Source organism: Myzus persicae, unplaced genomic scaffold (genome assembly GCF_001856785.1).
Source record: "Myzus persicae strain clone G006 unplaced genomic scaffold, MPER_G0061.0, whole genome shotgun sequence".
Classification (NCBI taxonomy): domain Eukaryota; kingdom Metazoa; phylum Arthropoda; class Insecta; order Hemiptera; family Aphididae; genus Myzus; species Myzus persicae.
The window spans coordinates 448,269-510,842 of NW_019101277.1; the positions used below are offsets into that span (position 1 = coordinate 448,269).

General features: G+C 29.3%; 2 protein-coding genes across 3 annotated transcripts; one reads left to right on the top strand and one right to left on the bottom strand.

Annotated features, from left to right (window-relative positions):
* Positions 1-13,682: 13,682 nt before the first annotated feature.
* On the bottom strand, positions 13,683-48,773 carry LOC111028520 (protein unc-93 homolog A). Its single transcript, XM_022307198.1, has 8 exons — positions 48,301-48,773; positions 39,407-39,682; positions 30,677-31,090; positions 27,296-27,542; positions 23,089-23,339; positions 19,014-19,143; positions 18,722-18,859; positions 13,683-15,226 (listed from the first exon to the last, which is right to left on the bottom strand). The coding sequence occupies exons 1-8, from the start codon at positions 48,535-48,537 to the stop codon at positions 14,994-14,996; spliced, it is 1,926 nt and encodes a 641-aa protein (XP_022162890.1). The 5' UTR covers positions 48,538-48,773; the 3' UTR covers positions 13,683-14,993.
* Positions 48,774-53,493: 4,720 nt separating this feature from the next.
* Positions 53,494-60,077, top strand: LOC111028528 (acetyl-coenzyme A transporter 1-like). 2 transcript variants are annotated; one of them, XM_022307212.1, is made up of 10 exons: positions 53,494-53,699; positions 55,562-55,784; positions 55,855-55,981; positions 56,362-56,521; positions 56,582-56,736; positions 57,819-58,009; positions 58,253-58,437; positions 58,915-59,041; positions 59,202-59,417; positions 59,603-60,077. In XM_022307212.1, exons 2-10 carry the CDS (start codon positions 55,578-55,580, stop codon positions 59,816-59,818), a joined length of 1,584 nt encoding a protein of 527 aa, XP_022162904.1. In that variant the 5' UTR covers positions 53,494-53,699; positions 55,562-55,577; the 3' UTR covers positions 59,819-60,077. The 2 variants fall into 2 exon arrangements, with proteins under 2 accessions (XP_022162904.1, XP_022162905.1); XM_022307213.1 differs by lacking the exon at positions 53,494-53,699 and adding an exon at positions 53,718-53,982.
* Positions 60,078-62,574: the final 2,497 nt, after the last annotated feature.

Genomic DNA, 62,574 nt, shown 5'->3' on the forward strand with positions numbered 1-62,574 from the left:
AACTTAAGCTTAATTGTCATTATATAATCCTAATTACTATAATAGTATAAATTATAATACATAACTCATAACAGTAAGGCACTAAATATTACAAGAATATAAGTCATTTAAATCTATGTATTACAAACTTAATAAATTATGCTTAAGTACGATGAATAAATGGGAACAAATGTTATATAATATAATGAATAAATGTTCAATCAATAAACATATTAAATTATTTAATTTTAATTATCCATACATTCATATTAGGTACTGCATTCATACTATAAGCAACAATTCTATTTTTGTTGTCACATGCTACCTGTTCTTGATTTTCTTAATTTTAAAAAAATTTTGGCGTAAGCTTCCAATCTCACAAGTGACATAATTGTCCATATAGTATAGTTTTTTATTTATTATTTATTTACTTACTTAAATATTTTTATATTTTTGCATGCCATATATATCGTATATATAATAAATACTCTTGATAAATATTACCTATTTAAAATAGATTAGATAATGAGTAATTAGTACTAATTATTATAAGATATTAGATCATAGTTTATTCTTTACTGTTTCAGTTCTGTTGGTCGAAAACAAAACAGTAAAAATATCTAGTATCTAAATATATTTTATTACATTAATTATTGGCTTCACTATAGTTTAGATTCTTAAATTTCGTATAGCTGTTTAGGAATACATTATAAACTATAAGCCCAAAATAATGTTTTATATTACCTAGTTAATGTCTAGTTAATACTAGTTATCATTGATCGTTGCTACCAATATGTATCGAGTATCAGTGATACACACGTAGTTACAGATAATTGGGCAACACTATCCGACCGTAATATGTTATATAATCATAAGACAGGAAGACTATTAATGTTTTTATACAAATTTTCGAACGTTTCACACTGTAAAAGTGGTAATACGAGTCATTTATTGACTGTACGCTAGGAGTGTATTAGAGTTGGACAATGTATCCTCTTTTGAAAGCTGAGCCTTGGATTTTTTTTTATAAATTTATAATTGCATTAATTACTATACCTAGTAAAATGTTTAAATTATCGTCCAATAAAATAATATAAAAACTGAATAATATTACTTTTATAACAAAAACATCAAGAAGTTTACTTAAGTTAGCCACCGGACATCGAGGCCGAGAGAGAGATCCATCCATTACAGATGATCCCTATCAAGAGTAATTGTATTGGAAATTTAAAAAAAATTGAACGGCCCTTCCCACTGGTCAAACTTCAAATGTATCAGTGCTGTGCACAGTGTTGTATAACTTATATTGAAGTACTTGTATTACAGCATATAACTCACTATAATAGATATGATCGTACTACAATATTTCAATATCCACTCACGTGATCTGATCGGTTGGCCGATGAAATTCTGTTACACTAGAGTGAAAATCGGCGTAGATTTCGGAGTACAAGCGTAGATCGTCGCACAGGGAACACGAACAAATTACATAAGCACCTTTTTATTGTCAGTCAGTATAATATGTACGATAGACGATAGTATACTACTATACTGATTACACGAACAGCCAACAGCTATACATATAGCATAAATGTATAATATAACCTAACCTATGAAGTCCCATAACTGCTGTAGATGAGACACATGACTGTTATGTAGGTACTGTAATATTAGTGCAGTGGCTAGCAAAAGTGTAGTAGATGGCTGATTAGAATATTAAGCTTTGTGATGTATTGGCTAGCTGTGGTTAGTGAATGAGCATTTAAATATCTGCTTATGTATATCAGTTTTGGTTTTTTTATTCTTTTGCAACGTTGTAATGAATTACGGTCGATTTTAAATGTTTTTTTTTCACTTTTAAGGGGTTAAATATATTGAGTACAGATACTCAACAAGAGTAATACTCAGACGAAACATAGAAGGAAATTAAAAATTAAGAGTAAAAAGATATTTCTGTGCTCATATTTTTTATACTCTCATTGTTTGAAGAAATGTATACCAGTGTATGGTGCCTCTGTTAGTATCACCTTTAGTTGTTACGTGATCACGAAACTCTTTCAGAAACATGGTTTCATTTTTCATTGATTACCTGTGACTCTGTAGGCTGTAAAGAATATTCGTAGATCAAATTTTGTTGATTTACTAGAAACCTGAAAGACGAGAACTTTGTCTGAGCTTTGCAGGAGATATTTTATTATTTTTTCTACTTCCCAGTTTTTTTATGTTTCAGTTACAACAACAATAACAGTTTTTTCTTTGATCCTCGAGGACATGTCCAAATATGTCAATCAAATAAATATAGTGGATTTGTATAAAAACTAATCGAAACTACCAGTATTGTATTTTTGAATACAACCTGCAGAACTTCGTAAAATATTAATTTATATATTGATATTATACATAGTTTGGACTATTTAGAGTAGTCAGTCATAATAAATTATCATTAATGTTTATTGTTTGTTTGTAAACCTTGATTTGATTGACTCAATAATTAGCCGTTATTATATTCCAATTAATGCACATACTGTACACGGAGATGGACGAAGAAAATGTTTAATTTTCTAAAAAAAGATGGCAATTGTAATAGTAAATTTATGGCAATGAATGTGTCCATGAACGACATACATTCACTGTATAGATTCTTTTTAAATTGAGGCAGATTGGGGCTAAACCACAAACCGTCTTATAAATTAGTTTGGTATGTGTGTGTTTGTTTTGTATAGCATTGAAGTTAATTCAATTTTTAATATGATTTCAAACTAGTGATGATATTTATGTTTGTTTTTTGAAAGTTATATTTAATACTATTCTAAAGGTGCTCTACTAATATTTGTAAATCGCAGTTGACGATCGAAATCCTAATAAACATAAGTCTTATTATATCGAAAAAATGTAGGTATTTAGTATTATTGGCCAACTTGCACGCTTAACCTTAACACCGGAGATTTAATAATATTGCAACATTTACATGCATAATATATGTATTAACGAATAAATTAATTAAACGAATAAAACCTATTACAAAATATTAATAGATGGGTAATAAATTTTACATTCTGTTGTACATGACAGTTACAGTTCAAACGCATATGCGCATAAAACAAAAAAAAAAACAAAAACGCAATTAATACTTTAGGTGGGTATTACACTCTCGTCCATTCCTCGGTGGTCATAACAACCGACCATTACAATAGAACTCCACTCAATAATTTTCTTATTCTTTATATTATATGATATCGCTTAACCTAGTTATGTGTATGGTAACTGATAACTATTCAAACCTAGTGATATTTACATACTAAAGACTTAAATTCTAAATATTGTTATACAATCATCGGGTGTGATTTTTAACCTAGTTTTAAATTCTAATAATATTAAAACAGACCTGTTTCTTAATTTAGTTTTAGTTTTTAAGTAGCCAATATGCTTACATATATTACTGCAGTCCTCGACGTCACAGAAAATAGGTCCTTATATTTTAATACTACAAGTTTATTTACATAATAATAATCTAAATGGCAAATGAAAATGATAGGGAGAAATATGTGGTACCTATATCTAAGTAAAAAAATATTGAAAATATGCTTGTACACTGCCTGCTGTTGTAAAGTTTTTAATGTTGTTGCTGTCTTTTTTTAATTAAAATTTACTTTATTGTTTTACTTCTTCACTATTTTTTTTCTTTTTTTTCTAATTTTATTTCAATCTCTCTTTTTGATTCGTATTTATTCATAATTATATTCCTGTTAGGATAAACATTTTATTATTGTGTACTATAATATAATAATTATTCATGTAGCGACAGCAATAGCTTTCGTGAGAAAATAATCTAATCTAAATGCCATAACCCAGTTTTATATGAAGGTTTTTTTCCTGATTTAATTTATGTTTTTCTTAATAGTTGATCTCGCTGATAGTTACCTTTATTATTATGAATATTATTTATATTATGCAAACATTTTGTCAAAATTAGATACCTATTCAAACGTAAAATACCAAAACTGCAGGTCGAATAATCTATATCTTCAATCGTATTATAATTCTAAAGTGTGTACTTACATATTTTAACTCAAGAGGATGCCTCAAAGGCTAAAACCCATAAATCGTTAGTAAAAACCGTTTCACTGAAAACGATCACTCAATCTTCTGTCATAGTTGAGAAACCAAATGTATACACGATACAGAATACGATGTTTTCTGTGCAATAACGTTGTTATTGTTAGTATATCTTTTATATGATATAGAAAACAGTTGTTTACTCGTATGTTTAAAAATACAAAAATAACAGATTTAAAAAAAATAATTAATATTTTTGTATTTTTTTTTATTAAAAAAATTAACTACCTTCTTTACCGTGTACCTACTACCTACTGTACACATGCATTTGTTAATTTAATTCTGGGACTATAGAGCAAGTGTTTCTTAATGTTCGAAATAATTTTTCTATAGTATCTGGTAATTCGAAACTAAAAAAATTTTTTTTTTTTTTTGATTTAAGCTTCGGCAACTGAGGCCATTAGCTGTAGGTTGTGTGGTACTGTAGAGTTTTGGGACTGTAGGGGGGGGAACACGTGTGTGTTTTTGTTTTGGCAGAATTTCTATTGGGCACCCGTAGGTTTCTGCCATGCCCGGTTGGGGGATGGCGGCACTTGTTCTCCGGTCACCGCGACTTGTCCAGAGAAAAATGCCGCCCGGTGGCCGAGGATCGAACCGCGATCGGCTGCGTCGCAGCGGACGCGTCAGACCACTCGGTCACCTCGTCCCCCTAAAAAATTAATGTACCTACCAAAATGGAACCACTTGTAATGTAATCACATCTAATATTTAAGATATAAAATTATAATTAATCTCAAAATTGTTGTGCATTTTAAACCACAAAAAAAAGTAAGTGTGGCGTCCTCTTAAAAATGAATAAAAACACCCCGTTGTATCAGTAAGTTGGTACAATAACAAAATGTGTGAACAGCAGTGACGTTATTCGGTGGTTATGACATGTCGTTAACGAATTATGTTTACCGCACTTCAGTTGTACGTTTCTCCAGGTTCAGGTACCTATAATATTTATAACGACGTACTTAAGTATACTTCGAACTTGAATATCAGAATTATTTATGGCTATAATACGGAGTACGTCATATTTAAGTACCTAACCTATCCTAATGAGTACAACATGCGGTGCTGTCTTCAAGTTCAATGGGTTTTCAACGTGGGTGGATTGAATTAATGTCATCGTTGTGACTCTCTTCGGCGGCTACGCATTCTCATCATGGTTAGATCGTAGAATCACAACGATTTTCATCAAGCTCCTTTGCCTTATAAACTCGAAATAGTATAATCAAAGGTCTAAATAGATATAACTAATACGATATAGCAGATAAAATCAAAAAAGCTATTAATTTTACACTTTTACAGGTTACGTTAGTATTTTTCGAATTTAATCATTTCATAATATAGTGTAAGATATTTAGCTGATTATATAAAACATGAAGATTATTATTAAATAGGCACCCTTTGAAATTTTAAATCGAAACAAATAACCTGTAAACAACTCATTTTATAAAATATGGGTAGAATGGTCAATATAAAATAAATGAAAAAAAAAACTGAGGAAGTCGATTTGCATTGAGTTGGTCACTGTATAATGGATATGTTAAATATGATAATGTCGACTCAATGATGCATCATAGAAGCACATAACACACGACTCAGAATCTAAAGTAAAACTCCTATTGGTAAATTGAATAATTAGAACAATATTGTTTAATATAGTACCTATAAGTTATAATAATAATATGTTTTGAAAAAATAATTTTCACTAAGAATAGGGCACACCAGAATAACTGCACATGGTTTTGTGGTGACAAAAAGGACGATCATCCTAAATATGTGAAATCAGCGGAGTAACACGTGGGTAATAGTAAAATACCTAGGTACTGTAAACAAAATATCGCAAGTACAGGGAAGAGCTTAAAGAATGGTGAATACTCAAAATCTTAGATGCAGCGTTAGGACCCATAACTGAACTTATTATTATCTGTGAGCAAAACCAAACTAAACGATGCAATTTTTAAAAAAAACTAGTTTAAGTCAAAAAATTGTGTAAAACTGATACAGCTGAAGTTGATTCTAAATCAATAAAAAAAAAAAAATAATAGTACATGTATTATGTAGTTTATACAAATATTATGCGACAACCTGTGCAGTGGAGCGTAACAGGTTGATAGGAAAAACACTTGGATACTGCTCCAAGGTCGCGGAGTGAAGGAAATGCAATACGCATCCTGAGCAGAGCGGCGGCTGCGTATAAAACACGAGTACAGGTACACTAATTGACCGCCTCTGTCGCCGCGCGACCGCCTTCGATTCGCTTACCGCCGCCGACGTACGTGTGTCGTGTATCGAAAATGGTCTACATATTGTGTGCCTGCACAAAACATGAGTTGAAATTGAAAATGTTTCCTACTTTCGAAAACCTTCGTGGTCCAATCTCATTGCCCGTTTATAATGGCCACATTTTAATGTCTGCCGTCGCGAGCTTGCGGGAATTAAACCGTGCGATTTGCTACCACATATTATATCTACCTATATAATATAACAGAATATCAGAATAATACTATACCTACCTATAATTTCTGTAGTAAGTGTATGATAATCAAAAATTAATATTATGCTATAACAAGATTTTAGATAATTATATATGGGCATATGGCCATATAAAGGTACTTACTACATATAAACATAATATTATTGAATTAAATAGCTCGTTATTTTTGCAACGACCACGCGCATAGCACATATTGAGTAATATTTAATATTATGCACTATTTTTCATCGGTAATATAATTTTTTTTGTTTCACGATGTCGGTGAGAACCTGTTGCAAATATTCACATGTACGTAAACACATACTACCTTTATCATAAAAGTCTTATGGCGATGCTCGTATAGTATATAGATAAATTATCGAGGGAGACATTTCAGTGAAAAACCTGAGTTCCGCACCTACCCCTACCCTCAGTTCTTTTTTAAGTTAATTTTATGATCATGTATTATACAATGAGCAACTTGTCATTCAACACGAGTCCTTAATCAAATAATAAAATATAAATACCTAATAATGGATGTATACTGTACACACCTTGCTATTTATTTATTAATATAAATAAAAACTATTTACGGTACAAACAAAGCGGATATTAATTTCAATATAAGGGATACTAACCCAACCACCCAAAAATGATCCTATATCGATAATATTATTTAACATTACGAAGTAAAATTATTATAATCGAAACGAATGGAATTCATTAAATCTTGTTCGGAACTGTTTGTCATGGTAAACATAATACATAATAATTAATAGTAATCGATTGACTTCAATGGCCATAATACTTTAATAATAAAATGATTAATGACAATCGTCTTTTATCAACAATCAGGCTTCAGACAACCAAAACATATAACGAACAGACGACGGCTCTGTTTTCCTATTATAATGTGACTTGCGCAGTACAAGATCGGAGTGTATACCAATCGCCTATAAATTCAAGGTCGAAAACGGAAAACCATTCCAAGTACCGGCTTATTATTTGATCTCGATTAGTTGTAGCAATCTCTCGATCTAAGTTTAGGTCTATTATGTCCGTTCAGAGCAAATTAAGTCACCTTCCAATACCGAAAAGCCGGAACTGCAGACGTCTCGAGGTAATCCGTTTGTATAAAAATCCAACGACTGCACCGTGTCACGTGTTGACCGTTTTTTTATGAACCATTTCCATTATGACGTTTTCTACAAATCAAAGACTTATGATAGTAAATTATATTATATCGCAACATAAAGTATCGAATATAGTAGCACGCGGCGGCGTGCTGCGAGTGAGCGACGTCGATTATTATTTACCTGTGCGTTTGTTTATAATAATTATTATTCGACGGAATATCTACCAAACTTTATTAGATTAGTTATAATAATATACCGTTGTACGTGCATTGTGTATCGTGTATGTAGCATGTATATTTAAGTGTTGTTGGAAGCAGCCCAGACGAGCAAGTAAACGCCACCGGCTGTTTTAAAATGAGCTGCAATCCGTAACATACGAGACAAGTGTATAATATTATACGTTTACATGTACACGATGCACATAATGCAAAACATAATGATCATGAATAATAATATTTTTTTTAAATAGTTCTTAGACAGCGTCAAAACATAAAGTTACTGTCTATAGATTAATACATTTATAATATCTAATATATTATACAAGCAAACAATTTCGGATTGAACACGCAGCAATATTTGCAGTAATAAATAATAATATTATGGAGAGTGTTTTTTTAATTGAAATATTCGGTCTCGATTTTTTTTTATTGTTTGAAATGTATTTTATATTTTTTTTTTATAATTTTAAAACTGAAACCTGCCGCAATATACACAACTCTTTTTTGTTCAACTCTTGGGCGTTGACGAGAATACTAAGATTAATTATATGCTAGGATTTAATCAACTTGGGGTCTGGAACAAAATTGTTGTTGTATACATTAATACATTGGCTTTAGTTAAGTATTCAAATTCGTGTATATTTAGTTAAATGTCTAATCCTTAATGTCTAATGATACTATGTAAACTGATTGAACTATTTAAACTGAACCGAAATAAGGTGTGAATTGATTTGAATCTTTTATATATATTTTTTTTTAAATGTTCGGTTCTGGTTCTATAAAAACTTGAATAACCTAAAAAATCGGGGTTTAAAACTTCACTATACTTATAATATATAGGTACCAAAAAAAAAACACGATACTAATTAATTAATATTAAACAATTTTTAAACATCATTTTTATAATATCAGTTTAATACTCATCGCATAGGTAATAAATTATAATTTAGCTATATTTTTCTATAATGAACCATGTATTATAATACGGAATAATAGTTAGGTAAACTATGTATGTAAGTAAAAATAACAATTAATTTTAAACCAATATAATTATTCAGCACAGGTGTAGGTATTGAGAATTTCCTTGCTAGTAATAAAACTTAACTTTACGAAATCGTGAAAACTATAGAGAAAAAATATTACAACTGGCCTAATTTAATCAATTTTCACGATTGCACTTTTTAATCGGTCTGTTTAAATTTAAAATTATTATTGTTGAAACAAAATTATGTAACACTATATAAATATAATACAATATATTGAAACAAAATGTATATTGATAATTGTGTCACTATTTGAAAAAATGTTACATTAGGTACCTACTCATCGAATCAAATAGATGCCAGCCTATTAGGTCCCAGCCTATTAGGTCCTAAAGATAATTATTAGTTAAATTTTTTTATCATAAATTTATTATATTCAAAAGTAAAAAAGTCAATCTTTTTATACAAAAAATACTAAAATAGACATATCCACAAAATAATAATTTACAATTTACGATTTTGACAATTGTTTTCAAAATTTGAATTTTAAACCCTCATGAAAAATTAATGTGTCTTTATGCTTAACTTCTTTTCTTAATTCTTGCAGAGAAACTTTCGGAAAAACCATAAGTAGATATTATTTTAAACTCTCGATGTATAAGCCATGAAATAAGAACAATTTTGGCGTGGTTAAAAGAGTTTTTAAACGTATACTTCGGCACATTTCCAATTGAAAATTTTAAAATTTAAATTGATTTATATAGTATAAAACAACATACTTTATATCCCTAAACCAAAAAAAAATTTTATTTTCTCGTTTTTGACTACATAACTCTTTTTCACATTTCCACACTTCATCCGATTATGTTTAAAAGTAAAACGAGTGGTACACAAATTGACACCGGAGAAGCTTTGATCTTAGCTTTTTAAGAAACAAAAATTATAAAAAAAATTTGGTATTACGAAATGAGGAAAATATATTCAATATTAAAAAATAAATCTTTTTGCTGGTAGGACCAAATGTCAGCGTTATTCTTAGTAATCTAAATGCTGATGGTATAGTAATTATTAGCAGTAAAAATGTTTCAAAATTCATATTTTGGGGTGAAGGGTCTGGAGAAATGCACAAAATGTATATGTGATGATTGTATAAATTATTTTTTTATAGTACCTTGTACCTATACAGTATGCACTATATAGACTCATATTTTTTGATTGGGGTAGCCGATTTATACCACAATAATCCCACTAATATGTATGTGTAGAAGAAAGGCGCTTCAAATTTTTCTCTGTCCACAAAATGGCATAATACAGCTCTATTTGATACAATACATTGAAATTTAATAATCAAATTATTGCCGAGGTACACAAACAATAAATGAATGAATAAATTATTATTTTAACCTCACATGAAATTCCTCAAACTAGGAATTCTTGATAAACTATATGGTATTAAAAAATATGGACACAAAAAAAAATACACTTGCAAATAACAATAATGATATTACTCATCAATCGATAATATTATCCTAACTCACGTGTATTATTAATTGTTTTTATTTTTTAATAAACCTGTATCATTTCCTACCATATTTATTCTTTAATTGTTGTGGTTTTAATCTAGGAAATATGCACGCGAATGTCATCGACGTCTTATATTTATTTTTAATTCGAATGCAAAAGTATTTGTATGTATTACCTGTTAGATATAATCATTAACCTAACGAAAATACCATACATTAATAACCAGATTTTAATAGAGTTTTGTTTAGGTATAGTCTTCATCTACAACTGATCCGCCTAATATTACGTCACAAGCTCAATAAACATCTCGAGGCCATTTTTTAGATAAATAACATCTCACAAAAATTAACGTTAGTTGATATAAATTAGTATTCGAACATATTTTTATTTGTTAGCTTAATACTTAGAAATAAGATGATGTCTACATAATATATTAATATTATCATAACACATATATGCATAGATTACCATTGGAAGCTAATAATATTATACTATGGAGTGTAAGTACAAAGTATAAATGATGTAAAAGTTGAGGGTGAAATAATATCTCATTGTTATATATAACGAAATTTAAAAAATTTAATTAGTTTGGAAATAAATGTATACATTTGTTGAACAAAAACACAATAATAACGAAATGTTTCATTTTCTTGTCATAACTATTCAATTAAAATATTAAATTAATTCACAGTAAGTTTTATGTATGAATAGGTAAGTTGCTTATTTTATTAGGTATTAACTGTCTAATATAATATATTGTACCTGTTATATTGCTGTGGTTGCATACACAGAACCAATAAGAAGGGGGCTTAACCCACTCAACATTTTCAGTAGTTTCCCAAAACATTTCCAAAATTTGTTTAAGCTTGTCAACTATTATAGTAAGGCCAACCCTCCCCCCCCAAATCTCAAACAATATTCTCGCCTATGGTTGCATATGAATAAGATACAACTTGTCATTGCTTTGTTATAGTTGAAGTCTACTCTGTAGTAGGTAACTATAATAATGAATAGTTTGTTAGCGTAGACATAAGTAGATTTTTGTAAATCCGTCTTCTGTCAAAAAATTAATCAAATGTTAAATAAAAAACAACATATCAATCACAATTATGTTAAAACGTATTTTATTAAAACTATACGTCATATGACTATGTACAAATTACAACGTTGTAGACATTCATATAGGTAACTTATTTTTAGATTAAACTGAAAGCAGGAATTAATATTAGTTTACAAAACATCGCACCAAAGTGGTGTCTTAAATAATAATTTCACATATTATAAATATATATTCAACATCCATTAAAATTTAAATATAGTATTATCATATATAATTCATCTAAATGCAACAGCATAATTAATATAATAATAATAATTATTTATATTTTTAATTGGCTTTTTCGTTATACCCAACAGCGATGAGAGGTCACATTATATTCTTTATGACATGTGATGTTATAAACTTATAAAATATTAAATTTACTCGTATAATATCCAATATAATTATTTCTGACAATCATTACTGTTGAGCGACATTAAATAATTTGTGCATCTTATTAATTATCATAACCAACCTAAATTATATTCCCAACGCATTTCTTAAGAAATTGTCTACACAGGGATTAGGGTATTCCTTAAGGAGTGCTTCACACAGGTACCTTAATCTAATTCAAAACTTTTTTCTAAATTGTTAAACATAAGTTAAACATACATCTTAACATTGAGTAAAAATAAAAATCAACCATAAAATCGACTTAAAATATAATAAATACGCCGATAAAAGATTAGGTAACAAATTAATGGTAAGTGCAACCCTCTCAATGTTTGTCAGTGACAAAGTTGTGAGTGTGCGTAGATATACACTATTGCCTCTTAGATCCTGATATTTTACTGTATACTCAAACATTTTGAGCTTCTTGCCTCCTATATCTTTGTCAGCAGAACATAATGAATGGTACATTATGTACCTACGTTGTTTGTAAATTTTGAATTTCAGGTGATATTTTCTTCCAAACAATCTGTTGACTATTCAGTATATTTGGGTATAAAAAATATACTCTTGAGTTCATATTCGAGACTGATATCAACATTAATAATACTATGTCTACAACATAAAATAATTGATTTAATTTGTTTTGTTAATCTATTGCAGATTGAGTTTTGAGGGTGTAGATGTTTTCATAACCAATAATTTAAAATTATTATTAGGTAACATTCATTAATAATTATACAGTGTAAATGTGTAATAACCATTGTTCTTAGGAAATTTAACTAAAAATGTGTTTAACGTAACCTAAAACAATTAATTTTCAAACCCTCAATTTTTTCCTCAATTTTGCCACTTAAATATTTGATTAGATAATAATTTAGAGTTGATTTTTACCATACACTTTATTTTTGATCATTTAATAATACCAGAAGTTCAATGGCTCAATCTTTACGATAAAATAAAGTGAATTAACTTTTATTAGATTTTATTATATTTTTCAAATATATTCCTTCAACATATTAATATTTAGGCTAGATAACTAATTTGGTAATTGAATTTATGAAGACATTTAAGTGTTTTACCCGAAGTGCGAATATGCAATATCAGTATTATTTGAAAATCAGTCAAATATTTGCTTTAAGAGATCAAGGAAATTCTTGAAATACTATCATCTACATAAAGTTAGAATAAAAATACATAAATTAAATATTTTCAACATTTCTGCTTACGTTCTTAATATTTATTGTTGGATGAAAATGTATATAGTTGTTATACTAAATATACTATAATAGGATGGTATATATTACTTTATACTATAATTTAAAAATAAAAACACATTCAAATATTACAAACAATTATTATTGTTATTTTTTATTCAAAAGGTCCATATTATATTATATTGTAATACAATATATTTTATCGGTACCTATTTAAATTATTCTTTTTATATTCTACACATAGAACATAAAAATAACATTAAAGAATGTGTTTATAATACGTATTGTGTTAAGTTTTTAAAGATATGCAGGTTATTAAAATAGAGCAATTTGGAATATTAAAATTCACACATCTAACACAAAATAAACTAATTATATTTTCGTAACGAATCAAAACCAATTGGCTTAAAATTGAATTACATATTTTATAAACTCAATACAACTTCATTGGGAGTTAAAGAAGGACACGAAACCATAGGATTGTTACACAACAATAATTATTGTTATAATATGTATAGATAGGTATCTCAATAGTTGTTAGGGTTTTTTTTTCTACTTTTTGGTTGAAGTGTCTGGGTTTCACGCGCACAGAACGTGATGGTAGTATTATCATACCGCCTTAATGGGTATTACGGTAATAATCTACGATAAAGTATAGCGCGAGTTTTCAAAAGTCTATTAGTGGGCGGAAGTGGTGTGTGTTTATTGCGTGCCATTCCAAAGTCCGATTTGTTTATGAATTGTTAGGAATAAATAGCAATGGAATGTCCAATTCTGCAAATCGTATTTATAATCGTACAGGTGGTCTTGAAAAAAGTTTGTTATCAGCTGATCTGGTATTTAAGAATGAACGCAATTTTATTCGCGCATAACATTGTGCTATATATTTTATCATACGTATTTATACAGTGTGATTTATTTTAAACAACCACTCGTCATGTCAGAACATACCAACTAGTTAAATATGGCTGTTTTAATCGGTTCGTTTTAGTTTGGTTTAACGGTTCTCTAAATTATCTCTCCGAATCGAGTTTGCCGTTTTTTGGTGTTAGCCGGTACCTGCAGGCTGTAAATAAATGAAAATTGAATTGATTTTTTTATATAAAATTACGAGTGGCGCGTTAAATAAATAAAAAAAAAACCACCCTGTATATTATTCATACGAACACATTATTACGTATTCAAGACGAATATTTTTATACATACGCCCCGTTAAAAAGAAAACAACAAATACGGTTGGATAATATAAAGTAGGTAATAATAATAATACATAATGATCAGCGCGGGCCCGTGAGTTGTCCGTTTGCCTTGTAAAGGTCCGCTGCGGCTAATAATTGATAGCAGATTTATTCACTGGCGTAATTAGGAATTTGTCCTGGAGGGAGATGGACATTTTTTTACACACAAAATACTAAATTTTCAAGTAAGTACAGTGATAAGTGGTAGCCAATTTACGTAGGTATATAGATATACATTACAAAGGCTCCTGAAAGGATCTATCCCCTCACCCCACCCACCCTTAATTACGCCCCTGGATATATAATAATATTTTTTTGCTATGTATTCGTTTAATTCGGTGAGACGTTACCACCACCATGCTGCAGACGGCGCTCAAACAATAATAGATAATAATTATTTGCGGTGCGATGCTGCAGACGACGACGATTGACAGCAGCAGCGTCGGCGGTGGTGGCTGCTGTTGCAGTCGCAGAGACGTGTTGGGCGTAAATACTCTTCGGACCTGCGGCACACCTATGGCACAAGATGGCCGCTCATTCAGATCGCGAGTACGACTGTACGACCGTACCTGGTTGACGACTTGCGCGGTGGCGGGTTACTTGCCGGACGAGGCTCCGATCTGTCGTCATGATGAACGGTTGGCCGTCCGTCGCCGCTTGCCAGTCAGCTGCAATCGCCACTCCAACCAGCCGTACAGCACCACGGCCACCACCAGAGCGGCCGACAAGCAGTACAGTTTGGTGGTGTTGCACACGACGCTGTGCAATCCGAACGCCAGCGCCATGCCGGCGTACCGGAAGAAGTAACCGTGCGCCATCGGCCCGTGCCAGTAGTCCGGATACAGAGATATCACGAAGTCTGAAACGACATTAATAACATAAATCTATAAATATAATGACTCAATACGATTTAGGCACCGGTCGAGGTTTGATCTCACTTTGGCCAAGTCGAGCTTTTTTTTTAATTTGAATGGAACTGTCAGTGAATTAACAATGTAATGTGTGACAAGTCACGTAGGTTATTAGAAATTTAAACAAAATATATATTTTTTTTTTTTATCAAGTAGTACTTACAAGTTACAATACATGGGAAGACCAAATAATTATTAGATGAGAGACCGCCGTCAATCACTTTGGTACCACCATGGTAATATTATAATAATTAATAACCATAGAATTATGCATAGACAACAATTTAATATAATTTCCAGGGAATTGAGATGTTACATAAATTTAAACCTCAATCAAACCCGATCCTAGGGAAATCTAACATCACATGTGACATGTCCACTTCAATACATAGGTATATAATATAATAACATGTCATCTTCTGACATTTAATTTTGCCCATCTAAAATCTATATAGACATCGTCAGTAATCAAGGAATAAAGTTACAATTTCAGGTATTAAACACCAAAAATATTTTTGGTATAAATATTAAAATAATTTGATTACTTATATACAGAGTACTTCACCAAGCAAGCTAACCATCTATTATGTTCTTAGTATGCACATTTTAATAACTCAAAAATTCGTCATTTGAATTTTGATTTAGATACGTAAAATTAATTCAACTTCATACAAACCGCCAGCTTCATAATTTGCAGTAACATGTTTGTTTTGCCACAGAACGCTCCTTAAATGGTATAAAAATCAAAACAATTGAAAATTTGATTCTTAGGTAGGTTTACTTAAAATCCCAAAAATCAAAATTTGATTAAATCATTAAAAAATTGCCATATATATCAGTAAACTAATTTTAACTCCATGAAAAAAGCTCGGAAAAAAATGATCTATACATTTTATTGCACAGTAGATCAACAAAAACCGGACATTTGTATATACTTAGACTCTTAGTCTTAGTGCAATAATATAATATCTATAAATTATAATCATTAACCAATGTACCTATACATTATACCTATAAATAAATTCGTCTTAAACGTTTGACCCAAATGTTTAATCTGTTAATACAATAAACAAGATATAAAAAAAAAATAGAAACCACAAGGAAGTAAACAATTTTTATCGCGTGTTGTAATACAAAATATTTTCGATATAGTAATTTTTATAGTAAGTACAATAACAATTGTTTATGAACTTTGAATTCTCACAATATAACTTTTTTCATTGGTATCTAAATTTCACTTTAACTTAACAAAGCAAATATATTTTTAATTAAATAATGTGAACTTCTCATAGCTTTAATAAATTGCACACAAATGGTAGAAAAACATTTTTTTTTAAATATTTACGCATGATTATTATAATGTACGTTTATTTTATATACACGCTACGTAGTATATAATGTAAATACGTAATATAATGACTCCATATATAATCCTGTATCCAGCAACAACAAAAACCCACCAAGTCCCCTCCCTTCAGCCCTACGCTCGAAACATGACGGCCATGGTCAAAGCCAATAAGTTCCGGCGCTGCCATCGATACAGTCATAAGTCGTGAACAGAAACGTTTTTTGTCTGCATTGTTGTCGCACCGGCACAACATTATAAAATAGACTCTCATTTCGTATTGTAATATTATTTGCATAAACCAGTGCCATAAATTGTTTATTTTATTTAAATACATACAAGCAAATAAACAATTTAGGCAACAATTATTTTTTCTCTCATCAGATCTTGTCGACTGAGTCCCTAGGTATACTTTTCATCAAACATTGTTTTCATTTTTAGTCAACAAATATCTATATTACTACTTAACAGATTTTGTATTCATTTTTCTTAACTAGTTATTGACAAAAGAAGTTTAATAATTTGTAACGCCTTACTAGAGGCCTAAAATATATTAGGTGCCTACAAGAGAGGTCATTGTTATTATATAATCAAGTATTCAGATAAGCATCTGTTTAATATCAGTTTATGACTTATGTATTGAATTATGAGATAATAATATGTTAATTATATAGATATTATTATGCAATTAAATAAGTATGAATTCGATATTTGTAAAACAAAATGTATGAAAGAATTTATTTGTCCTTGAAAGAGTGTATGCTGTGCGTGATATTATTTTTACATAAACTCCCGGTATCATATTATGATTTGTTAATAAAACTTTAAAAGTTATGGTATTATAAACAGAACAATCTCTTAGCACTTTTTAGTATTTATTATACATCAATTTTTATTGATTCACTAAAAAATATTATTTGTGTGAGCTTTAAATTTGTATTAAACCTACACAATATAATATTAATAGAACGAAACAACAATAATGATTCAGTAAGTGTTTCTAGGGTCTCATGTCAGCTTAAATCAATACGATACTGGTTGACATTATTAATAATAATTTCAATTCAATTTTCTAAGATCATGTCATTATGGATTACTTTAAGTAATTACATAATTTAATTAAACTGTCGTCTGCCAATACTATCTACCTATAAGGTCCAAAGAAAAATATTATACTATTGGGATAGGTATTATAATAATATACATATTAATTTGATTATGTTATTAATTATTAAACAGTTTTGTATGTTATAATAATATATTATTTGGGTTACTGTTTTTAAATTTAAAGATTCAGTAAAAATACAATAATAAGATGTGTTTTTTTTTTTAGTACAAAAATGTACATACACAAAAATTCTATTCAGCTCCTAACAAATTCCAGTCGTTTTTTGATTGGTATACTTAGCAGTAGGTACTATGAGTTCTAATAAGTAACAGTCAAGAAGATAATAGTGTAGGATTTTATGCTTGTAAGTGTCAAATTTGTGAATAATAAAATTAATATACTGCAACAGTGCAGTATGAGGGATCTAAAAAGGTTCCTCATAATGGTTCGTAAACAAATTATCATATCAAATACAGTTTTGAAAATACACATTAAATCTAGAAATAAGTAAGCATAAACGTATGTTGATATTTTTACTGGGTGTTTAATATTAATTATAATGAATATTCAATTAACCTAAAGAAAGTGAAAATCACTGAGTGAGATTATTCTATGATGCGTACTTATCTGAACCCATCGATATCATTACCCCTTCGCAAATATATCATTAGAACTCAATCAGGTATCTATACTTATTTCTAGTCTCTGGGTAATTAATTAAACAATATTATAGTATGCAATAATTTGAGTTTTGTTGTACTAAATTTTGAAATATAGAGTAATAGTGAAGTATACAGGTACTAATGTACCTACTATTACTATAATAATATGTAGTAATAGTGCTTATTTGTAAAAATCTTTGACGACATTATCATTATGATAACAAGTATTGATGACAATAACAAAATGATGAATTTAATTATAAAATTTTGAGATGTTTGGTAAGATAATAAATAATAATATACTCGCCATAAAGTTATTAATACTTACTGAAACACAGTGTGTTCCAAATGGCATTGCACACACCCCAGGCGGCTGCTATGACGTACAGTAGCGCAGCATCGTCGCCGGACGGTTTCCACTTCATCAGCACCATTAGCAAACACGAATGAAACGCCAACCCAATCACTGGAAAACCACAGTGGTAATAATAATCGTTACGAAATAATATCAACGAGAGCCAACTCGGGTCGGCCACTTTGGTATTTTTTAATAATAATTTATAGTATATTGCTATACTATATTATTATATGTATATATTGTAACCGTTATGTATATATACCTATTATATGGTACCGGCGGATGTGTTGCAGGATCAGACTCACAGTAAAACCGGCTACCAGTTGAAGCAGTCCCAAGCTCAGCAAAACTGTGGGCACCTTAGACACACCCACTGAACACACGACGTAAAACTGAAATTGCAAAAATAGACTATTAATATTGTTATTTCGTATATCATGTATGTTTATCGTACAGAATAAACAAAAAAATTCAGTTTATATATTACTAGCTGTCCCGCCTGGCGTTGCCAGTGCCAAAGATTTGTTGCTAGTTAAAAATGATAACTCTATATGATTTAAACTTTGTTCAATTCGTTATGTAATATTCGGTGTAATAGTGTTAAAAATTTAAAAACTTTCATCGACCGTCTTGAATGCTTTCTTAGTGTATATTTAAATCTTGATATCATGACAATTTCAAGTCTCAACCTATAATTATTTAGGCTCTATAGTCTATGTTGATCAGTTAGTGAGTCAGATATTATAGGCTATAGCCATTCCACCCAGCATTTCCGATGAGACATGTTTGATATAATGTGAGCAGTATATTGACAGATCGGCAATCCATCTGTGGTGGATTGCAGACAATGTGAGGGCATACGTAATTACGAATGTTATTAACCCGTTGAGTGCTACGGTGCTTATGATGTGCAATGTGCATGCAGGTTCCCGGGCAACGTTAAAAAAATTCACTATTATTTAGTTTATTTTTTTACTGGACAGATGGCGCTACTATTGTATTTTTGCAATCCAGATTTCCTATTTTTCTTGTGGACTTACCTAAAATGTTCTTTCTTATAAACCCTGTCCTAACGACTATAAACACAACAAAATAAAAATTGGCCAAATCGATCAAGCTGTTTCTGCGATTAGCTGTTAGAAAAATCTACTTTCAAGTTAATATAGTTAGATAAGAATATATACTATATATAGCCTTATCGTGTATAAAACTGCCCAAATCACTACAAGCTTGTATTTTTATGTTTCGGATGATCCAGATTGAACCAGCATGGCAAATATAAATACTACTGGGGCAATCAAATTGTGCAGCCGCACTCGAGTGTACCATTTAAACTCATTCACTCCAGAATGCATTTTTTTCCAAACTAAAGAATGTAAATAACTATTTTGACAGGAAACTTTTTAAGTAAATACATTAAAGTTCTATATTAACTATTTAACGATAAACATTACAAATGGTGGACATTAAGGTGAAATAATTAAACTGGTCTTTTGTATAAATATTATTTCAGTAGGTGTGTACTGTGTATACTGCATATTGTATATTATAGTACCTATAATACGTATAGGTACCATTTAAAAGTTGAGAAACTCTATTTCAATAAATATCCAAGGAAATTGTGTTAACTTTTCATCTTTTAAATTGTATTTTACAACTTTTATAATGCGATGTGTGTTTCAAATAATAAATTACTTTACAGTGTGTTAAATGATGATGTAACGAAAAACTATAGTTTAAAACAAATAACAATTAATATCTTAATGATTGTTTCACAATAATAATAGTATAACGTGTTAATTAATATATTGTTATCACTGTATAATTTTTATTTTCATAATTACTTGTTACACTCGCGTGTTTCAACACCTTCCTCTATGTGGTATTTAACTGATTTTAATTTATTTTTCTTTCTCAACCAATGCAATAATATAAAATAATAATAATTGTTTAAGTTCCAGTTTTTAATTGTACGTTAACAATATTATTAACTATTGTATTGATAAAATAAATCATATTTTTTTGTATATCTACTCTTAAGTTTCAAGTCTCGACGACTTATATTTATTTAATTACAAATTTACAACAGAATAACCAAGTAAATTTATTTTTTCGTTTCAATATCCGATTTTGTCAAAATGAAAACATCGAACGATTAAAAACAGTGACTACATTTTCGTTATTTTTCAATTCCTTTACGAAAAACTTATAAAGGACCTTGTAATAAATTATCTAACATTTTTTCCTAGAAATCTTCAATATAAAAATAAAAAAGTCACCGTCCATAGTGCGTCAGCAACGAATTATTATAAGTCTTCGACGTTTTGAACGCACTTATTTCCGAACTCTGTCCATCCCCAATCCACCCCCATGATGACGTACACGAAACGTGGCTCCTTTCTTGATTAGGTAATATATATTTTAAATAGACTACCACCACTGCGATGTCGGTAACTTACCCCGACGAGTAGAATCACTGTGTGTCGCATATACCTATTTATACGAGGTTAACTGCTATAGTATTGTTATAATAATATTGTTTAATTAATTCTGCCCGTATCGTGTAATGGTCTACTAATACTCGAGGATTGCGGGCTACAGCCATTCTATTACCTTAACTATAGCGGAAAGTTTTGGTTCGTTGATATAATGAAACGAACTGATGATTGTTACAGTTTTCGGTCTCAAAATTATGAAGCTTTAAGGCTTTGGTTTCGATTAATATAAAATAACTAATATGCTACGGCCATTTTCATCTCCATAGATGTTTCCGATTTAACATTTTTAATTTGAAAATAAATCTTCTAATGCTATAAATTTATTTTTGTACACGTTTAATGTTTATTTTTGCATTATACAAATGAAAACATAAATCTGTGTTTTGTTATAATTTTTTTTGTTCAAATCATTGAAACAATAATTTACAATTTAATGCTTATCGAGAAATGACTGATGTATAATTTTTTTGTTTTGAGTATAGTACTCATAAAATAAATGCTGATTACTAAAAAACAATTTATAACTGTATTATTATTAAGGTACAACAAAAAAGATTTTTGTAGTTTTTAAAAAGGTTTCGATTTCAATCGAAGGATTCGTTCCTTAGTGATAGGATATGTGTTACATATAAGCATATAGCATAAAGCCGTCAACCATACTTGACAAAAACCCAAAAATTCGCAATCATATTAAAACAATTAAATTGAGTTAAGTCAACATTAAAAATCCTAACTACTAAGCTATAAGTTAATAACAGTTTGTTTAACTACAATTATATACTTATAATCTGTACATGGTATTCATTTAACGTATTATTTTTTAAACTAACTGAAAAATTCTGACACCTTGGGGTGTTTAACCACGGGTAAGTTATTGAATCGATTAGACAATTCACGAACTACCTATTAAGTTAAATTCAAAAGTAACATCTTATAAAAGTACCAACTACATCAAATTTATTACCAAAAACCTCAACTGAAGTTGATGAACAAATCATGTTTTCTATGAGGAACACTAAATAATATCTTCACAAAAAAATAATAATAATAAAACACACATCATTGTACAATCAATAGGTACATTTCAATCAATCTCTGCACTAAAATTCAAAAGTTTAAAATCGCAAATGACTATAATTAACTGAAAAAGAACTAACATATTTTGAAAGTGTCATAATGCTTCAAAAACTAGGTTCTAGGTTACTTCCGTAATCCCGTCTCCCTGCTATTTTTTACCTTTTTCCAAAAAATTAAGGTGTTTTAGTCACTCGTTGTTATGATCAAATTGCATTTACTTTTATAAACCATCATCCAAATTGCAAACTAAAGCAAATTGTTTGATCGAAAACATGGTTAGTAGTGACAGACATAAAATATAAAAATAAGAAAAGTGGAGAAGGAGCTAATACTTTATATAGTTTCCGTAATTCCGTCAGTCTCTTAAATATGCACTGATAATAAAGTTTACATTTTGTTTGAGTGGGCAGACTATAATTATGGCTAATGGAAATTATAGAAGAATGATCAGCTGGCTTCTTTACATTTCAGAGTATTATACTTGTCAGCTAATTCAAAATATTAAACAACTTACCATTTTTTTCTAAATTTCATATAGTTTTTAAGAAAAAACATAATTTTACTCTCCTTTGTGAAGCACCAGTGAAATATATTGTGTACACTCTATAATTTAATGAGTGTGACAATAGCCAATAACATTATTATTATTATTATTATTATTATTATTATTATTATTATTATTATTATTATTATTATTATTATTATTGTCTATGTCCACAGCACCATAAGTGTAACTAATAAATATAAAGGAGTCCTTCTTACCTTGGAGAAATCGGAATAGATAAATCCTTGTTCGAGTCCGATGAACAACGACAGTGGAGCTATGAGCTGAAGTTTGGTGTTGCGGAATGCATCGCGGACGGCAGCAAACGACCTGGCGCTGTCCGATTTTCGTTTCTCAGACGCGGAAGCGTACACGAATAATCGAATGCGGGTCATGAAAGTCGCGGTGACAGCCACGCCGACGAAACAGCATCCGGCGAAGACGCTGGCTAATAGCTGCGTGGTTTTGCCTGTTAACGTGTATATTGTATAACATACAGCTGATAGTAATTAATATTATAATAAGGCGTGCGGGGAGATCTCTATCGTTTTTCAAAATATTTATTTGACGATTTTATTTTTTTATGTTTATTCTACCTTTATTTTTAGTCTCGGTGAAGCGATAAATGTATTGCTTTTAATGTTTTATTATGAAGTGTGTGATATTTCTTTTTGTCTGAAGATCATTTATAGTGAAGTACTCCAATCTTCAACTTTGATGGAGGACTGCTCAGACCACTCAAAATCGTTTTTCATCCTTTACATCGGTTTATTATTTAACAATGTATCATTAAATTCGAATTTAACTCATCCATCATAATAATCCTAGAACCATAACAGAGAATTGGCTCTCTAGGTGCATTGTGAATAATACTTTTGGGGCCAATATAAGCAGTAAGAAAGGGAGATTCTAGTCACTAATTTATTAAAGTGATATTGATCACTAGGTATATAAACACTGTTACGATATCAAATATCAAATATTTCGACCACTCAAACTCTAACACGATATACAAAGTAGATTAGAATAATAATAATATACTATCACATACCTATTACGATAATATAATACTTAATGATATTATTAACGTTAGTACAATTAAAATCCCAATTTCATGGTAGGTATTTCCGTCCTTTCACGACTGTATAGTAGGTAAGTATCAAAGTGAGGCAGTTTCTCAAAATGTCACACAATAATACTAATTTAATTATTTTTCAAAGTAAATTAATTTAATAATTATTTACAAAATTATGTAACACACCGAATGATTTGCACGGTTCTTCAGCTGCAGTGCTACTAAAACTAGGTAATACATATAGGTATAAATATGTAAAAAGCCTTGGTAATAAAAAAGTGGTCGACCACGTTTTCTATTAATTAGTTGTTGCCACTGATTAAGGACAACATTTATCATCCCAACAATTTTACTATTTGTTCATATTATCTACTTCATAGTTCATTGAGACATTTATTGTAGACTGTAATACACCAAATTCATCATGCGAAATCGAGTAAAATATAGCAATCTTTTCAAAGTAAGTAGTTTTTATTAATCTTTAAGCCTATATATTATTAATGTGACATGTCATTATTAAAAACTATGGTTGAATAGTGTTAGAATAAGTTATGTTGTTCGGTAATAATACTTTACCAGAGTAAAGTAATTAATTTATCAATAAAGTGATTTAAACAAAATACCTTTCCATTTAATTGGTTTATTAAATGTATTATTTATTAATTAGTTCCAAATTTAAACACACACCACTAACGGTCTATGGTCCATAATTAATTTATAAAGTTGCAGGATCTGCTATAATAAATAGCTTATATAAATTATGTTTTTAGTTTTTAATTTTTAAAATTATAACTTTATTTTTTATTAATAGATTCATTTATCAACATAATATATATATTTTTTTCAATTAAAATACAACGCTTTGTGATAATTTAGTTTTAAAAGATTAGATATATTAGACATTGTTGTCATGAAAGCATAGGGGTTAATTTGATCTACATTGCACACAAGTCCACTGTTTTGATTTGTGAGGCATTTTCTACTTCAACCTGCATGATCTATCAAGGAAAATTAAAAAATGTTATAAATATTTTCCAATACAATTAAAATATTGTAAGAACTCAATTTCAAACACATAAAAGGTGGTAAAAGTTTCAACGAAATCAATTGACCACTCTTTTTATATTAATTATTTATTATTATTTATTAGTTAATATTAATATTTATTTATTAATAACTAATAGTGAATATACAGATAATTTAATGTTCGAGTTTCTTATTCATTATTAGTTTTCTATATTTTTTTCTGAATTAATCTCTACATTTTTTTAAATTAAAAATACATTACAATTTTCCAAACATAACTTTGCATTACATATTAAAATATTGATGAAAAGTTGAAGTACTTATAACTGGTTACCAACTTCAGTTGGTAACCCACGCCCCACTAGCAAAAAATATGCACTCATCACAACTTCTGATTATTGTTTGTCAAAATAAAAACCCATATTAAATTATAAATTATAAAAAAACATCAGTGAGAAAAACTTGGTACTACAAAACGAAAAACTTGAAGAAGAGACCATTCAGTAACAGAAGTTCAAATTACAGGGGGATACGGCTTGACAGTACTTTAGACTTGTAGAGGATGCGATGGGTATCGCGAGCACTCACCTCGACATAGAATACTGTTGTACTGCCGTAATCAGTTTTAAAGGAATAATAAATGTGTATAATAATGTATATTTTTAATCTGACTTTGCGACGTTTCAAACAAAATGGTTTATTGACAAAAATATCACAAGAGAAAACATAAAATTGTTAAGATTGTCGAGAAATAAACAAATCGTAGAAACCATATAGGTACTTACAGAAAGACAGTAGATACATATTTAAGTAAGTAGGGAAAAGTCACAAAAATAAAATGAAAATAATGCAGTTGACTTGAAAATACAGTTGTAAGATATATATGAAAAATGTATGAACCGGAAGATCGATTATAGTGTGTCATATATAGATCATGATCACCTTCTGTGTACAGTATGAAATGTTGAGAGTGATGTACGACACTAAAAAGTGTGTGCTAACCGAATTATTAAATTTGATGTTAAACACATATTTTGATTTTGATTTAAATTATAGATGTAAAGCCCCATGGCATATTGTATGTAGGTATTATATTTATATAAAGTGTGCAGTTTGAAAATGTGGATATTAATTTAGCCTTTGATATCCACTTTAAAACTATTTATTAGTATTACAACATAGCTATATGACAATATTTAATAAAGTTAATATGATATGATTTGAAAATAAAATTATAAATCATGCGCCACACATACGAGGAAACTCATACATTATTTATGAATATATCGATAAGCCTAACAATGTGGTTTTCAATTGCATAAATATATATTGACAGTCATAAAAACTATTTGTACCCAAAAGTATTAAAATATTATAATATAATATTCAAACCTTGGAATGTATTATAATATAATATACAATAAGTAAACAAATAATATCGTTTCAGGCCACTCCATCTATAGTTCAATCTGAATATAAAATTATAATCCGACACTTGGGTAATCCGTTGGCCATAAAAATGATAATATCATCAGGGTAATACGAATGTCCAAAACATCGTAGATAATATGCAAGAACTTAAAATGTTGCGTAACACAATTAGTGACAATCGCATAAGAAATATTCACGTTATCACCATCATTTTTGTCACACTAAATCTAAAACATCCTGTTTAGCCAGTTCAACACACACGATAACGCGATGAAAAATGAATGTAACAGTCACTGCAGCAGCTAGTATGCACATTTTTATGATCTCCAAAGCCAAACACTCCTAGGAATATTTAGACCTCGGCTATTGTAAATAATATGTATTATTATCTGCTGTAGACGTATTAACTGTCAATAAAGTAGTAAAACCGTCAGCTGTTGTTCGAGGTGATGGAATTGAAAGTACCCGCATTCACAAACAAGAAGGGTCATTCTGTTTTAATTCTAACTTCAAATCAATTTCAGCACGAAATTTGTCAAGCTATAATCTTATTATTGTAGGTAGACAAAAGGTAAATAATTTTTAATATTAGACTTCAGTTCAATAAATCGGTTTTGATCGTCGTACCAAATACGTTATTTAAAGTAAAATCATGAGGTATCAAGCATCTTGAATAATATGTTTAATTAAATTGCTTATAGTGGTCTAATGAAGGCTAGGGAAGTCGGTGGATAAAATCATAAAATTGATGAGTGAGAAGTTTCTGCTCCTTGCTAGTTGCTACCCCGCGGTTCGTCGTATTATCATAATTATGGTATTGCTGTTTTACTTTAAATTCACTATTTTTCGGATCCGATTTCTCTCTTATCCGTGAAAAATAAAATTATACTTACATGGCAAGACCATGTGATTACGAACGTCGACCAATGTGACCGTCTGGTTGGACGAGAAGTTGGCGGTGGGCCCGAGTTTGAGTTCTACCGTATTCACCAATGGGCAGGCGACGCTGCCGCAAGTCCGATCTGTTCCAGATCCACCGTCCCTAGCAAACATGGTTCCGAGGATGTCGTCCGTCCGCGTGCCACTTATCATGTACGCGACGAACGCGTTTCCAGCGATCAAGCCCACATCGTGAGCCACCTATATTACGCGAAAACAAGAAGTTGAGCTTTATATTAAAATATATATTGGTAAGTACTAGGACTAGGGACTTCATGCCCTTAAAAACCTTAAAATATGAATGCATTTATGCCTTAAATAATCAATGAATATACTATTAAAATATGCATTAAAAAAAAATTTAATTCTTTTATAAAGCCGTTTAGCCAATCATACGGTTTTGGTTTAGTCTAGGCATTTTTTTAAATTATTTTATTATGAGTTCACTCCAAAGAAAAAACACGACACGAAAACAAAATACGAGGAACACCTACTGTCAACTTTTACTATTCACGAGACCGGATGGCCTCTATCTACAACTAGTCATAGTCTATAAAATGTTTTTTTGGTATCATTATCGGCTTCTCGCCTATGGGGAATCACGCGCGTGGTGTACCGATAAGTAACAATACAATTATAGTGATGGACAAGAAAAACGCATACATTCATTTTTAAATATTTATATCCGGTCCAGGAAATCTATTTAAAATGAACTTTTTTTTATAAAATTAAAAAACTTACTTCTTATATAAATAATTGTCAAATATGCACTAATAAAATGACAAATGGTCAAATATGCACTTTTAAATGAAATATGGTCAAATATGCAAAATATGCAACTATAAATTTTAAATATAAACTTGTATTGCTATGAAACAAATTTCTATACTACCTAGCTATGTTTTTAATGACTATTTAAAAACATGCAAACTCCTAGAAGTCCCGAGTCCTAGACTAAGTACTATAGTACTATGTTTAATCATATTTCCTTATTGGTTATCATATAGTTAAATAGTTAAATAGTTAATTCGAGAAAAAATGGTCCAGGGTACCACTAATGTAAAACTTGTATATAAAATAGATGCATATTATGGCAATTATGAAATTTAGGTATTGTCAACATTTACTAGGCAATATCATTAAAGATTAAAGACATCTTTGGAAACAATGATAATCTGGAATAAATAATAATTCATATCATTGACTTAATAAATTAGGCAACATTCTAAATGTACAACATATTGACTATAGCCATTGAAGGTATTTCCTGATCGCGTATTACAATTTACAAATATAATATTTTTACTAGAAGTGACAATAATAATGATCATCAAATTTTTGTAATAATTTATAGCAATATAAGACATATAGAGTATAATCATATGATAAATAATAATAAGCTGTCACACTGTCTCCGCTCAGAATCGTTTTAAATATGCAATGATTTATCATTGAATTTAAATTTAACACATCCATTACCTAAACTATTACAGTGAACTATTCTATGAAGAGGTACATACAATTGATTCATTCACTCACTGTAAAGCGGAGTCGTTACCTAGTTACCCCCATTTTATTTTCGTTTTAAAAATGTTTTTATTTTTAAACTAATATGAATTAATAGGACTGTCATCCTTTCTGATCAATATAATATGTAGAAGTAATATAGTATTAAGTAAAAATTTAATTTTGAGAAAATTAATTAGAATTGCGAAAATTATATTAAAAGTATTAACGTCAAACTATTATAAAGTATAATGGGATTCAAAGTAAAAATAAACTTAAAAGTTTGAGTAAAACTCAATTTAACCGAAAAACAATTTTATTGTATTGATAAGAAGAATTCACACTGACAGTTGCGTTATTTCGTTTTTCCCTCAATCCGACGCGTACATTAAACTAACTCAATTACTTTTCAACCCTAGCTTAAGTAATTAAAATGTTATTCTATAATCAACTAAAATATTATTTCAATAAAATTAAAAAGTAAATCCTAAAGGTCATATAAAGAGGCTTTCTATCTAGATTTGATTACAGGTCAACGAGTGCAATAATATCAATCCAAATAAATCTATTTTTCGGTACTGCGCAGTACGTCATTTTGCCCCACAAAGTGTGTGAAACAAAGATAATAAAACCTTGTGCGTAGTTCTCTCAAATCAAATGAAAAAGCAATAAGAAACCGAGAAGACTGTAGGTCGCTATATTGGAAAAAAGAGCAATCTGATGGGCTATAAATTCGAAAAGCAAATAAACTTAAGTCGTAAAGTAAAGATAAACATCTATGCGGAAAAAAGTTATACAATTGAAATAATAATTTAGTCCATTTTGTGAAGTATTCCAAATGATTGAACGAATTGTCCAATGACATAAATTTTGATTTCAAAAAATTTAAATTAAATTAAAATTTACAAGATATTTGTTTTCTAAATATACGTAAATTATGAGTGTAGTACAAGTGCATTAAAATTTAAAATATATGTAATCAATTTTCAATCTACAAAATATAACAGTTGGATTGTTTTTCAAAATGAGTTTGACTTTGTAATATAAATATTTAAATATTTTTTTCTATCATAATATTTTTTATTATATTAATATTATTATTTATTGTATTATACTTTTGCAATACTCGCATCCGAGTATGATATATTTTTAACATTGTCAATACCATCCTAGTAAAATTCCAAAGTTACTTATAATAAGTATAAGTATAGATATACAGGTATAAGTGTATAATGTAACTGTTAATAATTTTATCATCTGAGGACTAAGGTAGCAATGAATTATAAGGTATAACGATACCCAGAAAATTACCAGTTTACTTGGGATAAATAGTATGTAATCTGTGGCATAATAAAATCTTTCAGTAACAAATACCTACTGGTTTACTTTCAGTATATTTTTGTTTTCAAGTTTTCAACTCATTCTTAAGTTCTCTGTGCTCGGGTTTTATAGACCGTAAATAAAATTGCGATAGCACTCAAACAATCGAATGTCTTGGTGACAGTCCTAGTATAATATTAAGATCAATGGTTCATAGCCATGAGACATGGAATCTTCAAGAAGAGTAATGAAGTTCCTGTTATTCAAAATTAATAGATTTTTACTATTTTATGAATGACTCAAAATATAAATCCAATTTATTAAGATGAGAAGGTGAAGAATAAATAAATATATATATATAAAATTAAGTCATGTTTAACAATATTATACAAATCCAATAGTATTTGTGGGTAGTTATACCAAAGTGTGAGTCAAACATTTGTTGGTAGGTCGTACACTATCGGTGTTATGCTTAACAGTCTTGCAATAGGTAGTTATGAACATCTTACCTGGAGTCCCCTAGCCAGATTCCTGGCCACCGCTTCTCGGCGACCGTTGCCCTCGAGTTCACACTCCTCTCGGTCGGACAGCACATATGCCATTTTAGATGCGAGCGCCATGAGCACAGCAGTGCGGGACGCCGTCCAGCATCCCAACCAGGCGCCCATCAGGAAGTAACCGGGCACCAGTACCACCACCTTTGGGTACAGATGTACGGTGACGAAAGCGACAGACACCAGGTAACCGGTAACCAGACATGTCCTGGTGCCCAGCCGGTGAACAGCAGTTGGCCCAAACAGTGCGCTCATCGCTGCCATGCCAAACATTGCAGACAGCAGAACAGAACCAATGTCCGTGGTGACGGTGGTAAACCCACCATTCTGCTTCAAATTGTCCGGCCACCACCAAGCGGATATGGAACCCTAAAATATTTTTGAACATCAGTCACAAGCAGGGCTCGAAACAGGGGGGTTAAGCCGAGGCACTGTAAAGGAAGTCTTGGTTGGATGGTGTCAAATTATTAAATAATAAGTGGATATATTAACAGCTTTTATTCATTATATAATGAGTATTATAATACAATTAATTACAATTTTCATTTGACTTTTGATATGAATACCTCTATTTCCCATACGAATTATCAACTATTTCAATCGAAAATCATGTAGCCAAAAATTTAGACTAATGCAATATTATAAACGATTTTGTTTCCAAAAAATCAAGAAAAATCAAAATTTAATGATAATTTGTTATATGTACTAAACTTAATTAAAATAGCCATATAGTCAATAGTCAATTTACCATAAGTTATTGTCATGCAAGATACTACCATTGATTATGAATACTGTAATTATAATAAATGTATATTATACACGCATTACACATTGTATAATGTATAATGTATATGGTATTTGTGTTTTTTCCCTCCACCCCTTACCTAATCTAACCAAATGCAAATAAGCAATACATCTGTTGTAAGCTAAATATCATACTGTAATTATCACCAATCAGATGTTATCTATTTATATTTGTAATTTAAATTGTTAACTGTACCTACCTAAAACTATCTTATTTCATGGTATCATCAGTCAGCGTTTATTTTTTATTTACTACATGCTCGTTTTCTGCAATGCAGAGAATTAAATATGGATTAGAACTTCTATGCATCATGATAGAATCTTACTTTAATACATATAGAAGGGACGTCTTTAATAATATTTCAATGGAATGCATTTTAAACGAATTTTCATAAATACGGTAGGTTCTCGTTGTAAGAATAAATTCATTTTATCATTTTAATTGTTAAAATAATTTAGTTGTGTTATTTATTTTGATGTGAATGAATGTGAGGAGTAATATACCTCTCATCTTGAGTGATAGTAATAATGTATCAATAAAATATGATATAAAATCTGGTAAGATTTAAAAAAAAATTATTAGAAAAGAATTGCCACTATTCTGTTTGGCATTAAATTTATCCATCCCTCTCTCTCAAAAAAAATTTTAATTGCTCAGTACAACATAGGGAGAACTACGCCGAAATAAATTCACGCTGATAGGCGCATGTTGTTTTTGGGATGACATTGATCGGCAGCGTTATACCTAGTACCCTACAATTATAATTTATTATAATAAAATATAGGATAATAATATAAATCGTATTCCAATATATTCCCATAAATGATAAATCATAGCATGACCACGTGCCACCGATACGTAAAAGCTCGATTTATTGAGTAATATTATACTTCTATTATGCATATAGGATCTATATTGTAGATATACAATATACATGATAATATTGCGTACAATTATTATCCGCACCACGGCGGTGGTATATTATAACGTCGCTGGTACACCGTCGAAGTTTAATAATAAGGCTGAACGTTGCATAATCAAACGTGACTGTTCTTACATATTAGGTGATAAATATTGTTGTTAACGAAACCTCTGATATTAACTTGGTTATTGTTGAGTGCGTACCATTATAGTTTTTAGAAGATACCTTAGGGCATTATAGTAACATAAATATAAATATTATTTTAATGATATTGTTATATGAACAAATAGGTATCTAGATATAATATTATGTCATTAAATAAAATCTCCTGGAATCGTGATTGTTTATTATTAAATTTTGTTTTGCAGACGTCGAAACACAAAGCTAATTTTCTTTTTCGACGTAGAATAATATATGAATATACATATAAATGTACAATATAATATTATTAGTATAGCCGTATAGATGCTCCCCGTTAAAGTTTAGAGTAGAAAGTCATAATTCAGTTATTAAAATCAAAAAAATGATATAGCATATAGTGACAGCTTCAAAAGAAAAACAGTTATGGAGTTATTAAGAATTATCGTTGAGTAATGCGTTTTTACTGTTAAATGCAATCGTGTTCAGAAAATTTGTTAAGTTATATCTTACCAATCAGTAAAATTCTACAATTGAGTGGAAAACCAATATCAGAGGCCCTAGTCATTTATATTTTGTAGTTCATGTTCTTCTTGACATACCAACTGATATTAAAAATTAATTACTAGGCCTAAATCTAACTAAACAGTGCAATTTACCAGCAGAATATTAAGAAAAATATTATAGACGTTCTATTTTCATTCCATGATTAAATTCTCTTGTAAATATTATAACCAAATAATTTTTAAAGCACAAATCTGTAATAAACATTTTTAAATGCTTCCTACCAACTGAAAATACTCCTAATCAAGCAAAAAAATCACAAGAAAAAAATAAAACTTTTAGAATTGTATAACAATAATATACCACACAATAGTATTAATTGTGCTTCAGATCCGAGTTTGATTTGTAATACCGAAAATCCTGTTGCCAAATCATAATTGAAATTATTGACCACATAATGCGATCGGTGCACTATGTTTGTGCAATAATACTCTATTTCAAACAATATTTATACTTTTATTGCCTGTTTCGTCTAGTACATCAGAAATATGATTTTTCATTTTAAGAATAAAAACATAATTATATTAAGAAACATCTACTGAATAGATACCTGTGTCTCATATTCATAAACATGTTGAAACTTTAGAATTGATGTCAATATTATGAGAAAAAGGATCAAGATAACTTAACTTTATCATTTAAAACGTAAGACCTAGAAAGAATTATCACCATATCCAGAATATAATAAACAATAATAATATATTTATAGTCATAACTTCACCATGACTTTATAAAAACCCAAAATGCAAAAAAAAACTATTGAGACATAGTTTATTTCATAAGCAAGTGAGTAAAAGCTCGTGCTTTTACACATGCCGGCTTCCGGGTTTCTGCACACATTTAAAAATAAATACTATAGCTGGCCTATAAGAAAAAAATCCTGTGTGTGCCCTTGCTCTAAAGTGATATTTCGAGTACTGCCGTTAGTCGTATTATATAAATATACTTTACGTAATACTTATAAATGTATAATACACAATATCGGAAATGGTAAATTAGACACTGACTGCTGCCGTATATCTCAAATCAACAGGTGTGCAGGATCTAAAAGATATGTCTAGTCCAAACAAATATTTATTGGTATTATTGAGTATTTCAATATGTTTTAAAGGGTCTTCAATATTTTAAAAGCTGATAAAAATAATGTAATAAATTATATTATATAGTGTACTATAAACGAAATAAATAGATAACTTATTACATAGGTAATAATTTTTTTTTTGCGGTCTTCCGTTCATCATAATAAATAATCCATACATCATATTATATCGCCATTGCGTTAAGCCACGATAGCGAAGATGATTATGTAACTATCAGATCCTATAGATCTTAATGGCGTCCAGACGCTGGGAGAAATATTGAGCCCGAACCCAAAATCCACGTGCGCTATTGCTTATTCTGATACGTTTTATGGGGTCCTCGATTTATTTAAAGCTGGTAAAAAAAAATTAAATTATATTATATAGTGGGCTTGCACGAAAAAAATAGATAATATTATTATTATTTTACAGGACCTCTACATTAATTTTTTACCCAGCCTCTCCCGGCTTCAAGATCTTATGCTGATTATTATTGGTAATAAATAATAATATCTCTTGAATGCATTTAACACATTATTTACTATACTACTTGGGGGTATTGTACTATTGTAGATATAATTTAGTCAAGATTTACCTTTCAAGTACAATACTATAATTATTATTCTATATACCAACAATTTATAAACACATTGCAGTACATTTTAGATTACGAAGTGTGTGCATAATTTAAAGATAAGTTTAACAAAAAAAAAAGTAATATACTTCCGTTCAATAATCTTATTTTATATTTAGGTTTCATTAGTTTTTATTTAAAAGGTAATTTAACCATAACAAGTTTTTTATCAGATTTTACTGAACTTTTATGTCTTGATAAAGTTTATCAAAATTTAATTTTATAGTATTTAAAACATTGCAATCTTATATCTGTATTGTGCTTTATAGGAATATTAGTGAATGTAGTACATACAATTAATAATGACTAATGAGTGTAAAATTAAGCATGAATAAATTATGCCTTAGAGAAAATAGCGTCAACAAAATCAAGATTAATTGCTGTTTTTAAATTTATAAATATGAAATGATTACCAAAAATAATACATTTAGGTAATAAATCATAGTATGTATAAATATGTGTTATAAATATTATACACATTCAAGGATTGAGAAATTATGTTTTAATCAATAAATTCATTGAAAAAATTGTAAACAAGGTGATTCAAAAGGACTTATATACACTACTAGTATGCAAACAATTTAATTGCATAAAATGTTTTTACTTCTTTATAATATACTAATTATTTTGGTTTTCACTATTTCAAAATGTTCACCATTACTTTTATTTTCATACCCATTCAAAATATGAAATATCTTCAGAAACTATTGATTTACAAAATATATTGAACACAGAACCAAATTTACATTTTTAATCAAATATAATCATGACCAAAGTTTTAATGGACTGAAAACTAAAGCTTAACCCATAAAATAATTCTCCCTTTGATCAAAACTTAAAACATTTGTAAAAACCTAAAAATAATCTGTTAGCTTACGAAAAGTTCAAAATTATTGTAATAATTCAATAAATATGTCAAAATTATATAACATTTTAGTAAAAGTTGCATCAAAATAACAAGTAAAAAGCTTCAAAAATCGGAATGATGATAAAATATATCAAAACATAGTATAGGTATGTTTTATAGACGTTTCATAAATACACAAGGATAAGTATTTAGTTCTATTTTTTAGTTTTTTGTTCTTTTATATATTACATTTTTTTGTCATCATCATGGATTTATTTTAAAGGCTTGTATCGTACCTATAACTTAATGTAGTAGAAGTACTATAAAAGTTTTACAATAACCCCACAACAGATGAAAAATTGGTCACTGGTGGTACACGATACACAATGCTAAACCAATGAACTCTACAGGATTAAGTCCACTATTTAATACATAATTACTTAATTTATTAATTTATTAAATCATTAATTTATTTGAGTTTTGAATAGTTGATATACACGGTTATTTAAAAATAATATTAGTTTGTATTAATACTACAATATACACTAATATACAATAAAGTAATCTACTCTTAAGATTTACGGCGTCATAATATTAGTTCTTAGTCTTGCCGATATAATAACACAAATCGACTTAGCTTAGAATTATATTAAGATTAATCAATGTCTTTAACTGTGATTCCTTTATATTCAAAATGTTTGAAAGCACTTACATTACATGTTTTGTTCGTGGTGGTTTTATTATTTTTGTTCGTGTACGAAAATGTTAACTTATAACATATACGAATGTAGAATAATAATAGTTATGTAACGTTTTTAATAATGATATTTTGAGAATAAAATTGCTGCTTCTAGGTGACACTTTTTTTGGTGAATTTTCAATACTACTAAAAAAATCAAGTAAGTGGGAGAAGTGTCAATTTGTTTCAATTCATTGTTATTTATCAAGAGGTCTGCATTGCGAAATGTCTACTAAAGTTTATACATTTCTGAAACATTTTTACCTGATGGTATTGGATCTCTTTAGTATGTTAAATGTGTGCTAATGAATAATAATATAAAATTATTCAAAAATAAAATTGAGGATTTGTAATGAATTTAAAAGCTAGAAAAAAAATGTCATCGTATGAAACCTTTTGTTGACTAGAAAAATAATAACAATTTAAATGTATTGAATCGTAAAGACAATTCTTCTACTACTACTCACATTTATTTGTATTTTACTTTTGAAGCCACAGTAAGTATTAAACAATCGTTGAGATTTCCATGCGTTCGACCAAATCACAAACACTAACGCTATATACATCAGACATTCTATAAATGTATACTGATTCCTCAAAATTATATATCACAAAAATTGTGAGGATCTAGTAGGAGATTCATTCTTTGTACATCTACAAATAACGTGAAATAGGAAGACATGGTATCCAACAAAACTATATCGACATTAATTTCGTCACGCTAGTAAATATCATTTTTCTTGTTAGAAATATCTAAATCTTGAATCGGTATAGTTCTCAATAGCGAACTGAATTCATGTATACCCTTTTATTACACGTTTATTTACTTTAATAATCAATACTAGCTAGTCAATTGACATTATCGAAATTCTGATGAACAGGTCAACAACGTACTCTGTATAAATCCAAAGTAATATGAAGGTTTTTGTGTAAAGTTACTGCTTATACTTTATAATACTTAAGGTGTCTGAAAGGAAAAAAGCTATTAGCTTTTATATCTATTTTTTCTGTCTACTTTTTAACATCAAAAATACCTATTAAAAGAAACACTATTACGTGTTCAGCATGTTATACACTCTGATTTTTACTCGTATTCCGTTTTTAAGGTACATTTTATTTTATTTATTGTGAATCAAAATATATTTCAGTGCACACATAATAATATTTTCTATTTTTTATTTTTACTTTACTTGAATTCTAAACACCTACGAGAGTACATTATTGCATTTGTTATGTTACTATCTTATCTCTATAGGTTAAAACATTAAACATACGTCAGTATAATATAATCATAATTTAGTATGATAAAATAATATTACTATTCATAATAAAACCTCATGTGATCATGTGAGATCGGAACATGAAATGGGTTCATAAGCGGAATTTACTTGTCTATTTTTTTGAATCCATTACGTAATGAACGAAAACACTGATTATACGCTTACCAGAGAGGATAAGTATACTGTTTAAACATTAACAAAATCTATCCAATAAATTTCTTTTAAAGTAGAATTAGGCTTAGGTTTCGCTATAGAATCAGTTGAACGAAACATAATGAAACCTAGTTACAACTAATGGTTTTACCGTAGGACATGATAGACACAGTATCGTCTGATTCGCATGAGCACTCATTCGCTTTTATGTTTTTCGCTTACATACTTTTGTACAGTTTACCAACTTTACTACATAATAGAACTCGCATATTATGCTATAAAATAAGGGGATCACACGTAATTAGGTTATACTATCTAGACTCTAGAGTCTTGAGTAAAGGTTCGTATTCTTGGGACTAGGGTAGAACCTGATTTTACACAATTTATCTCTTTGAAAACACGATTGCACATATTTGCATTCGAATAACAAAGAAAACCTCTATATACCTACAACACAATTGCGTAGGCACCACTAAATGGACTCCAATGTCAAAATTATAATACAATTTTCAAAATCAGAACCAAATTTAATATTCTTTTTCAGCATTAGAAATAATTTGGGCAATATTATTCTAAGGATAAAAATTAATCAACTGTTTTTACTAAACAATCTGTGTTATAATATTATCGTTAAGCATTGTCATGCAAATAAACTTTAAAAAAGTATAATAATTAATTATAATCACAAAATGTTGTCCTTCAATGCATATATGTACCTATATCACCTATACAATACGCCGTATTAAGGATTATGTTAAACACCAACGTGATACCTAATATTAACTATACCTACGACCGAGTGTGTAAAATATTAATATGTTTAAACTACTCGATGCAGAATAACAATGTAAAGTTATTTAAATGAATATATTATTACATTTCAAAGCAATGCTACAATAATATTAGCATCGCACTCGAAACATTTTTTGCAAATTGAAATGTGTTTCTAAAAAGAAATTTAATAACAATGTAAATATTCTAAATATCTGCGTTTTAATACAGATGGGAGTAATAAGTGAGCAGGAACTGAGTTCTAGGCTTTATCTGCATATATGATACTATTATTGAGACACATTGATTCAAGAAATATAGTGGCATGTCAAAAATAATTTTTTTTTATTAGTATTCAAAAATGCTTCTTGTATACAAAATATAGTAATTATTAGCATATTACTATACTATGGTGGCATTACTTGTACTTTAAGTGACTTAGATAAGTGCCGTGACTCATCATGTTTCCTGTCATACAAGCCAGATATAATTTGATACATAATATTAAAATGCGTATTGTAACCTAACCTTCGAACTCGCATTACTAAACGATCAGATATATTGAAACAGTCCCTCGTGGTGCGTACCTCGCCCTACCCTGCAGCAGATCGAATAAAAAAAAATCATAATAAAACATAAATCGCGATTTAGGAACACAATTTCTTGCACAATCCTCAGGCATTCGTCACATCTTTGAATCTCGTGTAATTAATGTAGCATATTTTGTGTTTGTAATAATATAACATAAGGTACCTGTAATGCCATAAACGGAACCAAAGCAGCGGCGGCCGCACCGTGTCCAAGGCACAGTGTGACGTAGTTGCGGCACAACAATCTCCGGCTGTACACTGGACCCATGTTGGACGGGGTCGTTCGGACCACTTCGATGAGGCGGCGCACTGACGAGGCTCCAGCCGAGCTGGACAGCGAGTCACGTCTCTTGCCGCTCGCCGAAGACGCGTTGGCGACGCACACCTGACGATTCGTGGTGGATAGCGTCGACCTGAGCGACGTCGGTGAAAACGGTTTCTGCAGAGCATAGGTATATGGAGTGCATGAAAACAATTAAAATTAAAATATATAAGAAACTATTATACACAAGATGTTTGGAGTGCAAGAGGTGGCATATAATAGTGAAGGGCCGGGTACAAAGAACACACATTTTAAAATTAAATTCTTATAATTAATGTATATAACCACCTGTATTTTCATACCTAGTGTGTAAATAAAAAATTATAAACTTTTACATTTATACAACAATATTATAAAAAATCAAATTAATATTTTAATGAGCAATCGCCAGCTTAATATTATTTATTCATATTTTATTTAAAAAATTGTTTACCATTATTTATGTAAGCTACAATAATAAATCACATAATATGATTATAAATGGATAATATTACATATTTAAGAGTGGCAAATTTTAGATTTTAGTGTACAGAAAGTAATGCACTATAAAGAAAAAAATAGTAAATTGGTAATTTAATAATTTTGGTTTGTTGGAAAAAACATACTTCGATAGTCGAAACTTTAGAAACATCAATGTAATATGATAAAATAGTCAGCTGTAATAATCTCATATTATTTTATCGAACCTGGAAATATTGACGTTAAATGGTATGTGTTTTAGTTAAGGAAGTGGGTTAAAATCCATCAATATAATGTCCCAAGCCCAATCACCAATATACCCAGCCATATATTATAATTTATAAGTTATAACACAAGCAGAACTTTTTTTTCGAAAACTTCAGTAATAATTATTGTACGTAACATGTTCGGCCTTAAATTCAAAAAACATGCTCTGAATGGCAATCAATGACTTTTTTCCAAGACCTCTAGAATTCACCAAAAAAACCAATTATATCATCATATGTGTAGATAAAAAAAAATGATTTTGTAAATATTGTTTATATGTGTATGACATACACTGTTTGTATATGCGCACTTTAACTGACATAAAAAATTTGCAACTTTCCCGTCTGAAAGGAATATTTGTTTTAGATTTTCATACCTTATCAGTTTAAACAATATTTGTAGGGTTTAATTTTGATAAGTTACCTAATTTACAGTTAAATTATAATTGAAAACTGAAAATGTTCATGACTATAAAACAAAAAAAAATAATAGAAAAACATTATAATGTTACCGGCAGTCATGATAATTTAGTAAATAACTACATTTCCACGGACATTTCTAAAATGCCTTGAGTTTTTAGCCGATGGTTAAAATGGATAATTTATTACAGTGTTGACTATTCATAGTTCTTATAATTATAAACATTTCCCTAAGAAGCATTTAAATTATTCAAGTCATTCTAAAGTTATATAGTAAATTATATGAACGTATTTCCACAAAATGTTTATACTAATATAATCTTTGATTAGATAAAGTCTGGTCTTGATTAGCTCACTCCATGCGCGTACATAACATACTCATATGTTATACAATTTGTTATTATTAACGATTATCACTTGCCATAGTCATAAAATATGTTATCATATTATGGATACCTACTGCGTTATAGGGTATACCGTATACCTATTAGTTTTTGTCTATTTTGGTTTTGTGACTAGTCATTTTTTGAGTCTCGTCCGATTTTCACTAGAATTACTTTGCATATCCACACAGTACTTGCTAATACATTTTAAAGTATTCAATTTTTTTTATTTTACTGTCCTACCTTTTTATCATATTTTACTAGGATTTAGTATGTATTTTAAGCAAAATACTTCAAACATTTAACAATGCAAATGTGTCACTTATTTGTAAAAATCGTGATGACCATAATGATTTTTTCAGTAAAAAAATTTTTATGCGGGCTTATGTGATTATGCAATTATATGAAAAAAGTTAATAATAAAACCCTGCAAGATTCCATATTGAGAGGGTGAACACAAAAGATTACAAGAGATGTTGAAGAGTGAATAGATATTATGTTAAAACATAGTTAGCAGAAAAAAGCAAGAACTGACCAGTGACCAACGTTTTAATTTCCAAGAGTCGAAAGGAAAAAATTGGGCTTTTCATTTGACATTACTGGGTCTCTTTATGTATCTATGTTTGAATTCCCGATTGAGCCTATAGTTTCGGTTGGGTTTTTATCGGACGCTATTGATGAATTGAGCTCCGAGGAAGTATAGTAGTCACATTTCTACAATTGGAAATAGAGTATGATGACAAAACACTAAGTAGAGGGCATGCAGTACTTGGTTCAATATTACAATTATTTTACATAAATGTATAAATTATAAAGTTTTAATTTTTTTAGTTGATAATTGTCTATAAAAATAAAAACAGGCAATAAATGTATTAAATCATCTAAAAATTTCCAGAAATTCCTGATGGGAACAACTGCCCGGGTACTAACTTTTATTATGTAATATTGATCGATCAGATCACCTCACAATCTTGTTGGTAGTAATAAATTACTGCAGTATAGTTATGAAAATAAATATTTCTATAAGCTGTGTAGTAATAAAAATTTGTTTATATTATATATTTCATGTAATAGTAATACAATGTCTGGTAGGTTAGATTTTTGAAACATGAATACACACGAATGAAATCGCATCCACGCAGAAAAACATTTTGTAACTACTATCTATTTCAAAACAGGTTCTAGGCGATAGGATATAATTCTTGAGGAAGCAGCGTGGACTAAGGTAGTATCACTGGATCACAGGGATTTCAAAAATATAAGAGTGCATGTCATGCTTGTTATTAAATATGTAATTCAACATCTTAACATGCTATAGTTGGTTGCTATGCAAAAATCAATTTTACTGGTAATTAGTGTAGTTATATAAAAAATAACCCTTTTTTTACACTCCCTAAACTCTGAAGGCTAAAAAGCATTAGTCACTGATCATAGTTCTAGTCAATATTTAGAAAACTAATATTATTAGACATCTTCAAAAATGAATAGGAAATAATATTAAAAGCAATTTGGTTATTATGTTGAACATCATAAATTCATTCTTGATAGTTGATACCACCTATAATTATCATCTTTATTAGTAACGTATACATACATTATGCAAAGTTTAGCAGTGGCATTAATTTGAGAGCTAGTGCAGTTTATTAGAAAACACCTTATTATTAAATCACCAACATACGTTTGTATTTAATATTTAAATTCGTTTTAGCCAAAAAGGTAACTATTTAAAGTTATGAGTATTAATAGATTAATGTACCCAGTTACAAATATAATTAAAAATGTAAATTTTAAATATAATAAAAATATAATTGCAGAAGCTAAGATACGTAAGGTGTGTTTATACTTTAAAATAATATTTAAATATACAGCGTATAAGATATAAGTATAAATATATTATAAAACAATTGTTTAAAATATGATTAATGACACTTATTATTTTTATCTCGGGGATTTAAATAAAATAAAAATGAAATTAGATTTAAATATTCACTAAAATGTAATATTACAAAATATTGTATTATCAACTTGTATAGTTTTATAACATTTGTGTAATAATAAAAACTTGACATAAAATATATAATACGTATTAGGTGCCTAATATATCATTTTACAGTTTTTTTTTGTTCATAACTCTTATGGTTATTACATTTTATATATTATACGGAGTACGCACATAGTATGGCACATTATATCACAGTCTAATATAATGAAAAATATCAGGTTGAATTCAACAAAACTGAATAAAAACCGTAACATTTCCATTAAATAATACTAAAATAACATTATAGTTTTAACAAAGATCAGCCAATAATCAGTATACATAAAATATTAAAGTTAGAATTTCAGTACCTCAATTTTGATAAAAAATCTTTCAAATAAAATCTCAAAGCATTGTGATAACTAGATTTGAATCTTGAATTCAATGAACTCTAACGACCAACAAATAAAATATTCAAATCTCAGCAAATGAATAGTTAAGTAGCTTAACTATTAAATATAAAATAATAAAAAGTAAACCCCATCTCAACAGTACAGTCTATAAGGATTGATCACTTTTCGCGTACCTACGCTTACCACTCAGACTTTATCATTTATGTCTATATTATGTGTATACACTATAACGATGATTCGTATCTAAATTGAATTCTAAAATAGTAATCTTATGAAATTTTATATAATATCACAAATGTGTGGTTATAATATAATTATGTATTATAAAAGTAATTTAGTAGGTCACTGTTTGTTTAAATATAAAATATTACGATTTCAAAAACATAAAATAAATAAAGCCAAGAGATACCTACATTTTAATTATAACAGTTTTTGTACACTTGACATTTGTACACTGGTACATTGCTTACTGCTACTTTATGCGCATATATTAATTATTACGTTTACTGAGGTTTAAGGGTACATACGCAAACCATGTAGGTAACATAGGTTAACATAATAATGATTTTCATCGAATAATTTTCGCACTATTTACTTGTAACTTAACGTACTATATTATATGATATGCAAATTATATTATTGTACAACTTTACTGATCACTGATGCATGCCTGCTCACGGTTAAACTATTTACTTAGTCGTGAAACCCTGGATAGAGGAATATATTATCAAGGGGATTATATTATGTATAACACAGTATAATAATAAGAGTGTCTTTGAATTTCAGTGTCTAATTTGGTATACGTTTGCTTCACTGTTCCCAAGGACCACTAGCTGTCAGCTTAGCCTAAATTATTAGAAATAGGTAAACTATTTGCGTCTTCGTTGTGGTGATAATGTGATATATTATTAAAGTGTCATCGAAGGATCTTTTATCTCGTCACGGGGTTCGCATCCAGATGGAACAGCAGTGGTATAAGCTTTAATAACTGCTACATTCTATAACCATTGATACACTCTACTGAGCTGCTCAACAGAAGTGACTCTGAAACTTTGAGCTTACCAATGAATTTAATCACATAGTTTTAAAACTGGAAAAAAACTTATCTATATAACAAAAGAAAAACAGTTTGTAAATCGAATTTAGTATAATATCTGGCATATAGGTACTTACAAAAAATTGTTTAAAATAAAAATAATTACAAATATCAAAAAAATTTGAAAATAATTGATAACCTAAGGCTAAATTACTTTTAAAATGACAATATTAAATGTAGTACTTACACGATATTAATTATCAATAGTAAATTTAATATTAGCATAGCATTACAGTACATAGTACTTTAAAGTTGAATTTGTATTAATATGTAGGACACCCAACTCCTTGAAAAAGTCATGGCTACGCGCTTATTCAAAGACTAAATACTTAATTTTTTGAAAATTGCCAGGTAGTTGGCAGCAGTAAATATATTTTTTTTTTTTTTTTAATTGATCCTGAGCCCGGCAACTGAGGCCATTAGCTATTAGTAGGTACTGTAGGTTTTTTTGTATTGATGGTTTGTAGGTTTTTGGAACGGTAGGGGGAACACGTGTGTGTTTGTTTTGGCAGAATTTCGAATGGGGCACCCGTAGGTTTCTGCCATGCCCCGGGGGTGGGGGATGGCAGCACTTGCTCTCCGGTCACCGCGACTTGTCCGGAGAAAAATGCCGCCCGGTGGCCGAGGATCGAACCGCGACCGGCTGCGTCGCAGCGGAAGAGTCAGACCACTCGGTCACCTCGTCCCCCAGTAAATATATTATTTTTATTTTACCGAGATATTCAAATCGCCTAGCCGTTCGAGGACGGCTAACAGAGTATTGAGCTGATAACTAACCACTTTCTCTAACAACTATTTGATATTTAATAACGAAACTAATTTATTCTATTCATCACAATATTACGATTTCAACACCAAGCTATAATATATAAACTGATAATAAAGTTATATCATTATTATAATAATTGCAAACTCATATTTTATCATTGATTTAAAACTTTAATATAAAAAATGAGATTTATGTTATACAAATCATTACTGAAATAATTTGAGTCATTATTATTTTTGAATAAATTATAAAAACAAATAGTAATATTATTAATAGGTAATATAAATTACAAGTTAAAGGGAAAAAGTAAAAACAATAACTATGGTACGTATAACGATAATAATATTGTAAGAGCTTGTATAACCCACACATGGTTAAGTCCTATCTACCAATAAGCAAAAATAATAATATTGTACGTTTTATTATACGATAATAATATAGAATTTTCAATCGAGTTATCATAACCGTTCTGAAAATGCGATTCAATTTCACAAATGGATTTAAAACGTGTATTATGTATATATGTGCATACATTATAAAGCTTGCTCTAAGGTTTCTAATGTTTCTATACACAGTAGTCAGTAAGACTACATAATATTTTGAAATATATACATATTATTATTTATCATTTCATAGTTTTATACCATGTGCATTATGCATGGTTAAACATAATGACGTGTTATTGTAAATGTTATAATAAATATTTATTTTTATTGAACAATATGAACCAAGTTCAGTAAAAATTAATGCTGATGACTGAACTATTCTGGGCGACCGATGTTTTACACTTGTATACATAAAATAACTTTTTAGGTGAATTTGTTCTTTATTTCACTAGCATTTACATAAATTGTAACATTTAACTACAAAAAAATACAGTTTTTGAACACCAAACAATAAATTGTTTCAGTTTGGGTTTATTTATACACTATATAGTAAATTAAAGTGTAAATTTCTATACTTATATGCTACAAGCAAAACTTAGAAATGCCCGGGCAAAACACTAAGCGCCCAGGATACTTTAAGGTAAAACGTCATATCGTACCGTTAACTTAGATTGGAAAAATCCATAGGTTATAGCATCTATCCCTGTAATAAAAGTAGGTACTTACATCATAGTGCGACAGTTTTAATTTTATATTTCGTACAAAAATACTTTAAAACAAAAATACATTTAAACCATTGTCAAAAATTCACAAATAAAATGTATTAATATTATTTTAAATAATATCCATAAGTATAATATATGACTATATGAGAGATTGATAAAAATATTTTTAAAATCTATGGTAAAACTCAACGACATATTTACAATATCTTTCGTATGTAAGTATCTAGTATATTGTACATACTTAAACCACCGTTGTTTCATAAATAATTCTATAGAGAATCGACTATAACGATAATCGTTAAAATTTGTGTACATAATCCAAAGGTTTCTGCCCAGAGATATCTTTAATATAGTTTACAGCTCATCCGAAACCAAAGCTAATCAGCGAGGTCATACATAAATAAAATTTTAAAAGTAAAATCATGATCCATAAACGAAAAATCATGTACCTATACGAGTAAGCAATAGAATAAAATAAGTCCAAGAAACAATGCACAATACTCCACCTATTTTTTAGTTGTATATTATTTATTTAAATATATTTATAAATACTTGATAATTGACAAATCATTATTTTACTTATGATACTTCAAAAGTTTAATAGGATTAAATGATATCAATTGTATTATTGTGATGTAACGTTTCTAACAAAGCTGATTAAAATAATTTCAAACTATTCAAATGCAAAAATATACATAAATACATAATATATTAAATTATTTAATAATCCAAGTTAATTGGCAGATATTCTTAATTATAATATTTACATTAAACATAGCCGCTCAAAAAATGTTCATAATTGTTTATGTTTTCATTGACAACTTCCCAAATAGTCTGCTGTTTATATTTGAATGTGTTTAAAAATATAAATTGGTCATAATAATTACTTATGGATGCTAAAATGTTCAGAAAAATAATTCCTATGATAATCAAAAATGTTTATGTGAGTAAATTACCAATCAGCATAACATCGAAAGTGAACAGTGAACACTTTCGTAAAAGTTTAGTTTAACGCTGTTTATTATAACAAGCGAAAAAGAATGACATTATGACGATAGTTGACATAATCAGGCAATAGAGTTTGATTGAAAGTTTTCAAAAATAATGGCATTTTTCGAACATAAATGCTGTTTCTTTAAAAAAAGTACTTATGTAATATATATACATATAGGTAACGCCAAAAAATCGCTGTCGTAAGTATACAAGAACCTAAACAATTTGAACTTTTGTAAATGCAACGTAAATACAATAAATACTACTAAATACTACTATATACTACTAAAAATAAATATTTAAATAATCCGAACATAAACTAAAAACGAAAGTCTATAAATCCATTTTTAAATCCCTTCGGGCCTGAACTAATATAATTATCTTCGTTGGTGAAGAACACCACAATAGTGTATTATAAGCTGCAAAATAACACGGGTTATAGACTTACTGCATTTTGTACACAAAAATAGCGGGTAAACTATTTGTTTTAAATATTTATTTATTCCAAGTTCTATGTAAATCACCGAGTTTGTTTCAGGTAGGTTATTCATAGAAACGATGTTTTTTTTTCATTTATGACGATCGACACACACAGTTCAACAGTCACGTCGAACTGCAGTTGTCGCGAAGATGCGCACTATCGCAGCGGACGAAAATCGCATGGAAACATTCTATATACTTTCGGTCCGCGCGCACGCTAAAACATGTAAAGTACCCAAGTGCGGCGACAATGATCGAAGCCAATCCGTGTGATATATTCCGCGCTCATCATCACCGTTGACCGTCTTCGTCATCGTTTACCGTGATGTGCGTCAAATCAATCATTATCGCTATGTTATATACAAACCTCGTCGATCTGCATGTCGGCTTGCCGGTCGATGACGCCGTAAAAATTGTTGGTGCACAGGCTGTTGGTCTGCTGGAGTCGCCTGTGCGGCGCGCGGCTGGTGCCGGTGCCGCTGCCACCGCCGCGGTCTGGGCACGGCGACAACCTCGGGGCCGCGGGCACGCACACCGGTTGCTGCTGTTGCTGTTGTTTCTGTTGCTGTTTGCACAGCTCGTGCAGGTTGGGCAGCGAGCCCATCGCTGCCGGATATCACTCGGCGGCTGCGACGACGACGACGACAGCAGATTGATAATGCAGCGCGCGCGTGTGTGTATATGCAGTGTAGCGAATCGCGTACTGCGCGCGTGCACACGTATATCGTACTGCGCGAGTGTCGTGTATCGCGGCGGAGATAGCGGCGGCGCCACGCGTATAAACACACTATGCGACCGCCGCGGACACTCCGTGCGCCCGCGCGATATCGCGACGTCACGCTCTTATTTGCGCGCAAACGTGTCGCTATAACGACCGCGTAGGTACGCTCTTTTTTCTATGCGGTACACACGACGAAATCATAAGCGGCGGCGACCCGGACCGATGATGCGAGCGCGTGGCCCGCCCCGTGCTGGAGTGCTCATGCGTCGATCGATAGACGCCACGACGCGACCTCACGGGGAGGTCGCCGTCGTTGTTGTTGTCGTCGTCGTCGTCGTCGTCGCCGTCGTCGTCTTCGTCTACGGAGGTAGCCATCGCGGGTGTCGTTTCGCTACTCTTTGCAGCCTGTTGCGCCCGCTTTGTCATCATAACAAAATTATTATTGTTGTGATGAAGGTATTATTTGGACCTCGAGTCCCGAGTTTGAGAATGCCGAGCGTGCAACCAAGTGGTGCTTCAGAGTCGTCGGTGTATTGTACAGTGGACGTTTTCTTTATTTCCCGTGACTGACAGTTTTCTAAGAAAGAGAGAACATTACATAACATAGCTCCAATGAGTTGTTCGAAAATCGAATCTTGTACAGCTTCGAGAAATTTATCTCAAAAACCACAACTGTAATTGTTATAGAATTTACTCAAATTTGTAACCCCAATTTCAAAATGTTTACAATCTCCTGCCCCCAAATCACTTGTTAGAGCAATGTAGTATGCTACGCACAAAAATGATAATTTTAGTAACAGTGGAACGGTTTAAGTTTCGACAATTTATAACAAAGACAACAGAAAACACTCAGATTACCTTTTGCCGATTGACCGAAGTACCTTTGTTTAATGGCACCTACCTAGAGCATAATATGTTTTCCATAGACTAGTTATATATAAAAATCTATAAATTTAACATATATTTTATTAAAAGTATGAACGTTAACAACTAAATCAGTTACCAAACAGGTGGGAATCGGAGAGAGAAACTTGATGGGACTATAAACTAAGCCCCCCCCCCCCTCGAGCAAAACAAAGAAAATTTCAAATAGAGGTCCCCATTTCCTCCCAGGCACCTTACAGATATAAAGTGCCCAAATGCCCAAATGCCTAATAATTATTATGTGTACTTTTCATAAATTTCAACAGTACTTTATATGGTGAGAACTTTGGTGGTAAGCCCCTTTAATTAGATCCATTCAACAGGTAAATAATTTTAATATCGATATTTTTATTTGTAATTCCGTTATTTCTTTTAGTTTGTATCTTAATAATTTAATCACCTACAATATTGTACTTTTACGACAACCATTATGTACAAACATGTTTATGTTCCACATTTACCATTGTAATTGGACTCGCTCGTTAATTCATAATAAATAAATAAAATGTATCACAACAAAATTTTTTGTTTTAAAAATTAAATTTGTAGGTACCATTTGACAAATTTATCGTTAGATAACGTGGGTCGAAAGTCGATCATAAATTAACTCGCAGGATTTGTTTATTGGCCTAACCAACCTAATAACCAGGCCATAGTGCGTCGATGATATGAAGCCAACTCGATTACATGAGCCATGAGCCGGGCCACACGTTGTGGGAACCCGACTTAAGGTATATTACTAATATTTAGCTATAAATGTAGTTGATCAATTTTCCAAACTAATTAGGTTAATTAACTAGCAGTTCTTAAATACCCTAATTTTCATGCAACATAGTAAAATAAATTGTATTCATTGAATGAATTTATTTTAATCATTGACATTCAGTGCCACATGCAACTATGAACTTGAAGGCCAGTGTGCAAGGGTTTATTTTGAGGCCCCATTAATACTATTATTATTATTATTTCTAAAATATAAGGAAGTTAAAGTTACTTTATTACTTACTTAGTAATTACTTTTCATTAACCATGTGCAACAAATCAATATCAATGTTATTTACCACACTATTATAAAAAAACTGAAAAACTGAAAAAATAGGACATACAATTTCTTCTTTTAAAATGTGTTCCCTATACAGTGTTATTGCTATAAAAGTAACTCATTTTAATATTAGTAACTATTGCGGGAGGTTAATTTATTTTTGTCGAAAACAGCATTTATTATATTAATCAATATTTAACTATACTGATGTTATATTGTATATGAATATTATATTTTAATGAACTTTGTCAACATTTTAACTTCAAATGCTAGTAAAAAATCGTGCTTACTTAGGTATCTTCAATGCTGTTAACTTACTTTATAATATTATTTTTGTAATTCGTATAATAATGAATAAATAATAATTCAGATGTCACTGAAGTTGGAAACTGTAAACATAAAATAAAAATTTAACAGTCGTTATTGTTGTGCCCAAAATATTTTTAGATTTTAATTATAAAACAAGTTATGAGAATTTAAAAATGCAAAAACGGGGCCTGGTGTGGCGCAGTGGTTGGCCGAAGTCACTTATGGTCAATAAATTTTAAACAATTGATTTAACAGAAAACTGGAAATTAATGAAAAATCTTCAGCATGTTAGTACATGCTAAACACTAAAATATATCATGAATGAAAGTTCAGAAGACATTTTTCCTAATTTGAAAATAATCCTGAAAATGTACATGTGTAGGTACTTACTGTAACAAATTGTACTGTGGGTGAACATTCTTTTTCATTATTAAAAAGGGTTAAAATCAATATGAGATTTACAATTAAAGAGGACTATTAATTATAATTTAGATCATATACTAGTAACTATATGATCTAACTATCTAAGGTTTATAAGCAATAGCTTCATTTAAAATTGAAGCAAAACTTTTGAAATTTGGACATCATTATATATCATTTTGGGATTGCATTATTGCAAAAGCTAGATAAAAAGTGTTGAGCTGTAAATTTTTAATACTTGGTTCTCAAGTACCATCTCAAGTATTTCAAGTATTACCATAAAAATTAGAGATATTACTTACACATAGGACGTTTGGTCCCCCGGTATTTCAAATCACTAAATTGAAATAGCTTTTTTTTCTATTTGAAATTTCAATTTTTTTTAGAAAACGTAAAATCATATGTGAGAATAGCCACATTCGTAGAAGAAAATAATGAAATAAAAGCAAACATATTTAAATTCACAACAACCTTATATTTTTTAAGCCGTACACACCACAGTTGCCGTACGATTACAGATAGATCGAAAACATATCTTTATCGATGGATAATATTTATCTTAATATTAGATACTAGTAGTATGAGGTCTATGATTTTAATGAAAGGTCTTCTTATCGACTGATGATATTGCTAGACTATTATTTATTTGTCAGACTGTGGTAAAACATAGTTATTAGGACCAAACCATAAAATATGATATAAAATGTTATACACTTAATACTTATATCATCTATTTTTATATTATAAAGACTAAATAATAACCTAAAGTGTCTTATCTGGATAGGTAAGTACTAAACACTGCGCAATAATAGTTGGTCTATGTAATTGTGCTTAAGTACGTCAGTGAACTTACTGTGGAGTGTATATAACCACGAAAAGAGATGGAAATAAATTAGTGCACAACGATTATTTATACATTATAGGTAGGTACTATAAAAAAAAAAATATGTGAATATTGGTATCCGGTGGGTGTGTGTTCACAATGGGTTGTATATAATGGATCACTAACTACTGACGATGAAATAACTTTTGTTTTAAAATTTGAGGAGCATAATCTTAGATAGTACCGTGACACCGAGTACTGGCTTAATAAATACAAAAAAGCTAAATGTGTTATGAAGAATTATTGAAGAACACAACAAAACAAAATTATGATAAGCTACGTACCGTCTCTAATTTTCGAACTTAATGTGATCCTATTATCCAACGAAAGCAAACAATTAATTCCAAAGGAAGATTCGATGAAAACGAGTTTACGGAGTGTCTATAGAAATATGTGTCTTAAAATTGCAAAAATAGATGCTATTGTAATTTATATTGGAAGGAACGCAGTGAAGTACAGCCCGTGGAGAATTGAATTCAGAGCCATTTTTATTTCATGACAACAAAAATAATAATATTTGTATTATATTTTTTTCTTCAATAAAGTGCCACGGCGTTTTGTCTGAAACTTAAATTATTTACGTAGACGGAACATTCAAGTATTCAACTCATCCTCCTGAATTATACCAAGTATACAATATACATACTACTATAGGTGGAACTATAGGAGGGCTAAGCCACCCTAACTTATATTTTAGCCCCCCGTGTCATAATTATTAATTTCTATACTCCCACCAACGGTAACTACATTTGTAAATTTTAATTTAAAATATCGTTATATTTTTTTTAATAACATCTTTTGCTAAAAACAGAATCAGATTTTATATTACATTATTATATTGCCCTTCGATCGTCATAAGTACAACGGTTGTGTGCTTGTGTAGTTGTGTCTAACAGTTAGTATTCAGGTGAACATCGATATTATTGTTATTAAAATAAATTAGTCGAATTTGGTTTTCTCGAGTTTTCACTTGTTCAGGCTTTATTAACTATAAAATAAATAAAACTGAATTAAATTCAGATATGTTGGTCAGATAATCAATAATTAGAAAAATAGCGATTTAAATGTAGTGATTTAAAATACCGGGGAACCAAACGTCTTATTGATAAATAACATCATATTACTCCCGGGGGCCAAATGTCATATCTTAATAATTGACGGGGACGAAATGTCCATGGACTGGTTTTATTGACGGGGGCGAAACATCTGCGATTCGTCGTCTTGTCACAGTTATTCTGTAGTCTTGTTAATAATATGATATGATATAATATCATGATTCATGAGTTGTAGACTCGTAGTCACTCCGTCTTGTCTAAAATCTGGATGTCTATAATATATTATCATTTATCACAGATTAAATAACATTTTAATAAGTTTTATTAATTAATCTGTGATATTATATTAAATTAATTTACAACGTATGAGTTATGACTCGTGTTCCTTATTCTTGTTGACTTGTTATCGGTAGTAAGTTACGAGTTTGTAATATATTTTTATGTAATAGGTACCTAATTAATTCACAAATATTGTTATTCTCTTGGTAGTTATTACTTATTACTACCTACTTATTATGTTATTATCCATAGACAATCGTTTAAACTCGGAATGTTATAATGTTATGTAACATTTAAATCCAAATTACTTTCCTAAGTAAATGGTTAGAAATCTGTTTATACTGAATAGATACCTAATAATTATATATTATTTCAACTGTACCTAAATAAATAGTCTTTTTGCTTAAAAAGTTTATGTAAGTATTAATATTTTTATTGAATTGATTTCTTTTTCTTAATGTTTACCATTGAAACCCGCCAAACAAATTCTCTATTTATTTTTGTTGATTGCTGCTATACTCCACTGCGAATCAGATTCCACCCTTTTCAAATTGTGTTTAATATATTGTTCCTATCGTAGCTGTGTTTTCCTAAAGGTCGCTTTCTGCTACATTATTCCTTAATGGTGGTCGTTACTTGTTACTAAAGATCTTAGTTTCCTCCTCGCATGTCCTTCCCAATTCAGTCTTCTTTTTGCAATTTATTTTAAAATATTTAGTCTTTTGAAGAGTTTATTAAATTCTTCATTATTCCTTTTTCTCTGTACTCCAGTCTGAATGTTGACATAGCAGCCATTTATTCTTCTCAAAATGTGCCTTTCAGATACAGTTAATCCTAATTCCTCCACTTTTTTTAAGTGTATGTCTCTGAGCGACTTGTACATTTAAAACAATTTGACATTTCAACGTTGTATACATCTCTGTATTTTCATTTTTCAAGTTTTTTGTAATTTATCTAGAGCTTGGTATTTTTCAAAGTCTAAAGTAACACTTATTACTCTTTTGTATTGTTGTATTAATTTCCATTTTTAGATCATTGTCTTGTGTTAAAAAATAAAAGATGACCCTAATACATGAAATAGGTACATCACATTTTTAAATATACTACATAATATCCGTTATATTATGTTAAAATATTTTTTGACATAATATAGCCCACCGTTATATCTCTGCCTGGGTATTTCCCAATACTGCTAAGTCATCTTCGTAGGCTATAAGGTTTAGCTTTAAATTACCTAATGTTATTCCTCCATTTGTTTTCATTTCTCTAATAACATTTTCAAATACTACATTGAATGGCAATGGTGAGAGTAGTGTATCTCTTTGTCTCAGGCCTGTTGTTCTGCGCTCACCTTTATTCTCACATCTGTGTTTATGAGGCTAGCTATTGAATTAATATAGACTCCTAAAATCGGTGTTGTAACAAAAGGGGAGCTACAGCCCCCCCTTCCAAAAAAGGAAAATAAAAAATTATTTCTATGAAAGTTACTGCAAATACAAATTTGTATAGCCTTACCGGAACCACAACCTAAAATTAAATCTCTCAATATACTAAACTTATTTGAGATCCTAGTTATACCAACTATATTTCAACACATTATCAGCACCATTTAAAAAAAAATCTTGGTTACGCAGAAGAGAAATCAATCTAAATGAATAATAGTCCTAACAAATTTTAGAGTACCTATTCAACTTCAATTTCCCACTTCCCAGATATTAAAAATATTGTTATTTGTATATTATAGCTAGGCAATAATATTGCTATTATATTGTAACAGTGCTATTTAGAACAGAGACATGCATGATATTTTTCTAAATATTTGTTCACTTTAATAATTAAATACCTACCCGCAAATCCAACAATATCCAAATTTCACAAACTTATTTCTTTAAATGTTTTTATATTTTAATTGTATCTATTTTATTATTAATACTATTTTATAATTTAACCATAAGTTTAGGTATTTATTAATAGAATTTTTTTTTTCATGTCTAGTTACCTATAACTGAATATGTTGACAACAACAAAAACTAAATATGAACCCGAAAGGACTGAATTGACTAATGAGTCAGTTTTAATCAAGCCCAATTTGAAAGGTGATTGGTTAAACTTTTTTATGTTACTTTTACTTTATACAATGCAAGGCTTGCCTTTGGGCTTATCTTCAGCTATTCCGATACTTTTACAAAGCAAGAAAGATACATCGTACCAAGACCAAGTAAATTAAAAATAATATTCATATTATTTAATTGTGTACTTCACCATTAACAAGTTTTTTTTGGCTGCAGGCTTTATTTAGTTTAGTAATATGGCCATTTAGTTTGAAACTCTTATGGGCTCCGTTATTGGATTCACTATATGTACAAAAGATTGGAAAGCGAAAATCTTGGCTCATACCTGTTCAATATTTAATTGGTAGGTAATAAACAGTACCAGTGATTCTTTTATCATTAATCAATTATTATTTCCAAATGTATGGTTAGTATTTTTAAAAAAAATGTGTATTAAGTTATTGTTAAAAAACAACATTTTTTAAAAATATGCTTTGGGATATGAAATTAAAATTGTATGTTGTCATTCAAAAAAGTAAAAACTTAAAAATTTATATTTTAATGACTAAACACCATGAACATTTATACTCCTTTGAAATCATGAGTGCACATTGATAAAAGAATAACCCAGTATATTATTATTCATAATATTTATCATCACTTATTTAATTAACTACACTATTATTTATTAAGTGCAAAGGTTTTTGAAATATATTTTTTACTTTTATTATTTATGTTTAATAGGAATAATATTACTTTATATGGGTAACAGAATTGATATCTTGTTACCTGAAAAAGGAAAACCAAACGTTATGGTACTAGTATATCTCTTCTTCATTACAAACTTCTTATCTGCCACTCAGGATATAGCTGTTGATGGTTGGGCTTTGACAATGTTGAAAAAGTAAGTTTTATTATTTTGAATTTTGAATTAAAGAGGATAGTTAATTATAATTATATACAGGAATAATGTAGGCTATGCATCTACATGCAATACATCTGGTCAAATAATAGGCGTGATGATTGGTTCTGTATTTGCCATCTTATTTACATCTGAAGACTTTAGCAATAAATACTTACGAATTACAACTGGTGTAGAAGGGATTGTGTCTATGAAAAGTAAGCATTTACATACATCATTAGTGCAAAAACCATATTAGTAGTTACAATAATAGTGAATAGAGATATTTAAAACATTAAAAAATGTTGAGCTTTAGTTTTTCATTGTTTTTAAAAGGAATAAAAATAATTCAAATGTATGATTCTTACAGCTGTATCAATTTCATCTACAAAGAATGTAAGACTGCCATAATGTATAATTAAATAAAATGTGAAAAAGCACACTAAGTACAGAGACTAATTCTTGAAAACTTTTCTACGCTTTTTTCACCTTGGTAATTGGTGCACAATGATGTTGAACTATTAACATTATTTATATATTTAAATGCATTTAAAATTGTAAAAAATCAGAGGTCAGTTAAATCTACTACTAGTAGAAATAACCACTAAGTTATATGTAAATTTTTAAAGTGCTTTTTAGCACAAGTGTACCCAGATATGGTTGGCAGGTTAATCATAGATAATATAGATTATTTATATTTAAACTTAAGTTCTATTCCAACAAATAACAACTATTCTGGAAAAGAGCTGAGGACCTTATTTTTATTTTAACCATTTACTATCAAATACACAAATTACCTCTTAAAAAAATTATTTTAAATAGTATTTACATTTTTATTACATGTATAGTGTATGTCTTAAATATATAATACACAATATAAAAGTTCACAAAGATTGATTTTAATACAATATTTTGTTTTGGCTTATGGATTCTAAAATGTTCAATCTTTTTTAAAAAATTCCATAACATTATACTTACTATTTTGTTTACTTATAAGCACAAGTGTAAATACAGAGTTATCGAAGTAGACAATTGAATAACCTTGATTATCCTGTGTTTATAAACAATAGAATATTTTAGAATCAACCCTATATTTAAATTTTAAATCCATAAACCTTAACAACATTTTTATATTGTGTCATTGTAGCTTTTTCCATAAATCTATTTTAAGTAGTTGTTTTTTTTTACTAAATTTCGATGAAAAATTGTTTTTGAACATAAATATCTAATATTTAATTGTTAGGTAAGTCTATACTCTATATTATATCTATACTTATTGTGTACTTTTAAATTTGTATAGCCTTGTTGTATATTTGGGGTATTCTATTTATATTGATAACAACAATGATTGCTATATTCAAAAAAGAAAAAGATAATACACAAGAAGATGGCTATGTAAAGCTCAATATCTCTAAAACCTATTCACTATTATGGGATATTATGAAGCTTCCCAGTATACGGATATTGGCAATAGCTTTATTGACGGCAAGGGTAAATATAGTCAAAGCAAATTTAAAACTTTTTACCCACTTCTAGAAAGTATAAAAATATTATGCATTGTTTAAACATTTAGCTTATATATTAAATTAATTTTTACTAAGTATTATATTCCAACAATTATTATTAATATAATAATGATGTTATAGTCTTATGACAATGTCATAAATACACAATAACAATTGTATTTGATTGTAGAATATTATCAATTTTAATTAATAACATTTTATGATAAAGATTGGATTTGCTGCAACAGACAGTATATCAACTTTAAAACTTATTGATGCTGGTGTATCGAAAGATGACATCATGGTTATTAACACTGCAATGTATGTCGTAAAAATGATTATACCTTTAATTATAGCAAAGTACACTTCAGGACCAAAACCATTAAGCTTATATCTAAAAGTAACACCCATCAGGTAAATAAATAAATTTTGCCATAAATTATTTTCTATAGAATCAATTAATATAGTCCATATTGGACATAAATTATCATTTCAATATTTGTCACATTTTCATTACTTCTATAATTTAATCAATTTATTATAAATTAAAATTAATCAAATAAGTTAGAAATCAGAAAAAAATAACATTACTTCAATAAATTCAAAAAAAAAAGAGATACTTCCTATTAATTAATAATAGTAGCTAAATTAATGATTGCATTAATATTTTTTCATTTATAGATCATCAATCTACAATACATAAAAGTACATAATAAACAAATGTATTATTTCTTTATGTTCAGTAGGGAATTCATAAGAATAACATTCTGAACAATAAAACTAAAAAAATTTAAATTTTATTATTCTTAGATTAAATCCAATCCCTTGTCTGGAAAATGTTTAATGTGTTACTCTTTACAATTCAAACATTCTTATAAATTTATATTTCAGATTACTTTGGAACATTGTATTTATTGTATTAGTATACTATACACCAAAAATTATAAATATTAATGGCGTGGTAAATATTCCAAAATATTACTATGCAATCTTGATTTTTATATTATCAGTACAAGAAGTAAGTCGATTGCATTTAGAATTAATACTTAAAATAAACTTTACCCTATTTTAAGGGGAGGCATTGATTAACAATTATTACAAGACTTATAATTTAATACATTTATATATTACTAAAATAAATTACAAAAACTAACAAAATGCATCTATCCTTTTTGTAGGTCCTTTCATACATGATGTTTGTGGCTATATTAGCCTTTTTCTCTCGGATAAGTGATCCTCGTTTTGGTGGTACTTACATGACATTGTTAAATACACTTTCAAATTTAGGATTTGTATGGTCATCTACTGTAGCACTTCAATTGGTTGATTTGTTAACATCGAAAGAATGCTCATTCGACGCCATAAATAATTGTTCTACATTAGATCTTCAAAATGTAAGACTTGATCAATTAAATCTACTCTAGATTATTAATTAGGTATATTATAAAAGGAAAAATCAGACTGATGTGTTGAATCTTTCTTTTTTTTTTAATAATTTTAAGTTGAAGTTTTGATTATACTTAAGAATTGAATCATTTTTTTAATTTAATTTTAATCTTTTTAAATTTAATTTTTTTAGGTTTGTAAATCTAATGAAGGAAATTGCATTGTTACAATTAATGGCTATTACATTGAAATTATTCCATGCACAATTATTGGAATTGCTTGGTACATTTATTTTAGAAATATCTTAAAAAATCTTCAAATAAGAAGTCCTTCTCATTGGTTGGTAAATGTAAAGAAACCAGTAACAGAAAATATTGAAGAGTCATACCCTTTGGCTGTAACAGCGTAATGTTATTGTGTATTTAGTTATCCATTTAATCAAATAACCTAACTTCACTATTACATGTAATGACATATACCATCTGATTTTACCAGTTCCATTGATATTGGGAGTATTCATACAACTTGATATTTATTTGTATCATTTATTAATCATGATGTAGGTATATGAATATATAATAATAGTAAATTAGAACCAATTTACACTGTAAAGTATGTATGACTAATAATAAATTATGCTATCTTTGATAGTATTCTCTTTAATATTATATTAAACAATTAATAATCGATCATATAATATCTACCTACATCTTTAACTTATATTAAAAGATCATATTATTATTCAGTAAGAGTTTGTATTTTAAAAACACTAAAATCTAAAAAGAAGTCCTCGCCATTATGATTGAATCTATAAAAATGTTTCTTCGTTCTTAATTGATCATTGGAAAACCTCAAGTGTTGAACTATTTCAAAAATATTTTAATATCATATTAAATATTAAAATTAAGAGACTTTACATGTAATGAATCTAAAAAGTTGTAATATTTACTCACTTTGAGCTGATTTAAAAAATTTTTTTTTTTATTATTCATTAAATCCTATAGTGATAATTTTAAACTATTCTATGCATTAAAATTATAAATTTTTATTTTATATTATGTTATTAAACAAAATGAAACCCATTATTTATTACAATTAGTATATAACTTATTTATAATATTTATGCATTATTGCTCAAACTGATAAATAATTAATTTAGAATATACTCCATAGCTCATACCCGTATTATTTCTGATGAGAGTAAAATTAAAATTATTCAGCTAATATAAATATTATTAGTTTTAGTTTAATATACATTTATAATTTATCATTGAATAAAGGTGGTTATGGGCCTGATGGGTCTATAAAAGCTACTGGTCTTTAAAATTAAATGTATCATTCATATAATCAGCTAACAAGTGATTTCTTTGTTTCCTTGTATTGATCTCCAGTCTCAAGTACTGAAGTGTCAATCTTAATCATTAGACAGTGAAAATAAACATCTTAAAAAAAGTATTTTAATTTTTCCACTTCATAAAATGTTTATATAATCATAACACAAATTAGTAATTGAACTGCTTTAGTAAAGTGAATGATCCTATCTATCAGTATAATTCCTTTTTTGGAATATTTTTAAATTACTAAAGAACTATACAACTATACCTATTATAATTATGTTTAGTTTTTAAATGGTCAACACTACATTTTTTAATAAAATCCAACCATTGAGCTCGATGATTCTCATTCTTTGGAATTCTTAAATAATAAAAAAAATATATTAATATAGGTATATTAAATATAAAGTTTGTAAAAATATGAAATTATAACTTATTATTCTTATACTTACTGATGGAAACTTATTCCAAGATCTTTGTTTTTGGAATTACTCGATCGACCACACACAAAACAACTTGGCATTTTGAAAGTATTAATGTATTACAATTAAATTACAATTAAATTCACTATGAAACGTGTTTAACGTAAGACAAGTAAAAAAGAAATGACCAATCTAAATATTGTGAGAAGTGACATACATTCGTAGAGTATAATAATCAAAAGGAACGTCTGTGGAGCTGTTATGAAGGCAGTTTAAGCTAACTACCTGTTGGGTCTTTTCTATTCATACTATAACATATATTCATACTCTGTACCCATCCCTCATATTTGTTTTCATATAATGTGTGGTTTAACCATGAATTAAGATATATTAATGTATATCTTAATTCATGGGTTTAACCGCTCTTATCATTTCCGGAAAAGTGCTTATCACTCTGGCGATTTTGCCTTCAAAGATAAACCCACAGATATATAAACTTAGATCATATACACTGGATCACGATGTAGGTAAAATCTTTATATATTTTTATTTATCTACATCGTGCACTGGATAGAGCTATGGTTTAAAATCTTGAGCATAGCTGTTCGTGCCCGAAGTCATCGCTGCGCATGAGCAAAGTATAATATGATCTAAGCATTCAGTACCTAATCGTCCTTATCACTATAACACATTATTGTTCCTTACCCGTCCCACACGATCTATTTTATTTCTCACGCAAGCGCCATAAGTACTTTGGACGTGAACCGGTCTGCTTCAAAGTTCAAACACGGACTACGCGTGATATACGCTATAGCCACGGACTAAGATATTTTGAATTATAATTTATAATATCATATCATATATTAATTATCTTATGGTTCTTCAATATTTCTTAGTTCTCACAAGGAAGTAGTAAGATCTCTAGAAAAATATGGGTAATGGGTGAAATATTGTAAGACTATTTTGGCAATGAAAAATTTGTTGTGAATAATAAATTATTTATGTTACGTCTTGTAATGGCAGGCATTGGTAAAGTTAATTGGTGACACGGTAAACCACGATTTAAGCATCACATTAATTCACAATGTGTGCCATGTGCTTCGCAATTATTGTACACACATAATAAACACTGTAGTACAGTGGTTGAATTGGGGGGGGGACGCGGGGGGACTGAGTCCCACTTCTATTTTAAAAATATTTTAGCGTACCCCTTCTAATTTCTCTTAATGGGACGCTGGGGACGGGAATCATTTTAAAAATTGTACTAAATTAATGGAAATATTTTTTATTTTATTTTAATGTTGTTGTTTATCACTGTTATCACTTATCACCTATCAGTGCAAAAAGAATAACGATCATGATTTGTGGCTAAAATATAATATGATAAAGGTATAATGTTGATAACAGAT

Bases quoted from the DNA above. Each gene is read 5' to 3' on its own strand.
- LOC111028520 (XM_022307198.1), bottom strand. From the start codon at position 48,537: ATGGGCTCGCTGCCCAACCTGCACGAGCTGTGCAAACAGCAACAGAAA. The intron at 19,144-23,088 runs GTAAGAAGGACT...TTGCAATTTCAG, and splicing joins TCTATTCCGATTTCTCCAAG to TTTTACGTCGTGTGTTCAGT. The intron at 18,860-19,013 runs GTATATATACAT...GTGGTTTTCCAG, and splicing joins CCGCCGGTACCATATAATAG to TGATTGGGTTGGCGTTTCAT.
- LOC111028528 (XM_022307212.1), top strand. From the start codon at position 55,578: ATGTTGACAACAACAAAAACTAAATATGAACCCGAAAGGACTGAATTG. The intron at 56,522-56,581 runs GTAAGTTTTATT...AATTATATACAG, and splicing joins GCTTTGACAATGTTGAAAAA to GAATAATGTAGGCTATGCAT. The intron at 58,438-58,914 runs GTAAATAAATAA...TTTATATTTCAG, and splicing joins CTAAAAGTAACACCCATCAG to ATTACTTTGGAACATTGTAT.